The sequence below is a fragment of the Alligator mississippiensis genome, chromosome 15 (genome assembly GCF_030867095.1).
Source record: "Alligator mississippiensis isolate rAllMis1 chromosome 15, rAllMis1, whole genome shotgun sequence".
NCBI classification, from domain to species: domain Eukaryota; kingdom Metazoa; phylum Chordata; order Crocodylia; family Alligatoridae; genus Alligator; species Alligator mississippiensis.
In genome coordinates, this window is record NC_081838.1 from 19714459 (window position 1) to 19765665 (window position 51207).

The 51207-nt window shown below is 56.2% G+C and overlaps 2 protein-coding genes across 2 annotated transcripts; one reads left to right on the top strand and one right to left on the bottom strand.

The window, feature by feature from the left end:
- Positions 1-551: 551 nt before the first annotated feature.
- Positions 552-36791, bottom strand: CGN (cingulin). The gene is made up of 21 exons (XM_014597781.3): positions 36709-36791; positions 20015-21199; positions 19296-19396; positions 18405-18474; positions 17855-17950; positions 17209-17360; positions 16768-16909; positions 16329-16541; positions 15723-15871; positions 15194-15335; positions 14760-14972; positions 14270-14476; positions 13757-14014; positions 12989-13159; positions 12115-12276; positions 10012-10101; positions 7048-7131; positions 4803-4921; positions 4392-4500; positions 3844-4007; positions 552-3499 (listed from the first exon to the last, which is right to left on the bottom strand). The coding sequence occupies exons 2-21, from the start codon at positions 21170-21172 to the stop codon at positions 3358-3360; spliced, it is 3942 nt and encodes a 1313-aa protein (XP_014453267.1). The 5' UTR covers positions 21173-21199; positions 36709-36791; the 3' UTR covers positions 552-3357.
- A 9745-nt stretch (positions 36792-46536) lies between these two features.
- PSMB4 (proteasome 20S subunit beta 4) lies at positions 46537-50518 on the top strand. The gene is made up of 7 exons (XM_006274622.4): positions 46537-46892; positions 47145-47351; positions 47897-48043; positions 49009-49090; positions 49219-49335; positions 49746-49834; positions 50372-50518. The coding sequence occupies exons 1-7, from the start codon at positions 46552-46554 to the stop codon at positions 50382-50384; spliced, it is 996 nt and encodes a 331-aa protein (XP_006274684.3). The 5' UTR covers positions 46537-46551; the 3' UTR covers positions 50385-50518.
- Positions 50519-51207: the final 689 nt, after the last annotated feature.

Here is a 51207-nt window from a genome sequence, read left to right on the forward strand (position 1 = left end):
CCCCAGCCCCCGCAGTGGGTGGCCCTGTGCTGGGCAGGGATCCCATCCCACATGCAGAACCTGAGGCTGGGCAGGAGCCGCCAACGCCCATTGCACAACCACCCTCCGGGCACCCTAGATCCAAGTCACCCCCATATCCTGGGGACAGGCTGAGACAGCTGCAGGAGCCAGGACCTCTCTGCGCAGATGTCCAGCCCAGCCTGGAGGGGACGCCTACTGCCCTGGTGCTGCAGGCACATCCCAGCCCAAGAGCCCAGAGGCTGCTACACAACACCGCCCCCTTAGCCGAGCTTTAAAGCCGTGCTGAGTTTACAGACTCCTGGTTTAGACCCACATCAGCCAGCAGGACCTGAAGAGCCCCAGGATCATGGCCACAGCTGCTCTAAAATGTGAAGTGCCAAAGCCAACTGGCATCTGGCTGTGGCACGCAGGCCAGGGGCACAAGCAGGTTCTAGCTGCACAGCCACGCCGGGCACTGGGCATCACATGGGACCTGGGCCCTGACTAGCACCCCTTGCACTCCCAATTGCAGACACTAGGTGCAGCCAGACTCAGCTTTGAATGTATAAAGTTTATTTAAAATACAAGTTTGTGGGAAAAGGCAGGAGAACCTGATCCATAGTCATGAGCTGGAACAGGCGAGAGTCACTTAAATGTCTCCTGTCCAAGACACCAGCATCCGCCTTGCGTGCCAACCACTCTGTGGGGGACTGTGGGTCAAGCATCCCCTCAGCCCCAGGAGAGAGCGGCCAGGCCCTCCCCACCCCCAAGCAGGTAACCCCTTCTCCCCACCTTACGCACCGGGGTGAGAGCCTGGGGAGAGTAGTGTTGATGGCCCCAGCTCTGCTGTGGGTGGGTGCTAGCACCAGCTCAGCCCTGTGCAGTGCAGCCTGGAGTCACTCAGCCCAGCCAGCTCCATGCCCGTGGCCTGAGCAGCCTGTGAAGGATGCTCAGGGCTCTTCTTGCCTAAACCCACAGCCCAAGCCCAGGCTCCTCCATGCTGCGAGTCAAATCTGGAAGGCTGGTGGCAACCCCCAAAACCTTCCTCCTGAAGCCACAGATGAGCCTGTGCTCCTCCAGCCACGAACCTGCGGCCCTTGGCACAACCATCAAACTGCCCTGGAAGACAGGACTCGCAGGGACTGGTGACAAGCAGTGCCCTGCAGGCAGCCTGGAGCCTGTCACTGCTCCGATACCTTCCAACTTGACCAGAGCTGCAGGCAGTTTCCCTTGGAGCTGCTGTTCCCATGGCCCATAGAGCCTCTTGCCCCATCCTTGGCATATGGCTGCAGGGACCACTCAAAGCACTCAAGGCCTTGCCGGCATCGAGCAGGTGCTGCCGTGGGTCAGGTCAGGGGCCGGGATAGAAGAATTAGATAAGGTGGGGTCAGAAGGGCATGAGATTGGAGCAGGTTCAGGTGAGACCAGGCACAGGGGGTGGGGATATGAAGCCAGAGATAGTCCCTGAACTGAAACCAGTTTAAAAGTCTGTTCTAACCTCACCCCAAATTCCCACTGGGAATTTCTCTGGCTAAATCCCACCAAGAATTAAGGCACTGGGGTCAAGGCCTGCCCTGCAGTGGGGGGAAACTCAGGGCTGGAGCAGCGAAGTAACTGCAGCAGACCGGCCTTTGTCAATGGGAACAGGTGGCTGCACTGTCCAGCGAGGCCAAGGCTGGCACCCATGATAGCAGGAGCTGGGAGACCCTGGAGCTGCCTTCCAGCTTCATGTTCCTAAAAGATAGCAGTGCCTGAGTCTATGTAGACCGGGTCACTCGAACCCAGCCAGTGCCAGCAGCAGCACAGCCCTGGGGCAGGGACCCAGCAGTGCAGGCCAGCAGCCCCAGGGCTTACGCGGGGCTCTAGCCAGCCTTTGTAGACCGCACTGGACCCTAGGCTCATGTCACCAATGCCTGGGTTCCAGTCAATGGCTGCAGGGCACAGACGCAGCCCATGTATGTTGCCTCCTTGACAGTCTTTGTTCTCCCACTCATACTAGGGAACACTGGACAGCCAAGGCTCCACTAGGCTCCTCCTCTGGCTTCTCCAATCCCAGCCCCTTGCACAGGTGGCCACTGGCCAGGCCCTGCTCTCCCCAGACTGGTGGGCTGCCCAGCTTCAGACCTGAGCAAGAGGCCGGGGGCAAGGAGATTCTGCACTGGAAACAGCCCTGGAGCCTCCCAGGAGGCACATGAGGGACCAAGCCAGCGACACAGAAGCCACTTGCCCTAGCTAGGGTCTGCTCCGGCATCTCACCCCACTCACCCAGTCCATTGTGAGAAGAGGACTAGGGCAGGACGGAGGGGAATGGGGAAAGAAGAACATCAGTGCTAAGGCTGGACCCCAAGCACCCCCAGGGATTACCACAGGCCAAAAACCCTTGGCTTTTCCACTCCAGGTGGGTCTAGATAGACTCGGGACTCATTACAAAGGCACACAGGTGCCCAGCTAAGCACTGACTTCCAGCTGTGAGCACCTGAGGGGTATCACTAGGTGCCTACACACCGGGCTCAGCCTGGCTCCCGGTCTGCTACAACAGCCTGGGGGGCGACAGTGTCCAGCAGATCCCTGCCAGTGGCAGCGCATAGCAGGTGCACGTACACCCCAAGAGTGCTGGTGCACCCCAACAGCCAGCATTCCCTGCTTAGGCGACAAGTGGGGGGGGGGGCAAGAGCACTGGTCCCCGTGTCGTCGTCCCCCCACACACAAGAGCACCAGCCGGGGAGTGGGGGTGCCAGGAGAAGTGGGGGGAGGGTGTTCCCCCACGGGTAATCGTACCAACTCAGAACCCCCCCATGGTCAGTGCAATCCCCCCCAACCCAGTTGCTGACTGGCTGCTGTGGGGGCAAGTGCCCCCCCCCCCCTCCTCCCCCCGAGTCAGGAGGCACCAATCACCCATGGTCTCTTCCACACATCTCCATTAAGGTCAGAGCCAGAAACATAGCCCCCTCTGAGCCCCAGGGGCCACCACCCTCTCCTATTGCACACCCATGCCCACACATATTCCACCCCCCCACCCCCATGTACAAAAATATTTGGTTAAGATGTGAGCCGTCCATCCTTAAAGCGATGCCCTGAGAACAAAGAACTGTTAAATAGGATTTGCTGGGGTACCTTCACCCATTTCCATCTGTCCCCACCCTCACAAGAATTAACCCAAACACCAGCCTGCCTTCCTTCATGGGATTATTGCTAGAGTTCGCAACCAGGCCTGGTGCCACCGTTGGCCGACAGCTCCTTCATTGTGGCTCGTGTCCTGGTCAACTCCATGTTGAGGCGGCATTTGCCCCTCAAGAGAAGCTGGGTCTGGCCCTTGTCCATGGGAGGAGCCTGGCTCAGCCCCCCGCATGGCAGCCGCTAGCATGAGCTGGTCTGCAGGTTTGCCTCAGTCAGCAGCGAGGCAATGGAGGATGGGCCATAAGCACTGTCAAACTCCTCGTCCGAGCTCAGCTGGTCATCCTTCAGTGAGGCCTCTGCGGCTGAGCGTGCTGCTTTGCGCCTGGTGGGAGGGGGGCAGAAAAAAGGGAGTCGTTGCTGGCACAGAACAGCCCTGAGCCCAAATGTGACTAGGAGTAACAGGAGCTGGGCACCTAAACCCTCTAGGACCAGGACACCTCCATCCCTCGTGACCCCTAGAAAGATCTGGGCCTGTTGCTGAGGTCCTTCCTTTAGGGACTGGTTCTGAGCTGGGAAGAGCAGGGAGGAGAGGCAGGGGCTGGCTGGCTGTGGTTACCCCAAGGGAGCCGTGTTCTGGGCTAGGGCAGCAGGGCATGGACCATGGCGAGGGCCCCAGGAATGATGGAGAGTTGGACAGCATGAGGGATCCCCAGAAATGCTCCTCACCAGGCCTCCTTCTCCAGGGTCTTGACACGGTTCTGTAGCTGCTCGTTGAGCTCGTGCTGCTCCTCCAGCTCCCACTGTGCTTTCTTCCTGGCGCCCTCCAAGCGCTCGATCTCCTCCTCCGCCTCGTCCACCTGCCGCTTGAGGGCTTTGACGCGCAGACTCAGCTGCAGGACATGGGCAGGCGTGGGGCAAGCTGGGCTGGGCTGAGGGGTGCCCCACTAGCCCCAGGCTGCCCCACCCCCTCCCCATGCAAGGTTCAGAACACGCACACGGGCATCTCATGCAACAGGCACAAGTACGGGCCTGGGTTTGTGCTGCAGGCCCGAGGCCCCCCCACCCCACAAGCGGCCTGGGGGTCAGTTATGTAAACGGTGACGCATACTCCACAGCTCTGGCTGGGCATGCAGATGCTGTGGCCCAGGCTTTGCCTGGTCCCCACCCACCAAGCACCCAGGAAGTGGCTGCCATGAATAACAGCAGAAAGATGTGCAAGCAGGGGAAGGCTGGGAACATGGGGGGCAGTGTGCGTGCACACATGCATGTCACACCTGGTCCTTCTGGTCATTCACATGCTGCCTCTCATCATCAATCTGGATTGTCAGCTCCTTCACCTTCCGCTCCAGCTTGCGGTTGGAAGACACCAGCACGTTCTTCTCCCTGGGAGCACATTGGATGTACAGCTTTGCTCAGGCATGCGGCACTTACCTGTGTGTCAGTCACAGGCTGAAGTCCCTTGTGATACTGGGGCCACATGCATGGGGAAAGGGGGTGGCTACTACACCCCTTATGGGCTCTGCCTCAGTTTCTCCTCATTGTCACGGGGGCCTATGACCTCTCTGGGCAGAGGAGTAGTAAGACTTGGGCCTTCGTTTGGCTTCTCCATGTGGAATACAGCTATACCAGTCCCACCAGTATGAGGTGCTTTCCTGGGCTCTAGGGTCCCCAAATCTCTGCTTTACCTCTCCTCAGCTTGCAGCTTGTCCTGCAGCTCTTGGACCCGTGACTCCAGCTGTGTCAGGCTGGCGCTGGGTTTCTGCAGCCCCTCCGAGCTGGCCAGGCGGTTCTTCAGGTCCTTGTTCTGGCGAGAGACATTGAAGATAGTGAGCAAGCCCCGTGCCTGCGGTGAGGGTGTGACCCTGGGCTCCTCTCCTCTTACATAAGCCCCGGTAGTGAGTCAGGCCTGGAGCTCCCTTTCCCAAAGGGATTTAACAAGTAGGGTTATATAATGGCAATTAGGAGCGGGGCCAGCTGGGTGCGGGCACAGCCGTGAGCGGGAGGGACCCGGGAGCCAAGAACAGGCGGTGCCCTCACTCCTGCCGCATGCTGGAATGTGCCAGGGGCACAGGGGTGTGACAGCCCCATCGCCAGGGGATGGCAATGTCTCTGCTGGGACCAGGCTCCCCAGAGTTGGGGCCTCTACTGTGTCCGCCCTAATTATGGCCCAAAAAGAAGGGTGTGAATGCACCACATGCCTTCTCCCATGGGTATACACTGCATGCATGTTGCTGTGGGCACAGACCTGCATGCACACACCTGCACCCAGGGACATGGACATGCACACATACACAGGCTCCTGTGGGCATGCAGTTTGGGTGCAAAAGCCTTCAGCTTGGGGCCTCCTGACAAGGGGGCTCTGCAGAACAGAGCTCAGTTCCACTGCGCAGGTCATTCATCTTCCTGCACCGCCCAGAGCACAGGTCACCCGCTGCAGACAGACTCTGCCTCCCCCCAGTGGCGCTAGGAAGAGTTAGGGAGGTCCCCAGCCCATCCCACTTGATGCAGCTGGCAGAACTGTCCCTCCTAGGCTGGACCACAGGCCTCACAGGAGGAGAGATAAGAGGGCTCCAGAAAGTCGGATCAGTGCCCTGCTCCTGTGCCCCAACCCTGGCTGTCCTGGCTAAACCACAGACACAGAACAAGAACAGCTTGAGGAGCTCCTCTTAGATCAGCCTGACTTGCCCGCGGCTGGCGTGCAGTTGCATGGCCCCCACAGTACAAGCGCAGGCAGGCGGCCAGAGCACGTGGGGCAGAGCGGCTTCGTACGTGCTGGGGAGCTAGGAACCTGCCTGCTAGATGGAGCCAGTAGTGCCAGAGCTGCCGCAGGCAGGGAACAGCTGCCTCATGGACCCCAGTACCATCCAAAGCACTCAGTGCCAGGTGTGGGCTCAGGGGGCAGCTCCATGTCAGCACCTCCCCCATTCTCAGGCCTCCTGGACTCAAGAGGTGCATGCCAGAGAGCTGAGAGCCTCTGCAGTTTGGGATGCGGCTGCTTTCACTGCCTGCCAGGAGCCTCAGTAGCTGCACTACATGAAGCTCACAGTGGCCAGGCCACTGCAAGCAAGTACCATGGTACGGACAGAGGCACTGATGCTGCTGCCAGCAGCTTCCTGGGGAGGGAGCCTTGCCCTGGGATGGCCAGGACTGCTGCAGGCGCTTGGTCCTGTGCACACTGTGTTGTAGGCCAGGCCTCAACTCTTAGCCCTAGGCCCAACCCAGGCCTGGAGATCACTGCACTGGGGACCCTGCTGGGCTGGCATCACCTGGGAGAAGCCAGGTCACCCCCCTGGATGGCTGCTTTACCACACTATAGGGTTCCCCTGGGCCTGGAGGATGGAGCAAAGCCAGGCCACCTTTCTTGCTCAGGGCAGTGCTGTGCCTGGCTTTGATCCATCCTCCAGGCCCAGAGGCCAAGGTAACCTTGGGCTTTAACTCAGTGCACATGGGTACCCTTCTCCCTGGCTCCTCCTACTTTAAGCCCTTGGAGGGGGGCAGATGGCTGGATTCCCTCTTGCCAAGAGGCCTGGAGCATCTCTGCCCCAAGAGCTCATGATCATGGCTGCAAGACAAGGTACAGCTGACCCAGGAGGGGATGGAAGAGCGGGGAGATGGGTGCAGGAAGCAGAGCTGGCAGCTGATGCCCAACACAGGATGGGGGGAGAGGGAGAAAAGAATGGGGCTGCTGCCCCCCACATGCTACTTCCCCAATGCAGGCAGGGTCATTCCCTGCAGGACTCGACATTTTGCACCATTCAGATTCACAACTCCAGCCCTCCCACCTAGGGTCGACCCCTTGGCTGGGGGGTGGGGGGAAAAAAAAAAAACCAAAAAACTTGTGGGCAGTGCCTCTGCACAGGCTGGAGGAAGTGACCTGCCCCCCAGGCCCAGCACCAGCAGACCAGGAGCAGCAGTGTGGCACAGCCATACCTGCCTCTCCAGGGAGATCTTGTCACACTCGAGGTCCTGGCGGCTGGAGCGTTCCTGCAGCAGCTCTGCCCGCAGCTGGTCGATCTGCAAGGGTGGGGGAAGGTCGGGGAGATTAGTCCCAGGTCTCATCTCTGGTCACAACCTGGTGCCTCAGCCTTTGCTGGGGGCAGCCCTGCAAGATGACACTGCCCATGCAGCCAATAGGCTCCAGCTGTCAGAGTGAGATGCTACAGAGGGCCGGGGACTCTTTAGTTGCATGGAGCCCTATTTTCACCCTGGCTACAAAGCAGGGATTACACTTGCCCATCACAGAGACCTGCGATGCTACGGCCTGTGTGCCAAAGAGAGAGTCACACAGGCCAAACCGTGGCCAAGCACGGGAGCCGCTCTCCAAATGGGCCCATAAACACACAGCCTCCCGTGACCAGGTGCATGTCCCCTCCAGCTCCCACGGGCATGACAGGAACCGAAGGCTCAGAAGGGCAGCGAGTCCAGCTCCACCACAGCCTGGGGCCACAAGAGCAGGCCCTGAGGCATGGGCACAAGGGGATGTGCCCAGCTTCCCCCAGCCACCACCAAGCAAGTGAGGAGGTGAACAGACCACATTGCAGCCGCTCCACAGCAACTGCCCACACGTGCTTGCCCCATTATCAATGACAGCAGGCAGCCTTGCGTTCACGAGGAAGGGTGTGCACATGGGTGGAAGCATAGAGCAGGAAACACATCAAGTCTGCACCCTGGCAGTACCCTGTGTATGTGCACACCTAGACTGCTTTGCATGAACCTAAACCACTGAACACCATACAGAGGTTTCATTCAGTTTAACCAGCCCAGCCCCCGCTTCCCACAACCAATTTAGTTTTATGTCCTGGGGAGCCTTCTGGGTATAGAGATAGGCAGCTGTGTTAGCCTGAAGTCATTCAGAAGGCAGGGCAGACTTGCATCTTCTGGGCAAAGATAGACATTGCCACAGGTATTGTTATGATGCACAGATGCATGTGTATTTTTCTGGCAGTGCAAAAGCCAAGCAACCATGTTTGTGCCCCTTGTCATGCCTAAAATCTTTGGCTGTGATGCAGGCCATATGAATCCATGCTGCCACGTGATGGCCAACGTCTGCTGCAAGGTGGGAGATGGCAGGCAGCCCCAGGGCTGCCCATGCTCTCCAGCCACCCTGGGCAGGCATTCCTGCAGCTTCAGAGGCCCAATCCTGTGTGCCCCAAGAACTCCCATTCCTGGGGTGCACAGGATCCGGTCCTAGGGGCCTGGGAGACTAGACAAGACTGATGAGGAAGAGCTGGGGTTATTGAGCCTGGAAAAGAGAAGACTGAGGGGGGGGATTTAATAATAGTTCCTCATCTCCAGCCTCAGTTTCCCCTGCTGCAGCTTGAGGCTGTTGCTCTTAGCCCTGATCCCAGCAGCCACAGAGAAAAGCCCAACTCCATCCTTTCTGGCATCACCCTTCAGGGATTTGAGGACTTTCTGGCAATGAGGGTGGTTGAGCATGAGAACAGGTACCTAGAGGTGGTGGAATCTCCATCCTTGGAAGCTTTTGAGAGCAGACCGGACAGACATGGGGCTGGGATGGTTTGGACAGGACTGATCCTGCCTCAAGCAGGGAGGTGGACTAGATATGACCTTGGGAGGTCCCTTCCAGCCCTGCAATCCTATTACATCCACTTCACCCAATGAAGCAGACATCTCAGCTGATTTGCTTCACAGCTTCGCTCAGCCGACTGCTCACCAGCTGCCCCCATAGGGAAGGGGAAACTGAGGCAAGAAGGGAGGGACTTGGATGAGGCCACACAGAGGATTGTATTCCAAAACCAGGAATCACAAGGCCCTGGCTCCGAGGCCCTGGGGTCTGGACAGGGCTGGGCTGTAGGCATAACAGCACGCTGGGCCTGGACATGAGGTTTATCCCATGTCCAACTGTCCTGGGACAATTCTTTCTACATGCAACTTGAATGGCAATTAACTCAAGTTAGTTCCAATTGACCCAGAGGGAAAAAGAAGGTGCTATCACAGTACTTTACAGGGGCTTCTGAGCAGTCTCCAGTTCCAGCTGTCTTATCTAGTCAGTCTACGAAGGCACGGATGTACCCTGCCTTCAGGCCCCTTGTCCTACCCTGAAAACCAGGGAAGTACCCCTCACCCCAGCCAATTGGTGCTAATCAGAGTCAACTGCCATCCCAGCCCTGTGTAAATGACGGCTCTTTGGATGGGAGCAAAAAACCCCAGGACAAGTCATAAGAAAATAATAAAAGACATAAGAACGGCCATTGAGGGAGTCAGACCCTAGGTCGGACTTGCCTAGTCTCTGATATCACACAGGGCCAGAGTGCGGAAGCTAGAAGGAGGAGTGACCTGGGTCTGAGCAGGGTTTTTCCTTTTTCTCTCCCTTGCAGCCTCCAGCATCAAAGGATCCAGGCAGTTCTGATGCAGAGGCTGTGCCCCTCACTTTGTGCTCAATAGCTACTGATGGCCCTTTCCTTCAAGAACGGGTCCAATCCCTTTGTGAACCTGGCTAAACTCTCAGCTTCCCCCACGTCTGGTGGCAATGAGTCTCGCACTTTAATTCCACTTTAAATCAGCCCTGATTAAAACAGGTCTGGGGGGTGGAGGGCCTGGAAAGAGTTATTTGCACATGCAGCTGGAATGGCAATTAACTCAAAGTAGCCATGATTTTCCCAAGGCAATCAGATACTTCAGAGGTACTGAACAAGGGACAGCAGGGCTGGCCAGGTGCAGGAGCCCAGGATTAAAGGCTTTGTCCCAGGAGAAATCCAAGGCCTGTTTTTAGCTTTCCAATGTGGAATGGGGCTGAAGCCAGAGGGGATGGAGCCAGCAGTGATGCCGACAAGGTGCAGGACCCATGCCGTGCCAGAGCACCGAGAACCCCAGTCCTGGGCCCGGCCCCCGCTTCCTCCATGCGAGGTCCATGATGCCATGTCCCTGCTTTACCTGGTCGCGGCTGCGGTTCACCCTCTCCGTCAGCAGCTCCACTGAGCTCCGCTCCTCGTCCAGCTCCATCTCCAGGCGCTTCGACTTCTCCTGCGAGACAGCAGAGATCCCCGTCAGCCGGAGCTGGCAGGGGCCTGTTCCTGGAAGGTCTTTATGAGGCGCTGATGGGGAAGTGAGGGACACCTTCCCCCCCAAAGCCAGAGCAGCAGTGAAGCTCAGCAATTAACCCTGCAGGCACCAGAGGAAGATGTTGGACCTCGGTTCTCACTGGGATTTTGGCACAAGCTGGGGTAGGGCCCAGAACCCAAACCTGGGCCCACCCAGGCCAATCCCTAAACTGAAGCAGAGCAGCTAGATGGACTAGGACCCAGAACCCAGTGCCTTTCTCAAAAGCAGTGTCTGATTCATGGGCACAGGTCCCTTGCTGACCCCTCCAGTGGTGAAGCAGGCCAACCCCCGCTTCCCCGAGGGGCTGTTCAAGGCATGCCACAGATGTTGCCAAGGTGGGTTTGATGTGGCAAAGCAGTTACCTGCCAGCACCTCTCCCCCACTCATTAAATCTTCTCATCCTCTCTAAAGGGAGGGCCTCTGGCCTGCCAGGTGCCAGCAAGGGGCCAAAGGGAGCAGGATAAGGCAGGTGATGGATATGGAATGCCATTTCTTCCCCGGGATACAGCCGGCTGAAACACCGGGCTCCCAGGCTGCCCACTGACAAAAACATCTTCACCCGGCACACACAGCTGATGCTGTCAGGGGAGATGTCTACAAAGCCCACCCTAGACAATCCTCCTCACCTCTGCTCTGTGCTGGACACTGTTCTCCAATATTTTACCAGGTAGCTGAGCTACACAGCACTCACCACACACTGCATCAGGGACCCACTGAGGCAGCCCTCGGCACCGTGTGCCAGGCAAATCTGCACCACCCTTGAGCATGGGTTAAAATACAGGGCAGCTGAGCAGACTTCAAGCTCCAGGTCTGCCTGGTCAGCATAGACCAGTGGTCCTCACTCTTGTTAGACTCCAGCCCCCCCTTGGACATCCCCAGCTCTTAGCTTCCACTCATTCCCCAACTACAGAAAGACAACAAAGCAATTCCTCTGGGGCAAAAAGCTCAGCAAACCCACAGGCAGGGCAGAAACAGACACTCTGGATTCATACTGGGAATCTCTGGGTTTCTTTTGTGAATTGTGCGTAGCTGCTTGCACCTTAAAAAGGATCGCACAACACCCCAAGAGCCTTGAGAATCAGCGATGCAGACAGAAGCTCCAGCATATCTGGAGCCTCCAGGCTGCTGGGCTCAGATGCGGTTTGGGGAGCCACGACACCAAGAGGCCACACACGAGACTGTGTGAACGGCCTGCATTGTTCCAAGAAAGAGCCTTTGTATTTTCATAATGGTCTGACTGGGGACTGCCGGGCAACTCGGCGTTTTGGACTGTCGATGAATGAAGGCAGTTAGACCCATGCAGCAGAGCCAGAGAGAGGTGATGTCCCATGTGAAAGCAGCTGCTGGCTGCTACAGACCAGCAAAACAGATCACTCGGAGAGGGAATCTGTGACCCACCAAAAAGAGACTGGTGCAAATGGTGAAGCCCCCACAATGGGGCCGCCTCCGAAATAGCTGGAAGGAGTCAGTTAAACTTAGCAATTGACGGGGGAAGAGAAGAAAACCACACAGGATTCTGGTGAGAGAAGGGAAGTTTTCCAGGACAACCCCGCCCCCTGCCGTCATGAGCAGGTCGAGGAATGAGTGTGGTTTCATGCTCTCCTGAAGGATTGGCTTCTCTGCTCGCCATCAGCAGGCTCGGGAGAAACACCATGGAAAGCTCCCAGCCCTGCCAGGTCCAACAGGCTGGCTCCCCACCTCCTAGCCCCCTGCCCCTGGGTTGGGGAAAGCTACTGGAGATCTGGGAGCTGCTACGTGTTGGTGAAATGCTCGAGAACAGCTGCCGAGCTGTTGTTTGGTGGTGTAGGTTACAACAGGTGGGTTTTTGGGTAGCCTCAAGTGCCCTGTACCTCTTATCAGCCCCCAAAGCTGCTCCCCCCATGTTTCCAGCAGCCATGTGGCAGCAAGGAGCTGCTCTTGGCATGGGTCACACACCTCTAGTGCCTTGACCTGGCGGGAACGGTCATCCTGAGAGCGCTTCTTGACCTCCACCTGCTGCTCCAGGTGCTGCAGACGCTGGGCCAGCACTTCTCGGTCTAGCACGGCACTCTCCCGCTCTGCCTGGCTGTCCTGCAGGGCCTGCTTGAGCCGCGTGACCTGTGGGAAGGAAGAGATGGGGCGGCGGGTCTGGGCTGGGGCAGGAATGGTGCAGGCTGGGTCCCCAGGGACATGGCCAGCAGAGGCACCACAGCCAGCCCAACCCAGCTGCAGGGAGTGGGCAGAGCTGCTGCACTGGGTGGTCAGAGACTCAGGTCCCAGGGCACTTACGGGGCCCCAGGCACTGGACCCACCTGGTGGGGAGGGCTGATTTAAATGGCCCAGAGAGCAAAGCCATGCACCCTCCAGACAACAGAAGCGCTCTGCAGAGCAGCCAGCTCAGAGAGGGACACAGAAGCATAGAACCTTCCCTCACCCCGGATCTGCTCTACCCAGTGCCCCAGGCTGGGAGAAGCTGGGCTTGGGAACAAGCTCAGACCCTGGGGTCACAGACCCCTACTCCCAAAACAGGGAGCTTGGTCCAGCCAGGAAGGAGGGAGGGCAGGGATGGAGCCTCTTGCTACCCTGCTGAATGAGACGGAAGGGAGAGAAGACAAGTGAGGCCGAGACCATGCCAGGAACGAACTGGGCAGCTAGGAGCAGGGATGATGCATGGGAGTCACACGAGCTGTTACATGCGAGTTGGTGCCAGGGGCTGGGCTGGAATCTCTCCAAGGCAGGCTGGACACCCGCCACTATGTGGGGTAGGGCATAAGGGGCATCATCTCCCCCAGGAACTGCACTGGATCCCTCTCTGAAGTAGGGACCACACCTCATCCTGCAGCCGGGCCAGGCTGAACTGCGCCTTCTCCAGTTCTGCACCCCGGTCCTTGGCCTGCTTCTGGGAGTCCCCCAGCTCCTTGCGTGACTTCTCCTTGTAGTCCTCCAGCTGCGACTGCAGCAGGGCCAGTGAGTGGTGGGATTCCTCAGCCATCTGCTCCAGCTGCAGCAGGGAGAAGAAAGCACTTGAAGACCTATGGACAACTGCTACCAACCTCCCTGGAGCCAGGGGTGCCACATGGAAGCCACCAGATGTGGCAGGACAGGGAAACACTGTGTGGAGGACAGAAGAGATCATCCCAGTAAGGTGGGTTGGGACAGGGTCACCATGGAAGCCTTTGGGTTTGGGCACAGAGAACTGCTGTAGGCACCACTGGTGGTCTCCAGAGGCTGAAGGCCATGGCGAGGGCTCTGCTTCCCCAGTGGAGCAAGCCCATGGTTCAGTGTCCACGTGTGACCCCCAGAGGTCTTGGGATTCAGGTGCATAAAATCCAAGTCAAGGGAGTGGCTCCAGCTCCCAAAGCTCCATCCCCTTGAGGAGCTGCTCCCCCCAGCTTGGACCCCCAGGCCTTCCCCATGGTCACCCCACCAGTGATGAGGGCTAGCACCAGCTGTCCAAGACAGCACTAGCTCTGGGGCCTGAGCAGCTGGTGGCCCAGGTGGCCATGTGGCCTTGACCCCCAGGTGCACCCCACACCATGGCTACATGTCATGCAGCCCCTTCTGGGCAGCTTGAGTTGGATCCCAGGGCCTCACCCACCTCCTTGGTCAGCTTCTCGATGGTCCTGTCCAGCAGCCGCTTCTGCTCTTCCATCTCCATCTTCAGCCTCTTCAGCTGCTCCTTCTGCCGCAGCTCCTCCTGGTAGGAAGAGCTCAGCTCCTGATGCTCCAGTGACAGCCGGCTCAGGCTGCGCTGGGCCTCATCCAGCCGGTTCTCCAGGGCCCTCTTAACCAGCAGCAGCTCCTGCTCCTGGTCACTGGCTTCCCCTAGAGTTTCCTCCATCTGCCGGCGCTCCGCCTGCAAGGAAGGGCTTTTAGTGATACTCAGGGCCTGGAGCAGGGAGGTTGGATGGGGCATCCCTCATCAGTGCAAACCAAGCCTGCACTGGGACCCAGGACACCGGCTTCTAGTAGTCTGTCCTCCACCTGCATGCCACTGGCCTGGAGCTTACAGGGCAGAGCTTGTGCCATGCTCTGTTTGGAGGCTGCACCAACACATGGGGGCCCTGGTGCCCAGTCCCATGGAGGACAGCAGGCTGCCATGGTCCCCTACCTCCAGCTTGGCGATTTTGTCCTTGAGACGGGCCTCGACACCCTCCCAGTCCTCAGTCACATGCTGGTAGTCCTTGAGCTGCGCCTCCAGACCCAGGACCTTCCTGCGCAGGTCGTCATTATGCTCCTGCGTCTCCCGCAGCGTGGCTTCCACTGCCCTCCGTGTCTGCTCTGCTACCTCCCGCTCACTCTCCAGCACCACCTTCCCCTGTGGAGATGGGTGGGTGAGTCCCAAGCCCAGGTGAGGGGTGGGACTCCAATACACAACCCAAAGGAGACAGGCCCCAAGGCTGCGGCCTCTATCACAGGCTCTCTGCAAGGATGGAACCCTCCCTGAGGATGTTAGGGGGCAGGTCTGCAAGTTGGGAAGAAGATGCCTGGGGTCTGTGGGGCATGTAGAAGCCTCTGTTAGCCTGTCACATGCACACCCCTTCCCGACCTGCATCCATCGTCACCCAGGCAGACAGAAGGAGCCTACAGGGAGAACTTGCCTTGACAGCCTCGTCCGAGTCCTTCTGCAGCTGCTGCAGGCTCCTCTGGAACTGCTCACGCAGCTGCTCCAGCTCCCGGCTGTGGCTGCCCGCTGTCTCCTGCAGCGTCACCTTCAGCGCCAGCAGCTCCCTCTCCCGCTGCCGCAACAGCTCATCCTGCGCCTGCTTCTCAGCTGTCAGCTCCCTCCGCTCCTCCTGGGTCTGGCGCAGCTCCTATGGTTTGGGGGGGGGGGGGGGGGGTGTCACCCATGAGCTCTGAGAGCAGGGAGGGGCCCAAGGCAGCCACAGGGCAGCACGCTGTGGCTATGTCCCTGCAGGCCCTGTGTGCTTGGTCATCCCAGCACTGGCCTGGCCTTAAGGGCTCCCTGTGGGGTGGGGAGAAGTCTCTGGAGCTTGTTTCTGCCTGCCCCTCACACCCCAGCAGCAGGCAGCACCTTCTTGAGGGCTTCGAGTTCGCCAGTGCCCACGGTGTTGCTCCGAGCCTGATCAGCCTGCAGCCGCACGGCTGAGAATCGCTCCCGCAGTTCCCGCAGCTCTTCTTCAAACTCCTCCCGCTCCAGCTTCACCTGCATCAGCCTGCAGTGGGAGGGGGTGGGTAGGACAGGGTGAGCTTCCCCAGGGGACTGTGACAGGGCCCATTATCATGGCTGGCTGGGGGCTAAGATGATGAAGGCTGCACAGGGTCATCCCAGCCTGTCCCAGGGAGCGAGGTGCATGCCCCCTGCCAGCCCTCCCCCCCCTCCCTCCACCAAAGAGGACCCCTCTGCTATGATCCCCTGGCATCAACGAGCTGTGAACCTGCCCAGTGGCCAAGCACAGCCCAGGTGAGACTGAAGCAACCCTCTCCCTTCTGCAACTCCCACCCTCCCAGCCTTCATCATGTAATCTTTAGCCAGCCTTGCAGTGGCGGCTGGACTGGACCCGATAGCTTCCCAATCACCACAGGGGCAGCTCGGCACCTACTCCTGCTTGGTGCTGCGCAGCTCCTCCTTGTTCTTCTGGAACATGTCCCTCCAGTGCCCGGTCTCCTCAGTGCTCTCTGCCAGCTCCCTCTGCAGGTTCCTCACTATCGAGTTGATCTTCTGCCGCTCTGTCTCCAGGTCAGCTTGGTCCTAGGGGCAGGGGAGGGGCAGGCTGGCATCGGGTGGGGGGGGCAAAATGATGCCTGGAAGATTCCCCCCCTGCCCCCTTTAGCACAAGATTCTGGGAGCTGGGGTCACTGCACCCACCCCAACCCTGCCCAGTTATACCTGGGCAACCTGGATGCAAGTAGAAGCCCCTGTAGCACCAGTGCTGAAGCACAACATGGTTCAAGCCTGGGAAGTGTGCACAAGGCTACCCACACCAGAGGCTGGTGTGATAAAAGATCCCAGTCCACCTGGGGCAGCCCCAACCAGGGTAGCTCCCACCTCAGAAGCATGGCAGCGCCAGGCATACTGAGGACAGGAAGTCGAGAACAAAGCCCAGTGCCAGAGGGAAGCTGGGGAGACTCCAGCCAGCCTGTGGTTCCTGCTGGCCCCAGGCCCCAGCCCCATCTCTCCTTCCCCCCTGTGCTGCAGAAAGCCCTGCCTGGGACACGTCCTCCATGCTGCGCCGCAGCTGGTCCACATCGTGCTGGTATTGCTGCCGCAGCTGGTCCAGCTCCTTGTCGTGACTGGCCACCTCTTCCTTCAGTGCGCCCTTGAGCGCTGTCAGCTCCCGCTCACGCAGCCGCAGGTGCTCCTCCTGCCGCTGCTTGGCACTTAGCACCTCCTCCAGCTCTTCCCGGGTCTCCAGCAGGTCCTGCAGGGCCATAGGGATGCTGATGCAGGGAGCTCGGTCTGGGCCCAGCTCTGCCACCAACTGCCTGAGCGGCCAAATCTATGTCACTTTGCCGTGCCTCAGTTTCCCCCATCACCTTCCCTGGCCAGTTCCACCCCTGCAGCTGTGCTCGGGGCCTGCCTGCTGCCAGAGCTGGACCCTTTCCACCTGCTGAATCCAGCCTAGTGCTGCCAACGCACCCACATACCTTCAGCAGTGCATCCCCCTCAGGCACGTCTCCTAGGCCCTGCCGGAGGCGGTCGAGCTCCTCCTGCATCCCCATCAACTGCTCCTCGCAGTCACCCAGCCTGGCTTCGGCCTGCTCTCTGGCCCTTTTCACTTCACTCAGCCTAGGGGTGGGGGGAAGCAAGCACAAGCTCCATTGAGCCGGACTGGAGGGGCTGAGTCTCAGCCCAGCAGAGGAGGAGGTCTGACCCCTCGGCAGAGTAGCCTGAGCGGGGGTAATGTGCTGAGCTGAGAAGGAGACTGCCTGTTTTGAGTGCCCAGGGGAATGCAAGGGATCTTCTCTCCTGGCTGAAGTGAAGGGAGGGTCAGGGGGGAGTAGGCAAGCCGAGGGGATACAGCACTCTGCTCTTGCTCATGACCCCCAGGCCCAGAGCCAGCTCTGGGTGCAGGGAGCAGCTCTTACTCTCTCAAGCTGCTCTGCAGCTCCTGGCTCTTCTTTTCCAGGGCTCCCTGGAGGTGCTGACACTCCTCCTCCACCCTGGCCAGCTGCAGCTCCAGGTTCTGCACAGCGCTGCTCCTGGGAGACTCCCTGGTGAGCTCCAGCTTCTGGCGGAGCTGTTGCGGGTGGAAGAGGATGGAGTTATTTATTCCCCAAGAAACACAGGCTCAGGGGGATACCACATCAGCTGGTACCTCGGTCTGGCATGCAGCCCTATCTGCTCGGCTGGATCCCTCAGGCCCCCAGAGTCAGGCTGGCTGTGGAGTCGGCTTGGCTGGGCCGGCTCGGAGCCAAGTCCCAGCTGGTTGGAGGGGATGAGGGTTATCACTCCTCCACGGGTTTTGTACAGGGCCATGGTAGCAGAGACAAACCCACCCACTGCGGCCGAGATGCTACCACGGAGGCACTGCCATGGAGGCTGCCCCCTCCCCTCAGCGTTATACCAGTCTAGTCACCAGAGGCTGCGACAGATCTGATGGCCCTTTCCCACGCTGCGCTGAGGGTTGCAAGGAGTCCCCAGCCCCTCTCCCAGCTCCCCACTCCCCAGAAAGGCTGGGAGCCCCTCCAGACTGCCCTGCCCTCTCTGCTCCCAAGCACCCGGCCCCCTCACCTTCATCTCCTCATCCAGCTTGTGCTGCAGCTCCTCCACCCTCCGCGCCAGCTCAGCCTGCTGGGGGCTGGGGGCTCCCGCGTCCTCAGGAGGCACCTGCAGAAGATGCTGTATTTGGTTGCAAATCCTGGGCTCTGGAACTGGACCGAAGCAGCTGGCGCTGGGCTGGGCCTGGCCTCCAAATCTGCTCCGCCAGAGGAGGGGTCCCAGAGCCCCTTCACCCCCTTCTCAGTCTCCTCCATTGAGGGCAGCTCTTCACTTCGAGGCTTTGTTGTTGCCATCCAGCCGGGCCCCCCTGCTGTTTCTGGGCCCCCTCAAACTACCTCGTTATCAGATCCATGCAAGCAGCCTCCCCACCACCATCTCCCCTTCCATTTGCCACAAGAGCTACCTAGGGGCTAGTGGACTTGTCCCAGGTCACTACAACTACCTGTGGCAGAGGCAGGGCAAACCCAGCTCTCTCCCTTGGCACCAGCTGTTTTCAGCTTTCCCAAAGCTACAGGCAAAGCGCTTGCTCCTTCCTCCATGGGACGAAAGGGGTTTGACTCACCGCAAGTTCTTGGACCTTCTCCAGCAGCAGGTTTGCCTTCCTCTTTAGCATGACTTCGCTGTCTTTGCTCCTAGAAAGGCGGGAGGCAGGGATCATGGACACAGGAAAGTGGCCGCATTGGGACCACAAGGTAGAGGTGTGAGAGGCTGGAGCCAGGGAGATATTGGGTCATGCCCAACTCCACCACTGGTGTCTCGGGTGAACTGGGGGGAGTCACTTAGCCGAAGGGGACTGTGGAAGAAGGACACTGGAGACTGGGAGGTGACCAGATGCAGTTGGCACAAGGCGGCATCTGATCCTGCCCGAGCTGCTGATGCAGGAAAACCCCTGGGATAAACCCAGCTGGGGGAGGAGGGCTGTTCCCTCCTCATTTTTGCCAAACTCATGACCTTCACATTTGCCCCTTTCAAGAGGTCTGAATCTGAAAGGCCTGCATGGGACACCAGATGTAACTGCCCCAAAAGGAGGCTTCTGCAGTCCGGCTGCAGCATGATCAGCCATTGCCTTTTCCCTGTGCACATCCCAGCTCCAGGGCTAGTGCAACAGGAACCCACTGCACTGGAAGCAAGTCCCCTTCACTGGTTCAGCTAGTCACCACCTGCACCCCCGAGACACCCAGGAGACCTTGGAGCTGGCATGCGAGGGAGGCTAATACAACAGCCCTGTGGAGTCCAGGTTTTCAGCGCACAACAGGACTAGGCCTTAAAGAACTGATTTCAAAGAAGCCAGTTCTCCTGCATGAGGGGGATCAGATTTTTTAGACAGCCCAGCCTGGCCGAACCTGCTGCGGGCACTGGAGGACACTGGACCACCTCCACCACCCCAAGACTCTCAGCTGGAGCTAACAGGAGCGCCACCAGCCAAGACACCCTCCCCAGGGCACCTGCTCACCCGTCCTTCAGTATAGCATAGATCAGTTCCTTCATGTGCTCGCTGCTCCCAGCTGGAGATGTTTCCTGCTGGTCCTTCAGTAGGTCCGGAGTGGACTTGAGCTGCCCAAGAGATGCACTCAGAAGTTTGTTGCCCTGCAGCAAAACTCCCCATTCTGCTCGCCAGGGCAGCCAGCACTGGATGCTACGAAGCAAGTCAATGCTACTGCTTCTGGGCACAGGACGCCCTGCCTACAGGGCGCAGACTGCTCCTCACCGGGAGAGATCCCAGCCACCTATGACCACCTGCACTCCCAACAGAGGAAAGTGTGTTGCTTGTCCCGCTGACACATGGGTGGGACTGGACTTCCATGGGCACAGGGGACTGATGGAGATAGCCTGGATGTACCAGGCCAAGTGGAGCCAGGAGAGCCAAGCCTGGGGGAACATCCAGTGCAGAAAGTGCCTGGAGAGTGTCCCTGCAGTGCCATGACTTGCTGCCACCTATTGTGCCTAGCACAGCCCATGGCCAGGAAGCATCTCCAAGGCAGACATGTAGCTGAGAGTACCGCTCGTGGCTCACCCCAGAGCGGTCCACGAGTGGCAGAGCTGAGCACACAAATGCCATGTGTCCCCCTCTGCCCACTCTGCCAGGAAGGGGAGGATGACTCAAAAGGCCTCAAGAGCACGTGGCTGCACCAGGGTCCCCAGAGACGCAGCACCGCCAAGGGGATACGTTACCTGCAACTCCGACTGCACTTGACTTTGCTGCTGCTCCACCAGAGGCTCCTCAGGGCCATTATTTGCCCAGTCCCGTGTGGGCTGGGACCTGCTGGCCATGCTGGTCTTCAGGTCTTCCCTCCTCGTCCTGGGCAGGCTGCTGGCATGCATGGCGACAGCGGGCGGCTTCAGCCCCTTCTGGAAGCCGGGCCCATGCTTGGTGGTGGTCAGCTCCCGGGAGTCCGCTGTATCATGGTAGGACACGCGCCCATCCAAGCTCTGCGACCGCTTCCTCTCATCCGGGAGGATACGGCTGCGGCGGGCAGTGCGGCCTCGCTGCTGGACCTTCCCATCAAACTTGCTGATGAGGGAATCCACCGAGGACAGGGGCTTCGTGTCGATGTCGCCCGTGGCGGCCGGCGGGCCAGGCCTGGAGGATTCTGGGTCAGAAGGCGGCTGCTTGTCAACGGGCCGCCGGCCAAAGGCGGAAGAGGCCTTCTCGCTCGCCTCGGGCCCCTTCGGGACAGCGATGTTCACCATGCTGCCGCTCTTGGCCTTACCCAGCTGCCGTGGCTGAGCGGTGCTGTTGGTCTGCGTGCTGGGACGGCTCGGGCCAAAGGGCTCCCCTGACTCAGGGCCCAGCAGAGAGCTGTGAGACTGCGTCCGCCTCAGCTCATCACTGAATGGCTTCTTGGGAAGCAGTGGCCGGCGGCCACCCTGAGGGGACGGGGACCGGGCAGGGCTGGCCGGAGGTCCCTTTCCACGGGGCCGGGAGCTCTGCTCCTCGTCGGACGTGCTGTAGCGGGCGCGCCGTGCTGCGTAGGGGTTCTCTGGCAGGTCGGAGTCGGAGCTGAGCGAACCCGAAGCCTCCTTGGGGTAGCGACTGGGGGAGCTGGCAGGCGACGGCTGAGCAGCGGGGAGGCTGCTGTACGCACTTTCACTTTTGATCTGCACACCGAAGGAGTCACTGCCACGCTCCCCGCTGTTGAGGACCACGAAGGGCTGCCCGTCGATGCCCTGCACCCGCACTGCCACCCCGTAGGAGCTCGGCTTGGCCGCCTTGGACCGCATCTTGTGGGGCTTCTTGGGCTCCGTCAGGTCATCGATGAAGCGGATCTGGACCCCGTAGTCCACAGGGTTTTGCTTCTCGGCCATCGCTCCATTCGCATGCCGATCCATTCGCGGGGTCTGGAGCGCGCCGGACTCCTGCCGGGGAGAAGAGCATGCACACGCTTTACTCAGCTGATCCAAGGGAGGGAGCGCCGGGAAGGGAAGGGCTGAGCTGGAGTGAATACAGTAAACCCAGTGCTCTGTTGATACTGGGTTTGTTGACACTGCCGATAAGGAGCAGCCTTTGGGACAAGAAGTGCGGCACTCCTGGCTCCCACCTCCTTTTATTGCTGAAAACCAGCTGAGGCGGCAGAGAGAGACAGGAGCTAGTAGCATCCCACTGGCACCCAAACGCCCGGCCCTGACCCCAAAAGGCGCCTGCGGCCGAAGCGTCAGGAAGGGAACCCAGGAGTCATCGCCTGGATGTTTCCTTGCAGCCTAACCTTTCTGAAGGGCACAGTTATGGACAGACACCTGGAGGTCTTCTGCTGTCTCAGAGGACAGACTTCCCTTCCCCACCTCAGATCCTGGCCACGTGCCTACATGGGCATTAGGGCACCAGACTTTTGCTGCACTCAAAAGTTTGAGCGGCCCCTTTCCTCCCTGCACCATTAAAAGCCACATGCGGGGTTAATATTAGCAGGGAGGGGGGAGGCAGAGCCAAAGGACATGAGAAGCCAAAGGAAAGCACTTCAGGAGCCCTGCTGAAGGCAGCTGCCTTTGCAGGACAGTGCAGGGCCCCCGTGCAAGGGGGTCCTGTTCTCCAGACAGCCCGGATGTGTCATTGCCCCATGCACCCCCTTCCAGCCGCGCATCATCCAAAGTCTCCGCTTCATCAGGATCAGGAACCCAGGGCTGCAGGCACTGAACATACAAGCTTCCTCCAACCATCACAGCAGGGAAGTGGGAAATCCAAGGGCACCACCTGGACACAGCCCTCCTGAACCCCAAACTAGACCCCAGAGACAATTGCCTCTGCTCTACAGGGTCTGCCCACGGCAAGCTCCAAAGCCAGGATCTTCCCCTCTTCCTGCCTGCCCAAAAAGATGCTGAGTGCTGCACACGCACTGCAGTTACAAACTAATACCGTTACCATGCTATGTCCCGAACTCTGCCAGACCCAGCCACCCGCATTCACGCCAGCTGCACATCCCTGCTACTTCAGCGGCCGCTTGGTGCCAAGAGATGCTAGCAGCAATGCACTGAGACCAGCGCAATGTGATGCTCCTTGCTGGAGCCCCATTCGCCTGCAGCCCCAAGAGGGGACAGGCAGCAAGCACCAAGCATCGTGTGCAAGCTACCGGAGAAGCAATTACGATAAGATGCCTGAAGGGTCTCAGCCCCTGCGCTCAGCAGCCCAGGCTGGGAACAGCCTGCCCGGGACACCTCCAGCAGCAAAATACCCTTGGATGCATCTGGCTCCTGGACAGCCGGAGCCAAGGCATCATGCAGGGAACTTATCACGTGTCCTACCTTTGATCCAGAGCAGAACAGGACTCAGTTCTGCCGGGTGGGAAAGCAGGGTCACTGGCAGCTAGAGGAGGTGAGGCAGCACAACCTGCAATGAGCAGGAAAAGCAGCAAGATAGGAATTCCCCACCACCTGGGACTAAGCAGGGTTTGTGGCCGCCCCTGCCAGTCCCAGCACAGTCAGGGGTTGCCAAAGGGACCCTATAAAAGGAGCAAGATGGGCTCAAACAGGCCCTAAAATCACACCAAGCACCATCCTGTGCTTTGCCACCTCTCTGCCAGTCTCTGCCTGTCTCCTCTCTTCAGCAGGTCCCAGGACTCGGGGAGCTGACGCTCAAAGAACTAAACAGCAGGACTCTCCATAGACTTGGCCAGCCTGCCCCCAACAGGCTACCAGGAGCAGAATAATGCTTCCCATGTACTAGCCACACACCCTCCGCACAGGGCCCAACTATTCCTGTCCTACACCTGCTTCTGTCCCCTGGGGCTGTCAGGACAGGATCAGACCCATTGCTGTAGGACAGAGAAGCAGGGAAATGCAGCCAAGTAAAGCCATTCCCCATCCACTGCTCCTTCCCCACCCAGCTGGCAGAGCCAGGGACAGAGGTAAGGGACTCAGAGGCCAGTTTTGCCTCACCTGCCTGAATTGCTAAAGGGGCCCAAGAGCTTGGAGGTGATGACCTGCAGGAGGTTTCACCCAAGGGGATGCCCCAGGAGCCAGGCCCAGGTCCCTGCCCACTCCCTCTCACATGCTTGTTTGTCCAGGGACTGCTTCACGGAGCCTGGTCCTGCCCTAGACTGCAACAGCGCCAGCAGAAAGGAGGACGTCCAAGGTTCCCAGGAAGTAAATGGGTAGAAGATGCCCATGCTATGGCCCCCACGACTGTGTTGCCCTCAGCCCATGGCAGATGCACCGCAGAGACCTATTTGCTCCTTTAGCCTGGCAGATATGGGGAGCTCTACAATTGGGTGCCTTATCAGGTGGCAAAGACAAGGGAGGCCGGGCTTGGCGCTTGCCACAACTGAGCTCATGATGGCCTTTGCAATTCTCCCTCTGCAGCTGGAGCTTGCATGTGTGTCCATGTCTGTGGACATACAAGTACATGTGGGTCTATACCCAAATTCTAGCCTGAACAATCCCACCTGTGGGATGCACAACTTCATTGGGGGTCGGTTCCCCTCACCTGGCAGCAGCCTGCCTAGACAGGGGCTACTCATAGCCACCGAGCCACCAATGCCTTTGTGGTGCTGCCCCCAGACGCTTGCTGGGGCCTCCCAGCACAGCACCACCCTGCCACGTGCTGCACTCGGACCCAAGCTGCTGCCCTGGACACCCAGCCTGAGAGCAGGGACCAGAGCCAGATCCAGCCTTAACCCATGACCAGCAGTTTCAAGCCTGCAGCAAGAACCACATCCACACCAGGACAGGCTGTGGCTCTGCTCCAACAGCCAAGCACTGGCGTGGATGTGGCCTCAGCAGGGGAGCAAAGCAGGAGCTTTTCACATGGTTAGGCAAGGGGCTTTAAGCAGTCCAAGGAGAAATCAAGGCATTAGCTGACTGGGAGACAGCCTGCTGACAGAGAGACAGAGACAGAGTTTCTTGGCCTTGGTTGTGTGCTGAAGTGTGCGTGCAGGTGTGTGTGGGTACCCGTGAGTGTGCACATGACTACACAACATAGTAAGCACAGCTAGAGAGCTCACCAGTGATTTCAAAGGTTACTGCCTAAAGGTGCACAACAACGAGTCCCAGTTCACAGCCTCCATTCCCCGACCTCCAGGACTTTCACCACAACAAAATCCTGTATTAAGGGGTGGAGAGAACCCCAGAGATGCTATGAACTCCATTAAATACATACATCCTTCAGTGCACCTATGCCCTAGCTTCCCCAAGACCCTCCATCCCAAGCTTATTATCCCAACAACCACAAGAGCAGTTGGGATAACAAGATTGACCTTATCCGGGGAAACTCAGTCACTAAAGCCCAGAAACACAGGCAGGTAATAGGATTTGAGATGGGCCCTTTGCTAACTTTCATACTTCCAGGCAGAACAGGCTGGAGGGACCCAGGGCATCCTCACACTGGGGTATCAATAAAGCACCTTGCCAACCCATCTTGGATTTCCTTTCTTGGAGACCGAAGTCCGCAGACCGGAAGATGCTAACCCCTGAACAGAAGGCGCACCTGATAGGGAAGGTTACAGGCTCATAGTAACCATCCAAAGCACAAATTAATCAGAGTTATTTAACGTATCATTCTATAAATGGTGATGCCTTGGTAGCAGCTCCAATGGTGTACCTTTCCAATGGTGGAAAGGTTGTTAATGTACTGTGGGGTCCTGAGACACTCAGGCAAGGCAGGCGGATCGAGTACCAACAAGTCTGAGCACAATGGGAATCTAACAAAGGGGAGGACAGCAATACCGAGTGACCAGCGTTCATGTGACAGCTCAGTCCCTCGGGGTGGGGGGCCGTCAGGCCTGGGGGTAGGGACCATGGAATGGTAACTTTGCTGCAGCCTAACTCCCCTTCATCCCCCTCCTACACCTTGTTACACTCAAGGCCCCCTCTCAGAAAATGCCAGCTCTTCACTTGATTTTTTTTGAGGGCGGGGCGGGGAATACTAGAGCAGTTCTCCAGTTGCAGAGAAGTCAGGAGGACTGCCCAGGGCAGGCTGGTTTTAACCCTCTGGATTCCTATGGGAAATCTCTGGGTTTAGCTGAGAATCACGTGCGCGGGGCTAACATGGTGTGGCACCCCACGGCGCCCTTGAAAGTATCACAAGGTGCCCTGCGACACTGAGGCTCTCGGATGGAAAATCATGGCTCAGTGCGTGACACATCCAGGAGGACCCCTTCTCTGTATTTAGCCTCTGTGCTTCCCTTATTTAGGGGGTTCCACCTTCCATGGTGGAATTAGCTATCTGCTGTTACTAACGTGCACACCAAGCCACAGCTGCGCTATTGCTTCAACTATTAATTTGCCTCCCTGAAATGCCCAGAGCAGGTACCTGGGCTTCCTGCTAGGTAGCTGATGCCCTCACATTAGCCATTATCTCTACCTTACCACCGGCACTTGCCATCCGACCTACCTGCACCCAGGGCCTCACACCTGGAGTTACGCTAAGCCTGTAACCCAGAGGTCTCAGGTCCTATCGTTTTCCCTGCTTGCATTACGACAAAGCAAACACTATTCCTAACCAAGTTGTATCCACTGGCTGCAGTGCATGCATGTGCATACACACATGTGTACATATGCACGTGTACACTAGGGGGCGGGGGGAAAGACAACAATGAAGGGCATAGAGGAGCCAGTTTTAAGAAACAACAAGATCCAACACCAGCTCCTTCTGCAAGAAGGCCTGAGACAGCCCTGCTGGTCCCAAAAAGAGAGCACATTTAGCAAAGGGTGGGTGAGGCAGGAGCAGACTTATTCAGACGCAAGCGTGCCCAAGGCCAGGCCTAAGTTTGCCCTGTGACATTCTCATGCTCCAGGACTGTGGCCAGCTGGTGGCTTCTCCCCAAGCAGGAACTTGCTGTGAAGAGAGAAGCCCATCGGCTGGACTCAGCCTCTAAAGTGCCTGCCACAACCCTTCGGCTAAAACAGGTGCAGGGAGGATTAATGGAAAGGGACCCCAAGAGGAAGCAGCTTCCTAAAGCCAGAGATCCACACCACGCCAGCGCTTGGCTGTTGGAGCAGAGCCATAGCCTGCCCTGGTGTGGATGCAGTTCTCGCTGCAGGCTTGAAACTGCTGGCCACAGGTAAAGGCTGGATCTGCCTCTGGTCCGGGCTCTGCCTCTGGTCCCTGCTCACAGGCTGGGTGATCCAGGAGGAAAGAGGCAGCATCGCTGCTACAGGCAATAAACCACGCTGTCTCCTATACCCGAGTCTATGCATGTGAACCCAGGTGTGGTTCCATGGTGGTGCATGGAACAAACCAGACACCCACGCACACTTAGCCAGGGACACAGACCATGGACTTCGCTGGCCATGTCTGTGCCGCACCCAGCACCATGGGGTCCAGGGCCTAGACCATGTGTTTTGAGTCACGTCCTATCCCAAGAGGCAGCGACAGGTTGAGCCTCTGTGAATGTTTTATCTCTGAGGAATTCATACGATCCTGGAAAGCCTCCAGATGGGTGACGAAGGTTTGAGAAATGCCACAGATCTGGACTTCGCTCATGCAAAGCAAAACTACTGGAACACCCAGGACTGAGACAGGCTCCTGGACAGAAACGTTTCATAGATTTCATTTCATAGACATTAGGGCTGGAAGGGACCTTGGAAGATCATCGAGTCCAGCCCCCTGCCCAAAGGGCAGGAAGTCAGCTGGGGTCACAGGATCCCAGCAAGATAAGCATCCAGTTTGCTCTCGAAGGTGTTCAATGTAGGCGCTTGAACCACCTCCGGTGGCAGGCTGTTCCAGACCTTGAGGGCTCGGACAGTAAAGAAATTCTTCCTTATCTCCAGCCTAAAACGGTCTTGTAGTAGTTTATGACCGTTCGACCTAGTTGTCATCCCTAGGGGCGCTCTGGTGAACAAATGTTCCCCCAGATACTGGTGGTCACCCCTGATAGACTTATAGGTGGCCATCAGATCACCCCTGAGCCTGCGCTTTTCCAGGCTAAAGAGCCCCAGGGCTCTCAGCCTGTCATCGTAGGGTCTGCTTCCCTGACCTCTGATCATGCGCGTGGCTCTTCTCTGGACTCTCTCAAGCTTCTCCACATCCTTTTTGAATTGTGGAGCCCAAAACTGGAAGCAGTACTCCAGCTACAGCCTCACTAAGGCCAAGTACAAGGGGAGAATGACGTCCCAGGATTTGCTTGAGAAGCATCTATGGATGCAAGCCAGTGTTTTGGTCGCTTTACTAGCCGCAGCATTGCATTGCAGGCTCACGTTCATCTTGTGGTCAATGATGACCCCCAAGTCTCTTTCTTTCATAGTGCTAGCCAGCATAGCACTGCCGAGCCTATAAGGATGCTGCAGGTTTTTCTTCCCAAGGTGGAGAACCTTGCATTTATCGGCGTTGAACACCATCAGATTCTTGTCCGCCTACTTGCTGAGCCTGTCCAGGTCAGCCTGGATCGCCCGCCTGTCTTCTGGTGTGGATGCTTTGCCCCAAAGTTTGGTGTCATCGGTGAACTTGGCCAGTCTGCTTCTGACTCCAGTGTCCACATCATTAATGAAGATGTTGAACAGTATGGGTCCAAGGACAGAGCCTTGGGAGACCCCACTGGTCACAGGGCACCATGATGAGTGACTTCCATCAATTACTACCCGCTGGGTCCGACCACGGAGCCAATTTTCCAGCCAGTGGATTGTGGTGGACCCAAGGCGACAATTGGCCAGTTTCACCAAGAGGCGATCATGGGACACCAGATCGAAGGCTTTTTTGAAGTCAAGATATATGACATCAATCTCTTCTCCCTTGTCCAAGTGATAGGTCACCTGGTAGTAGAAGGAAATGAGATTGGTCAAGCAAGACCTACCCGCGACAAACCCATGCTGGTTATCCCTTAAGATGTTGGCGTCGGCCAGTCCATTAAGGATGGCCTCTTTAATAAACTTTTCTAAGATCTTCCCCAGGATAGAAGTCAGGCTGATGGGCCTATAGTTAGCCGGATCCACTTTCCTCCCTTTCTTGAAGATAGGCACCACATTGGCCTTCTTCCAGTCTTCGGGCACTACACCAGAGCGCCAAGAGTTTTCAAAGATCCCCAGAGAACGTTGCCCCAGAGAAGGGATTTTTCCTGAGTGGATGAATGTCAGCGCGGTTCAAGATGGTTGAAACAGGATCTTACGAATAGTTGGTGTCACCAGGCCCAAGTTGACTCCCCTCCAGTCCAGGACATTCAGCTGCAACCGGGGCTATTCAATAGCTGGAGGCTCCAGAAGAGACCAAATCCACCCCTCATTTCAGTGGGGCTCCTGACAGATGAAGTTAGGGCCTGGAGGTTAAGATAAAGAGGTGGAGGCATCTGGCAAGGAGCTTTTCTTCCCCAGCTCAGCACCTCCAGCCTTGTTCTGTTTGATCGCTGCTTTGGCTGTGGAAAGGGGCCAGGTCTGCTTAGGCAGATAAGCTGCATAATAGGCCCTTTGTTCCAGGTTAAGGAAAGGTGGTTTTGCAACTGGCAGCAGGAGAAGGGAAAGCAGAAAGGTAGGGAACAGCACCGCAGGATTCGTTCTGGACTATAACAGAGGGGAGGAGGAAAGGTGACAAGGTGATGCAATAGTTAAGGCAGTGATTCTCAATCAGGCCACGCCCCCCACCCCCCAGATCCTTTCAAGGGTGCCGCACAATAGTAGCCCTGTTAGGTGTGCAAGTGCACAATGATTCACAAGAGAAACCCTGACATTTGTAAGGAGTCCAGCCTCACAATGACGCCATGGGCTTGCTGAGCTCTTTGCAACAGAACTATTGCTCTGGCATTTCTCAGGAGTCAAAAAGAGCAGCGGTGAAGAGTTGGTTGAGACCCCCTGGTTTAAGGTGCAGCATTAGCATGGTCTCAAGGGCTGGCCAAGCACATGTCCTAGAGGGACCTCTCTGAAATACTGATAGCAGGGTGTAAGCCCAAGCAAAGGGGATGATGCTAATTTCCTCTCTGCTGCCTATTTGCTTAGATCCCACCACGGTTTAAGTCCCATCCAACATGGGTACATAGAGAGTGCAATGAACCTGGTATCTACAGCACATTTAGATGCCGCCCGCACAGATGATCAGATAAGACCAAGCCTTCTTCTGCCCCGTGCCAGCGTTTACACGCTCCCCAGAGGCGTAACATCAGAAAAGCAGGGGGAGAGAGGCTACAGCAGGCAAAGGTGACCTGACAGCCAGGGAGGCAGATCCGTATCGCAGAGGCCACCGCAGTCTGAGCCACGAGAGGATGCAGGCTCTGCCCTGGCCGTGACTGCGTTCTATGCCCTTTCCCATGAGCACGCGCAGAACCCGGGCATCGGGACCCGAAGGCTGCTTTAAAAATAAACCAGTGCCATAAATGATTCAGTACCAAGAAACCTGAAACTCCCCCGCCTGCGCTGACGTCAGGAGACAGGCCCGCAGGTGCAGCGGGATGGAATCTCAGGGACCCGACCGGCTCCGTATCCATTGCACAACTTGGAGCAGCTCCGGGTAAACAGAGTTGAGGCCGGACCCAGCCCTGCAAGAAGGGGAGGGCTTCAGCTCAGGTATTAGCGGCCCAGGCCAGCATGGGTTAGAGGGGCTTTCCGTGACACCGTGCCTGGCATCGGTGGCTGCAGGAGAACGGGGTACGACAATGATGCAACAGAGCAATTTCTTCCTCTGGAATAATTTGCCAAAGAGAAGAAATTATGCCTGCAGACCTGGATGTCAGGCCTCCTGAAATATATTCCCCTCCCCAATCCCAGCCCCCTCCTGTCTGAGAAGCCAAGATAACGCTAAATGTTTAGGACGCAGGTCCATAGTTCAGACTATACACAACATCCAGGATTTTTCTGCATCCACAACACAGGAAAAAAAAAAAATCCATGGTTAATCATCAACTGAGTTCACAGCTGATACTACTCCCTACGCTCTGGTTTTGCCCGCAAAAGACCCAGACTTTGGTGGCACACCAGCTAATCCAGTTTAATAGATGTTTCCTTGCTTTAATGGTCAGGAAGAATATCCCAGAGTTGATGCTAGGATGAGGGAGAAAAGGCCGTACCCCCAATGCTGGGTTGGTTCTGCAGCTACACAAGGCAATCCCTGGAAAGTATCCTGCAATCCAGCAAAAAAAAGCTCTTTTACAATTGGATTGTGCCTTGGATCTCCTTCCTTGGAGAACTACTTCATTTATACAGATGCGTACCTCAGTCATTAAGCAGAACAAACAGGTTAGGATTTCCAACCCTGGCTTCCATTTTTTTTTTTTTTTTATTTTTTTTTTTTTTGAGGGAACTGAAAACACTAAGTCACACAAGCCTGAGGCACATAGAAACTCTACCTGAGGGCAGAAACCCCCCAGAAGGAAGGCATCACACTTATATTCATTATCTTGGGGATTATTCTAGATGGAGCACCCGCCCCAGTATCAATCACAGAGCACAGTTTTCCAAAGCATGCAACTTCCCTTTCAAAGTCAAGTGCATGGGACTTGTGCTCCTAGCCCAGACTCAGCATGCTGTTCTAGGAGTCTATCATTCATTAAACCAGCCTTTGGCTCACTAGTCTTAAGAAAAGCTAATGAGACGCTGGACAACTAAGAGATGTTTTAAAACAACGTGCTAAGGAGCTGACCACAGCTTAGATTGCAAAGGAGTTTTCTAAAAACACTGAAGGGACTTAGGAGCCTGAATCTTACTGGCTCTCAAAGATGCTTTGGCTCCAAAACTATAAATTTTTTTACCTAGGCCTGCTTGAGCAAGTTACAGCTGTGTAGGGCTGGACTTCTTTTTTTCTTACCACCCCTGCCCCCTTTTTTCCCCCCATCCCTACATACAAGAGCAAAGACCAATTGCCCCGATGCATACCCATCATGTCCAGGCACTTGTCCAATGCTTCCCGACTGGGACTGCAGGTCAAAGACAATTCAGAGACTTTCACACACACCAGTTCTCAAGGCTGGACCCCAATTTGCACTCACAGCTCCACAGAAACTTTTAGGTGCTCAGGCCTATGCCTGCAGGCTCTGATCCTGAGCAGGCACAGGAAGACATGCCCACATTTCCTGAAGGGTCCTGCAATCCAATCCAGCAGTTAGACCCCTCCCAAGACCCCAGATTGGTGCAGCTTCCCAGATCCAGATACTTAACATTTAAACATATCTCTGCAGGGGTATAACTTATTCAAACAAGGTACAGAATCACCAGGGAGGAGAGAAATCTTTGCTGCATGATTTTGGAGCCAAAACATCTTTGAAAGCCAGTATGATTCAGGCTCCAATTCAGTGTTTTAGAAAACTCCTTTGCAATTTATATATTATACAGTACACACACACGTTACACAACACAGTACACACACACACACACACACACACACACACATAATGTTGCATGACTTATATATACAATGTTGCACAACTTTGGTCAGGATCCTCAGGCTCATTAGTAGCAGGTTTCCAAACAAATCCTGTCACTGAAAGCAAATTACTCAAACCCAGGTAATCCCAGCACTAAATATTCTGCGGTGGGCACAGGGGCAGGAGTGAGGATCTGCTCACTGGTGCATAATGAGCCTGCACCTAGATGTTTGCTCCATTCGGTGCCAGGGGATTGTAGACACAGGCCAACATGTGATGCTAGTAGCGAGGCCAAATACCATACAGGCACTTAACCCCTTGGTTGTAATCCAAAAGCAAAGCAGAGGCGGGGAAAGGAGCAAGGGCTTGGCCAGGACGCACTGCTCTTTAGTGCAACACCGTTTTTGTTTGGAGTTAAACAAACCGCTGAATAGTTCATAACCCAAACCCAGGCTGGTTTCACTCCAGGTCTGAATAGAAATCCTGCTGCACAGGATCGGGCCCAGAGGAAACAGGCTGGCTGCAAGCCCCTCACTACACTCCCTGATAATCCAAGTATTTGGGAAAGCCAGGAGCCCCTTCCCCTACTGGTGGGATTTTAACTTAGAAGGACCTCAAGATGGAAAATAAAAAGCAAGAGGAGCATTTAACATCTTTGCCCAGTTTTTAAAGGTCACTGACTACCGAGGCCTCACTCACTCAGGTGGGGCTGAACGTCGCAGCCTGTCCCTCCACCTGGACACTACATGCCACATCACCTTGGATGTCCTCCCCATTGAACTCTGGGCCCTGTTGGGCAGCAGCAGCAGGACTCACAGATGCCTCCATGGTCCACACCCCACCCCAGTTAGGGCTCCACCTTTGGAGAAAGAGGTCTAGAAAATGTATTCCTGCACCTTTCAACTTCTTCACACCTCAGCAGACAGCTGAGCGGTGCCACCCCGCTGCCCAAACATCTGCACCGGTGAGCTCGCAAGACACAGCAAAAAGTCTGCGTGGGGAACTTGTGGCCACCAGGTGTGGTGGAAGCTGATGGTTTAATCAGATGCAAAAAGGGACTGGACATGTTCTTGGAGGAAAAGGGGCATCAGCCATTATTGAGCATGGGAGTGAGGGGCACGGCCTCTGCACCAGAGCTTCCTAGACCTCGAATATGGGAGGCTACCAAGGAGAGAGGGACTGTGGGAAAAACTGAGTTCACTCTCCTTTACAGCATCCGCTCTGCCACAGTGTAACACAGGCCTATTTGATATGCCGTCATGGGCTTAGTCCAGCATGAAGAACTATAAGCCTCCCTTAATTATTAAATACACCAACTGATTTCTTGGGACAAATAAAAAGAAACAACAGGAAGGGGAGCACGGTCATAGGTTAACAACAAGGAATCTGGAAGGGGACGCAGAGCAGCGCATACCAGTTAGTGCCCACTGTCCCCTGAATGCGTGGATGGAGCCCGTGGATGCCAACCAGTGAAACTGGGCAAGACGGACCCAAGGTCCGAGTCAGTCAATGGCAGTTCTTATCAACCCTGCTCTCTATTTTCCTATAACATCAACCTTGCCCTTCACACCCAGAAGGTGCTGCTGCAACAGAGGAAGTGCGTGCTTCCAGCTTGTTAGGACAAGAGGAAAGCAAAGGCTTCCCAGCATAAAGTGTGATAGATGCAGAGAGAACTGACAGCTCCCCACCACCCAAAAAGAGAGAAGACCATGAGTCCCTTGCAAGCAACTCTTCACCTCTTAATTCGGATGCAAAGATAAGGAGCTCTTGTCAGCAAGACTCCCCATGCACACACCGCACTTTGATCTGCAGGAGCTCTCAACAGAAACCTGCTTCAAACCAGACCGACTGGTTGGAGCAGTGTGGGCAGACAGGGCTCCCCAGAAGCAGCCTGCTGTTGTGCTCCATGCAGGGGCTGCTGTGCTGGTTAGAGGATGGGATGGAGGGGTATAGCTGGAGCCACTATGAGAGCATGACGTAAAGTTTCCCCCATCTGTAAAATGGGGGTAAAAAGAGGGTGTTTGTGCACAAAAGCTTGCAAAGAACAATTTTGCCAACTATTCAGTTGGTTTAATAAAAGATATCACATCTTCCCAAAGAACCTCGTCTGCCTACATCCTTAGACCAAGACGGCTGAAAGGAGTACACAGTCCCAAGACAGCCGCCCCAGCTAGAAGAACCAAGGACGAGCCTGCTTGTTATTTCTGATCAGCTGGCTGGCAGTGCAGCCCGACAAGGGCAGCTGTAAAAAAGGGCAGGGCTAACTGCAGGGGGGGGGGGATGTACATGTATGGAAACAAGCCAGGACTTTGCTACGGGGCCTACCATCAAATTTCTCAACCTCAGTGGCGGCTTTGGGGAGAGTCAAACACATCTGGCATCTTGCCAGCTGGGGGTCTCTCGTGTAAGCTGGGTGCTTTGTACAAGTGGGGGCTGGTCTGGAGGTCCCCTACAAGGGGTGGGGAAGGGGTGCCCATAACAGATAGTACTGCTCTCTGCGCCCGGCTTTCAGGCTTTTCACCAGTTGCTCTCAAAGTGCTTTGAGAGAGAAGTCTGTGTCCTTACCCCCATTTTGCAGACAGGGAAACCGAGGCAGGACAGGGAAGGAAAGCCACTTGCTCAAGATCATCCAAGTCAGAAACCAGACTGCAAAAACAGAGCCCAGACACCCTTCCCCCCATCGCCCCTGCCTGCTATTCTGCTCACCACATCCCTCTCCCTCCCTAACACCCTACTGAATCCCAAGCTCAGCACTGGTGCCAGCTCATGCGATAGATAGAGATGAGAGGAAAGGGGATGTGGTGGCATATTTTTCTTAAGAGGAAACATGTATTTTAAGCACTAGACTGATTATATTAGACCATTAACCCCCAGGTCCCACAGGGGTCAGAACCCTTGTGTACTAGGAGCTGTGCCCCACTTACAGCCAAACCCAATCTAGCAGGGCAAGGTAAGTAAGACATGCTTATTCTCACCAGGGAGAAGAATGACCCCAAGGTGTTAAGTAACTTGATCAAGGGTAGACAGAGTCAGTGGCAGAGTCAGGATCTGAACCCAGATCTCTTGGCCCCACCACTGCCTCTCCTCTCAGCACTCAGATCCCAGACACAGATCACTCCATCACCCAGGGCTTACAATGGTATGAAACCACCAACAGAACAACTGTATTACATAAATGAGCCTCCCAGTGCCTCTTTCTGAAAAGCTGCAACACTGCATTGAAGGATGGAACGGCACGAGCTAGAGCAAGGGGAAGCAATGAAATTGTTCTCAGGGATGAAATCTTTCTCCTGTCAAGACTCCCGATAGAAACCAGGATTTATGCCTAGGCAATCCGTGCACTACGGCACAGACAAGCCTTCAAAAGCAGATGGGTGTATTCTGTGCAGAGCGCACTCTTATTCATCCATATATTTTATTACAATAAGTCAGAGCATCTCAATTATAGGGATATAGATATGATATTTTTAAAAAGCTATAAGTTATTGGTACAGGGCCTTGAACATGAAGTATTAACTCAGGGGGGGAAGAGAAGTGGTTAGAAAGATGGGGGCTTCAGCTTTGAGAGCTGCAGCCCAGCAGTTAGGTTTTAAACAACTGCAGAGTGTGAACAACTAATCAAAGGCTCAGATCTCCTTCCCCTCCACACAGAGTTTAAATTGGCTGCTAAAAATACCATCCTTCAGAACCAGCAGGAATACGATCCGTCTTAAGAGCTCCACATTAAAGTTTTAGAACAACTTATGTGGCACTTCTTCAGTGGGAAATGGGTTTAAACCCATTTTACAGTCCTGTAAGAGTCCCACATGACCTCAGTAAGAGATCATGTGGATGTGTGGGACTGAACATAGTTTTGCCCGGTCAAGACTTCTCTGATGAGACTAAATTCATCCGTCTGGCACTCAGGATTAATCACATGCAAGACCTGGGGTTTCACATGAGACAACAAACCTCACGTCAAATTCTGATTCTGTCTGTGCTGAACAGTGCCAAAGTTGGGGGGTAAAAGAGATATATTCATTTCCAGGACAGAAAGATGAACCCAAACTGCCTGCAGCCCCCCAGCTGGGCACCGACACTTGACCTTTATGCCAGACTTGGTCAGAGATTAGTGTCAAGCAGCCATGAAAGACTTGGAGAAATATTTTTAATTCACCAGTGCAGCAAAGTCGGGGCAGAAGCATCGCAACAGTCACAGAAACCTAGAGCACGAGGGCGGGAAGGGCCTCAGGAGGTCACATCTAGGGCAGCATTTCTCAACCCATAGGGTCACAGCCCAAAAGGGGGTTGTAAGAATATATGAATGGATCACAAACAATCTTTAAATTCTCCTTTAAAGAAAAAAACAAACAAACATAGGAAACCGCAGCTCTTCCCTTGCGGGTTGGCAGAGCTGCAGCCAGGAGGAGCTGCTTGGGGTCCCGCCGCTCCCCACACACTGCGGGTAGGGGGCAGTGGGTCGGAGGTGAAGGGCACCGGCCCAGCACTGGCCAGCGATGTTGACAAGTGGGTCCTGGTCCAAAAAACGTTGAGAACCAACCACTGCCCAGTCCAGCCCCTGCTCAGGGCAGGACCAGCCCCAACGCCTTCGTCCTCCTCCGGAGGAAGTTTTTCGCAATATCCAACTTCAGCCCCCCCGGTCTGCGACTGGAGCCCATCGCTCCGCCTGCCCCGCCGAGACCAGCCCAGCTGCGTCCTCCCTGAGCCCCCGCACGGACTGGGGCTCGTCCCGGCGAGAGGGCGGCGGGTCCCGACCCCGGAGAGGAGAAGACCGCGCGGGCACGGAGCCGGGCTGGGCCCGGGCGGCCGGTGACAGACGAGGGACGACGGGCCCCAGCTGCAGGCGGGGAAGCACCGGGACGGGCTCCGCAGAGCCGCCGGGTCTCCGTCCCCGGGGGCTGCACAGACCCGCGGCGGGACGACGGGCTGGGGCTGGGGCTGCCGCGAGCAGGGTGCGACCCCGCCGTCCCGTCCCGTCTCGTCCCGCCGCCCGGAGCCGGCAGCCCAAGCCCGCCCGCCCGGGGGGACCCAGAGGCTGCCGAGCAAGGAGCAGCTCCTCCCGCAACCCGCCAGGGGTGCAACACGGTACGGTCCGGTCCGGTCCGGTCCGGTCCACTCAGCCCTCGGCGAGGGCTAGAACATGGCCCCGGGGGCACTCACCGCGCTGCGACCGCTCCCGCGACCGCTCCCCGCTGCAACCTGTTACCTACCGCCCGCCCCCCAGTGCGGCCAGGCCCCGCCCCCAGGAGTGGGCCACGCCCCCTAGGAGTGGGCCACGCCCTTCGCCGCCGGGCCGGGCGGGGCGGGTCACATGACTCCCGCTGGGGGGTGGCTCCCCGGCCCCGCCCTCCCCCAGGTGTGGGCGGGGCGTGTTCCACCACCCCTCCCCCTCCGGGCTGGGCTGGGGGTTGCTCCTGGCAACCCGGGCCGCGTTGACCCCTCCCCTCCCGGCACCGGCGTGGGGGGGGGCCCGCACAGCGCAGCGCCCCTGGGCGGTCACAGCCACTGGGGGACTCACCCCCCGCGTGTGCACCCGGCCCGACAACTCCTGCTCCCCCCTGTGCACTGCTGAACTCACAATCTCCCCCCCGCGTGTGAACTCACCCGCACTTTGCACTGGTGAACTCACAATCCCCACCCACCCGCGTATGAACTCACCCGCACTTTGCACTGGTGAACTCACAATCCCCCCCCCCGCGCGTGTGAACTCACAACCCTCCCCCCCCCAACCCGCGCGGAGTTGAGACGCGAGCACCTGAGACCTGAAGCCACCAGATGAAATTCTGGGCCTGAGCAGGGGAGGGGACGTGGGGGGGGACAGGCCGGCCTCACGGACGCTTGTCCCCCCCGGAAACGTTTGCCCCCCAGAGCCGCGCCGGAGCCGGGTGCCTGGCGCTGGCGCTGCCGAGGGCAAGGGGGTGCCTCCACCCTGCTCGTACTAACGCGTGGGGGTCTGGGCTCGCCAAGCCCCCTGCCGCATCCACAGCATTAATAATGCAACACGGCACTGGAGAAACCACCGATTTGCTTACTCTGGCAATACCTTAAGTGAGGCAAGGATTCCACCCATTTTATAGCAGGAGGAAACTGAGGCACGGAAAATGATCTGACTAATGTCCTGGATCAACCCCGACCCCCCCAACCACTCTGCTGCGCTCCGTTGCCAGGACTTCAAGGGCTGGTAAACGATGCACCGGACCTGCTCGCAGCTCAGCCGTCCCCTGAAACCTGCCAGCGTTTCCACCATAAATGGTCCATCGCGCCATGACACCAGTGCCAGTGCCCAGCCCCCGGGGGTCTCTAGGAGCTCTCATTAGGCCGCACCTATGATCTTTTCCACGTGGGATGCAGACCCGTGTCGCGGTGGGAGACGTTAACAGCCTCATGTCAAGCGCGACGGGCGATGCAGCAGCAGCGACCCGCGTGGCCCAGAGCAGAGCGCTCCCCATGGAAAGAATGACGCAGCGGTTGGTGGGAGGAAAACATTTTGTACCGATTAATAGCTGATGAGGCCGCACTGAAACCGGATCTATTCCCTCTCCGGCAGGGTCTACGCATTGTCGCTGTGTGGGTCGGGGTGGGTGCTTCCTCCCCACAAACCAACACGATGGAGGCCCAAGGTGGAAGGATTGTAATGGGAGGAAAAGGTCCTTTTACTGGGAAAGCTTCTCTCCCTCCTGCAAGCTGTGTAGCCCGATCAGCCCAGCAACTCACCAGCTGGAAGGAGGGTCTGCCAGCATAACTCTCCCAGCAAGACCCCCATGTAGCACAGACCTATATCATTACACAAGAATTAAATGCGTGTTGCTGGTGGGAAAACTGAGGCTCAGAGAGATACAGGCCTCTCTCATTAAGGAACCTGTCTGACTGGCAGTCCTGTGGTCTAACCACAAGACCAAACTCCTTGCCTGTGCTGGAAACAGAAGCCGTGAGTCTTGCGCCCAATCTCTTATGCTTTGCCTAGACCACGTAATAAAACACGAGGCCCCGTGTTCATAAGTCACGTAACACGATGGTCATAGCGGGGACTTGTGTTACCTTTCTCTTGCAAGTGGTATCATTCATCCGCATAGCCTGGATACCGCATCCAATCCTGCCTCTGCCCTGCCCGTCATTGTACTTTCAAATTTCCTACTACATGTTTCCATTTTAAAAAAATAAATAATTTAGTCTCCGCTTACAAAGGACCAGAGATCAGGTTCCAGCTCCACAGTAGGCAATTCACGGCTGCCAAAAGAGAGTTGGGCGGAAAGCACCAGATAACCCTGAACCATACAGAACAGAGGAGCTCTTTCCTCCCTGCTTTATCAGCCCCGGGGTTGTTTCCCTCCTCTGTGAAGTCCACCTGGTCTGGGAAGATGTAAGCAGGCCAGAGGCAGCCTGATCTCTCCCAGGAGAAGGCTCTGAGCTGCAGGGAGATGCCTCCCCCATGTATGCACTGCTTCTCCCAGCGGGGGGTTACATTTTCCATGTAACAGCATCAGCCGAACAAACTCGACCACATGCTGGGAACTTGATGTTACAGATTGTGACACCCAGACCTCAGGACTACCCCTCTCGGCTTCTGCGAGAATCTTGGCCTGGCACCTTACTTTCCCGTCTGGATCTCTCTCCTGCTTGACTGTCCCTGCCGGCTTTCAGCTGATGTCAACACAGAGGTCTCTTGCTCCGATGCCCACGCTGGAGGGTAGGAGCTGCAGACCGACAGAGGCTGCTGCAGAGCAAACGTCCAGGAGTGGGCAGGAGAGGAGCTACTGGAACAGGGAAGGACAAAGAGAACCTGTATTTTTACTTAGCCAACGCAGACTTGCTCCTCATACCTGGTGCATCAGCCCCGGGCACAGGTCAGCACATTCAGTCAAGATGATTCAGTTCAAGACAGTGGTAGGAGGCACTAGCAGTGCTACCAACATACAGAAAGGACAAAGACCTCAGGGCTCTAAGACCACACACGCAACAAAACTCAGCAGGAGTGCACGCACTGGGGCTCTTCTCTCCTGGGTCCAACTAGTGCTGCTGTCTCCAGTCACTTGAAGGGCACAGAAGTGGAGCGGCGACCCTGAATGTGCAATTACATGCTCGAAACACGTGTGACACTGCTGCTGTACAAAGCCATAGGGATGGAAAGCCACTGTCTGCAGCAGCTGTCACTGTGCTAGCTAGGTTGCGTTTGCCTTTGCTGAGCTTCCAGCCCTGCAAACAATCCCATGCAGCCTAAGGCGGTGCTCTTAAAAGCCCTTGCAGGTGTGTTTGCAGCTGAAGTATTAGACAGGGTTGATCAGATTAACATAGCAGCAGGTGACTTGAAAGCTTTGCTTAAATCTAGAGAGAGAGTCAAGCGTCCTAGGCAGCAAGGTGTGTTCAGCTGAATGCTTGGACACAGTATCTCATCATAAATAAGGTACATACAAAAGGCAGACATCCAAATAGCTCCCTTGGGTACAGTAGGTAAAAAGCACCTGTCACTTTGCATAGCTAACACTTCCCCCACAACAAACCAGTGTTAGGTCAAGGAGGCAGACAGTATACTTGTGTTATATCACCCTACAGGGCCAGTGTCCATCTCTCCTCCCTGCTTTGCTTCAGGTTTTCTTCAAAAGATTTTTAATTTACATTATATTATAAAAAGGAGCAAATGTTATGTGGGTTACAAACTAGAAAGAGCAGCTTTCATGGGAAGGAGAGGAGATGGTGCCTACTGGAACTGAATTGGGAAGCTGTTCAGTGAACCAGTTTCAATGAGTTTCACCCACCAGTGTAAAAGTGATGTTGTAGCAGAGATGGTCCAGAAGTCATGGGGGAGGCCAGGATTTCCTAGTGCTACCAAGGACTAAACGGGTTCATGGCACATTGGGTTTTATCCAGCTCCTGAATTCTTTCCACGCAAAATAGGTGAACAGGACCCTCCTCCTTTCTGTTAGGGATCTGTTGATCTCCCAGTAATCAGGTTTTCTTCTGTGCATTGTCTGCTACCCAGGAAAATTTCTCCCAGGGCTTCCCCCTGCTGCATTTCACTATGCGTGGGGTTGGAAAGTTTGTCTAACTTCACCCCAGATGCATATGGTCCAATACAAGGGATCACTCTCAGAAACCCTTACCTTTCAATCACCAGAGGATTTTTGGTCTTTCATCCAAGTCTTCATCATGGCTCAAAGGCTAATAAGAATAAAATGAGTCAATATTTTGCTCTTATCATGGCTTGGGCTATGAGCCCTTTGAAACCCTTCCTTAAAAATATAGTAGTGGCTTTCTGATGCAAGCCAAAGTCAATATTTGCAGGTATTTTGCATTGGTTTAAAAAAACCTGTAACTATTTCCATTTGTTTAAAAATTGCTGTTGGGTACAGAAAACCTGTTTTAAATGTGAAGTGACAAAGATGCCAGAAACACATATTTTTGCCACTTAATCACCTATAAACATTTCTTAGCCTGGCCTTGCTATCAGGAGGAGAAAACTGTTGACATTCATAGAGGCAGCAAGTCCAGACCTCGGCTTCTGATGCTTGTGAGTCCTAGGGTCTGTCTTTACAACTTCCCTAGCAAACCTGAGACCACCACAAACAAATGAGTCCCTGACAAACTCCTTTTGCAACATGTGCCGAAAAAATGTTGTGTGGTCACCATTAGACCGGCCTCAGACACACACAGCGCTGCGCTCAGGTCACCTGAGACAGATCCCGAGACTCTCTCTAAACTGCTGCAGAATAGCGATTGCGTGACATTTTTTCTTGGTGTCAGCATGGGGATCGCGGGGGAGGCTATGTAGATACACCTGCAACGGAGCAGTTATAATTCCATCCTGTAGCAGGGGCTTGTACCTGTGCACATCAGCCAACTCAATGGGACACACAAGCTTCATTTAATGCCTCTGGGATTTTGCACAGCTATTTTATTCTACACTAGCATTGAAGAAATTCTGATTCATGGTGGAAGAGGAGAGGGGGGTTCTGCTCTGAGAAGTAGTATCACCAGGAATAAAGTTATCAGAACTCCCCAAGATGGGCTCTGCCTGAGGAAGTAGAGGACAACTGCCTCTTTTCCAAGGACGCCTGCCTCTGTTACGCTGCACAAGAGGAACAGGGCATGAGGGCATATGGATGGAAGGCAAAAGGCCTCATGGGAAGGTTGTGCGGGCTCTGAGAGAAAAAGACATCACTTTCCATTCTGAAAGTGTTAATAATTGACCAGCTGTGCCCACAGGAGGCACCCAAGGATTATCTGCATGCTACAGCGGGAGGAAACTGAGGCACAGAAGGAGTACGAGGCCCAGCACAGTGCAGCTTTGCATCCTGTGCACCACTCGGTCAGTCCAGCATGAACCAGATGCAAATCAATGGCTTGAAGTTGCAGCAAAGCAGGTTTCGATTGGATCTCAGGGAAAACTTCTGCACTGTCAGAGCAGGGAGGCCGTGGAATAGACACCAGGGGAGGGGTGGACTCTCCATCACTGACGGACCTCAGACAGCCACTGGTCAGGGATGGTCTAGGCCAGTGGTCACCAACCAGTGGATCCTGATCCACCAGTAGATCTCAGAGCCTCTTGTGGTAGATCTCGGAGCTTCTTGGAGTCGATCCAAGGCTGGGGTAGGGGGCTGAGTGACCATGTGTATGCACGTGTGCACCCTGGCCCAGCAGGTCAGTCCATGGGGGAGGGAGGGGATAGGGTCTAGATTGAGGCCCCCACAGTGAGGGACAGTGCTGCAGAGGCAGGAGCAGGGGTAAGTTGAGTGAGGCCCCAGCCGGGTGGGATTTACCTGCTGGGGTAGTGTGCCCCCAAATAATTTTTTCTCCCTCTGTCTCAATCTGCACTCCCTTCCCTCTCCACAGATTTACCTGCTGGGTGTGAGGGAGGCAGGGGGCAGAAGTGGTGCACAGTAGATCTTGAGTTGCTTTTACATGCCGAAGGTGATCTACTTAAAAAGGTTGGAGACCACTGATCTAGGCATAGTGATGCCTGTTCTGTACTGTGTGGATTTCCCAGGCTTCTGGGCTGTGCTGGTTGCCCCCCACCCCCTTTTGCTCCATGCGTCAGGGTGTTTTTAGGCCTCCCGCAGAGGCACTGGGTGTTGGCTGCAGCCCAGGCTGGGGATGGCAGCCGGGCTGTGCCAACGCTTCTGCTGGGACCAAAGCCAGAGGTTCTTGGCTGGAGGGTCTTGCTCTTCTACTCAGGCTCAGATCAATGCTGCATTGGGGTCAGGAAGGAATTTTAACCCCTGGGCAGACTGGTATGAATCATGGGGAGTTTTGCCTTCCTCTGCCGCGGGGGGCATAGCATCTACTTGGGATCTCTTGAGTGTATATTAACAATCTTTTACAGAAGCAGGACGTTGACTGCCATGGTCCCGCACCTGTGGCAGGTGGTGTTGTGTCAGGGTTGATGGTAGTTTTACTAAGAAGTTAGACTATGGATGTGCCTGGGATGGTTTGGGCAGGGCTGGTCCTGCCTCAGGCAGGGGTTGGACTAGATGACCTCTTCCAGCCCTACTTCTCTGATTCACTGCCTTCAGTTCCTTTGACCTTTGTCACTCCAAGTACTGGCTCCTGGGGAAGTTCCTGGCAGCAGGCCTGGCCCAAAACAATTTGTCTCAAATGCCAGGGAAGATCTGTGGCAGAACCAGAATGCCCCTCTGTTCACAAGGCTTTGTGCCTGGGCTGGCTCTGGCTGCCCGTCCATGCCTCCCCTGCCCTTCGAACACACACATCCCAGCACGCAGCCCCTTTCTCCCATCCCATGTGCAGCTGTGGTGGTTGTGGGAACCCACCAAGAACCAAAACAGTTTGTAACTCAGCTTGGTCCTTCAAAGGAGCTTGGCTCTTCCTATCAGCCCTGGACTTTGTCTCTTCCCTGAGTGATTCACTCAGACATGCCATTCATGAAACACCCTGTCTCCAGAACTGTTTCCTTCCCCAGTAATCAGCAGCTCATTAGCTTTAATCAGATCACTTTTCTGTCACTTCCTTTTCTGTGTGTGTAGAAGGCAGAACAAAGCTTTGCAGTGGGACACATGGGGATGGGGATGTCTTTTTTCATTGTTAGCACTTACCAGATTGAACTCACTGGCCCTTAATTGGATGCTGTGGAATTTAAAGAAGAGAACCCCAAGTGGGAGGCAGGCTGGCCGGCTTGGGGTCAAACTGTCCAAAGTCAGGAGTGGAGACTGTGTGACTTGCTGGGGGCATATGCATGGGGACCAGGACCTTGGACCCAGAAGGGATTTGAGTCCTTGAGGTTATTCAATAGGCAGCTTTGCCAGCACTGATCCATGGCATGCGCCAATGTACCTAAAACCCAGAGGTTCCTGGCTAGAGGGTCTTGTCCCTCTGCTCAGGGTCAGACCCATGCTGCATCAGGGTCAGGAAGGAATTTCAGCTTTGTACTATGTGAGTTTTTGCCTTCCTCTGTAGCAGGGGCATGGCCTCTTCCCTGGATCTCTCGAGAGCGTTTTAACACCCAGCAGCAGGACACTGACAGCCCTCATCCCCCTGCTGTACCTGTGGCAGGTTCAAGTGTGGTGCCTTGCAAGTGTGCAACAGGGCTGACCGTGTAGTCTTAGGATGTGTCTGAGATGGTTTGGACAGGGCTGATCCTTCCTGGAGCAGGGGGCTGGACTAGATGTGACCTCCCGGAGGCCCTGCCAGCCTGACTTTTCTACAATTCTCTGACTAAAACCAACCAAGGGGCCACTGCACCAGAGAGCAGTTAATCCCCCAAGGCAAACTGCACCAAAGCTAAAGCAGAATCCCGGTCTGCCCTACAAAGCTGGGCAGCCGTGCTGGCCAGAAGCATGATACAAATGGCTCCTTTGGTGGGTCAGGTAGGGATGCTGACGGGAAGGTGCTTTTGTCACCTGGGCTGCTGCTGTTGGCAAGGTGTGGAGCTACACTGGCAGCAAACCTCCTGGGGACATATGTTTCTATCCAGGGGAGGGCTCTGCAAGCCAGGCTATGTCCACAGAGGCTCTGTTGTGAGATAAGCCATGAAGAAAGGTCTGTTCTTACTTAGTATTGCCAACCCCACCATATCAAAAATCATGAGACAAACTCTTAAAAATCAGGAGATTTGGAATGTAAATCATGCAATGCTATTTTTGAAGTGTGTGTGCACAGTTCCCAGGGCAAATGCAGCAGAGCTCAGAGCCCACCCTGCAGCAGGCAGACTGCCTCTGCCCTGCATACAAACGTGGGGGGCATGTGCCCCCCATGCCTTCCCCAGCCCCCCATTCACCCCAGCCCTGCCCCACTCCCTCCCTCCCTCCCTCACCATGGGGGCCTCAATTTGCCCCCCCCCCAACTGCTTCCCTTCCACAGATTTATCAGTCTGGTGCTCTTTACATGTGCCAGAAGAAAAAATCCCGAGATTTGATCTCTTGATATCAGGAAATCCTGAGTCAGAGTTCATTTGACTTGGAAATTGGGAGTCTCATGATTTTTTCATGAGAGTTGGTGTTACCGCTTACCTCAGGTGAGCAGCTCCGGATAAAGCTCCTAGAGGCACCTGCAGCTGGACCTGACCTGCCCCGTGGGTGCCTCACCTTTACTGCAGTTTAACCCAAGGCAGGCGACAGATGTCTTTGTGCCATGAAGACATCTGCATTTCTGCCAGCCCCGCTGCAACTCTGACTGGCTCCCAGCACTTGTAACTGGGACGTGCTCCTGCAGTACACAAAAGCCAATTGTCAAGAGAAACGCAGCCAGGCCACAGCTCAAATCTAGCCCTCCTCCCTTCTTCTAGTCTAACCCTGCAAGCCACCAGGGACCTCAGCTGGTGTCTCCTCCATGAAGCCATCACCATGGGTGTGTATTTGGCACGTGTCATGGCCAACTGCTCCTTCTGTGAGCAGAGAGAGACCCTGGCGCATGCCTACCTGGAGTGTGCCGGGCTGCAACCCCTTCACCGGCACCTCCAAGACCTGAGGTCCTGGCTGCATGTCTCCCTGCACCTTTTCATTTACTCCCTCCCCATCCACAGCCCCACCAAGTCCTGGGACCTCCTGGTCAACCTCCTCCTGGCCCCGGCCAAGCTGGCCGAGTATCTTACCAGGAAGGAGGCTCTGGCTGCGAGGGTCCCTGGGGACTGTAGAGCAGCTTTCCTTGTCCCAGCTCATTCCTGTCTCTGGGCAGAGTATCACTGGGCAGTGTCCTCTGGCTCCTGGGACTCATTTGAGGGCCAGTGGGTGCTGTCCAGTGCGCTCTGCTCAGTGCCCCGCCCTTGATGAACTAGTTATTACTCTTTGACCTCCACTCCTGTCCCCGTTTTCATTATTATTTGTCCCAAGTAATTTGTAACACGTCATTAGTGGCTGCCTGTACTAAAGGGGGCTTATAGTTTCCTTGGTGGGCACCTGGGCCGGTGTTTGCACTTGTTCGAGAGCCGGCAGGCCCTGTCCAGCGTGCTCTGCTCGGCGTCCCCCCATGTGCTGTTATTAGCCTCTGCCCTCCACTCCCACCCCTGCTTGGTCCTTTATTTGCCCCAAGCAACCAGCGATGTGCCCTTAGTAGCCCACCTCGCCCGGAGGGGCTTATAGCTCTCCTTGTCGGGCTTTGGCACACGTCCTGGACCGGCACATTGGAGGCTGCTCTGAAGCACAGAGCACGCAGAAGGAGACGGCGTGGCGGTGCAGCCACGTGGTGGGCGGTGCTGGCCTGCAGCCAAAGGAAGGGGCAGGCCCGATGGCGCCCGGCAGTGCTCTGCAGTCCTGGGTGCAGCCCCGATTCCAAGGGGGTGCCAGCGCTGTCGGCCCAGAGGAGGGAGGCACAGGGCCCAGCTGAAGGGCACTTTGCTGGGATCTCAAGCCAGCACGGGCTACAAACCCGGGGCCGGTGCCCAGGTGTCCCTGCTCAACGCGAGTCACTCGGCTAGAGCCAGCCAGCAGGGACTGCCACGCACACCGTCGTCGTTAGGGTCCAGCATGAACATGGCCACGGGGGAACGGAGCTCCCGCCCCCACGAGACGCCGCGGAACAAGTTGCTAGGCAGTGACGTGAAGGCGCGCCACACTCAAGATGACCGCCCGCACCGAGGCGCAGGAAGCGCGCCACACACAAGATGGCTGTTCCCGCCGAGGGGCAGGAAGCCACTTTTCCCGGAAGCGCCACGCTCAAGATGGCGGCGCCCCAGGACGGTGCCCGGCAGGGGCCAGGCGGCGGCGGCGCATGCGCGTGGTGGAGCTGGGCCGCGCCGCAGTGACTAAGATGGAGGCCGCGGGAATGGTGCCGGTGCCGTGGGCTGGGGGCCGCGCTCCGGGACAACTTTGCGCGCTGCGGGCCGGGCCTGGGCTGGGGCTGCAGCTGGACCTGGACCTGGAGCTCCAGGCCGGCGGCGGGGAGCCGCTCACCAGGACGCTGTGAGTCCGCCTGGGGGGTGTTGGAGGGCAGTGGGGGAGGGGTGCTGTAGTGGGTGGGCGGCTCTGTTGAGGGCACCATGGGCCGTCCTGGCTGCCGGGGGCGGGGGCAGGTGCTTGGGGGGCCGCAGCGCCGGTCTCCCGAGGCCCGGGCTCTCGTGCGGTGCTGGGCTCCAGGAGGCGGAGGCGGCGGCGGGCGGGCGGGCGGGCGGGTGGGGCTGAGCCGGCGCGAGCGGAGGTGTCTCCCGCCCGCAGGAGCCCCATGGTGACGGGCACCTCGGTGCTGGGCGTGCGGTTCGACGGCGGCGTGGTGGTGGCGGCCGACACACTGGGCTCCTATGGGTCGCTTGCCCGCTTCCGCAACATCTCGCGCATCATGAAGGTGAACGACAACACGGTGCTGGGGGCGTCCGGAGACTACGCCGACTTCCAGTACCTCAAGCAGGTCATCGACCAGATGGTGTAAGTGCTGCGGGTTGGGGTCCCGCTGTGCCAGGCACTCCTGGCCCTGCGCCCTTCGCTCGCCTGGAGGGGCCCCGTCGGTAACTCTCCCCTGCCTTAAATTGAAATGTGCGGCAATAAAATTAGAGCAGATTCTTGCCCCTCTCACCCAGCGGCTCTTCAGAGGTCTCCATCTGTTGCTGTGACACCTGTTTCCACCCATTGGGTCTCATGCCCATCCTGCTCAGCCAGCTGTGTGCCTCCTGGCTCTGAGCCTGCGCTGGGGCGGAGGGGTTATGCCGTGCTTTCGAGTTGCGGCCTTAAAGCTCTCATCAGCTCAGTGCTGAGTCTGTCTCTGGGAGACATCTGTCCTTGCTGGCCCCTGGGTCTTTGGCTGATGAACTCTGGTACGGGTTGCCCGTGCCGACAGGCTGGTCGGGGTTTAGCGTGTGGCACCTCTTCCTGTTCCTGGCAGTGTGTGAGGTGGGGAGCAGTTGCTGGCAGATGCATGTATTCAGGCCAGGTGGTTTGTAGCTCTTTCTGAGTGGCATCAAACTTCCCCCTAGAATCGACGAGGAGCTGCTGGGCGACGGGCACAACTACAGTCCAAAGGCCATTCATTCCTGGCTGACCCGAGCCATGTACAGCCGGCGATGCAAGATGAACCCACTCTGGAACACTGTTGTTATTGGAGGCTTCTACAATGGCGAGAGGTGAGCCTGGCCCGGGTGCACGGCGTCCCCACTGTGATGGTATTGCGCTGTGGGAGCCAGCTGACCTTGCTGCGTTGGCTCTTCTTTGTTCAAGCCATGAGCTGTGTGAAGTGTTGGGAGAGCTGTTTGGAAAAGTGACACTGTGTCTTGGAGCACCACTCCTGTCTCTCTGACTGGGCCTGAGCCTTCTTGTAGTCAGTGTGACAGCCCCCAGGTCTGCCCTCCCTTCCCCTGCTTGGATTTTTCAGCCCTAGCAGTTGCATTACCTTTCACGTGCAGCTACATCTGAAAAGCCCTCACTTGTGCACAGGCTTGGCCTGCCGGCTGCGGAGAATAAAGTGAGCACTCAGTGCCCTGCCTTCCCTATGTGCCGCTGGCTATGTAGGACAAGGCTTGCCCCAGATGAGACGGCCTGTATTTCAGACTTGCCTTTACTGTTGGCTGTTTCCCAAACCATTTCAGGGAGGAGCTGGCTTTCCTGGTGTCCATGCACTTCTTGCATATGAACAGGCCCGCTCTGATCCAACCTGTCAGACAGGGAGCACCTGAGGTCTGTTCAGAAAGCACCTGGAGGGAGAGGGGGAGCAGCAGGCTTGGAGGCCAGAAAATATTCTCGGCGCAACCCCCTTGAGTGCAGGCAAGAGGCTTGTTGGACACTGACCCTTAAAAGAGCAGATGGATTATAAAATGCGAGCCCCGACATTCCTCCTTTCCCTTTTTCTGAAAGCTCATGAGATGATCCCTGCAGCACGTGGTTGCTGTCCTGCATCCCTCAGTCCAGTGGGGTGATGTGTGCTGCAGTCATCTTGCCATTGAGGGGCTGTGGCCAGGGAGGCAGGGGCAAGGGGGCTGACTCACTGCTTCAGCTGGTATTGGACTTCCTTCCATAAACTGGAGCCAGGAGTGGCACCACATCCCATGGCCCCCGCACAGGCAGTAAACAGTCTCCCATGGTGTGTGTTCAGTTTCCTAGGTTATGTGGACATGCTGGGTGTTGCCTATGAAGCCCCTACGCTGGCGACAGGGTATGGAGCTTATCTAGCTCAGGTGAGTGCTTTGGGGCAGGGAGTGGGAGGCCTAGGCTCAAGGCCACGTCCTAGCTCCGCTGACCAGCCTGGAGTAGCTGCAGCTTCAGGCCAGTGCTGCCTAGTGCTTGAAGGTCTGTTTTTCTTCAGCCACTGATGAGGGAAGCTCTGGAGAAGAAACCCATCCTGACGAAGGAGGAGGCGCAGGACCTGATTGAGCGCTGCATGAAAATCCTCTACTACCGGGATGCCCGGTCGTTCAATCGAGTAGGTGTCCTGCTTTGAGCGGGCTGGGCTGGGCTGGCACCAGCTCTTGGGCCTCATCACAAGTCACATTCAGGCGCAGTACATTGCTCTTAGCAGTTTCTGTCTCCAACTTCATAGCTACTGGGGCTTCACACTGTCCGAGAGAGAAGTGGAGGCTGTGTGGGCTTATGGAGCCCGCCAAACTGAGGGGTGTTCTAGAACAGGGCCATGGGGTACTCAGTGCTTCAGCTAACTGTATAGGATTGTGTTGGGTGCAGACAGCAGAGCACAGGTTGAAAGTCAAGTGAACTGTTCTGCTGAAACAACTTCCCTGGTCCTTTTGTGGTGATGTCTCCTTGGGTCCTAACGCATCGACTTGCCTGTCATTCTGACCACACCTGCAAATTCTTGCTGTTTATTCTCCTCTACAGTTTCAAATCGCTGTCGTAACAGAAAAAGGAGTGGAAGTGGAAGAACCTCGCTCTGTTGAAACCAACTGGGACATAGCACATCTCATCCGGTAATGTTTGCTAAAGCTCACAGGCTGCATTGAGCTAGACTGATCATGTCTCCATCCTGCCTCCTTGGCATCAGCCTTTAGGAGCCACACTCCAGCTGTGTTTGTAATGGTGGTTGGGTCTCTGGCTGCGTTGGCGGAGGGCTGCGTTGCACATTGCAGACAAACCAAAGTAGATAGTTTTAGACAAGTTGCCTGCCTGGCTTGGGATCTGGACAGGACCTGAGGCTGGAGTTCCTAGCTGTGGCCGGCAGGGGGAAGTATCTACTCTAGAAAGGCATCTTCTGCACCAAAGGGAAGCTTCTGAAACCTTTGCGGAGTTGAGTGGCCTTGTTTGCAGGGCCTGAAGACTCTGTTGGCCTGGAGCCCTCTGGAAGTGGGAAGGGTTTTGCCCAACTCCCCTGCCAGCTCATTTTCTGCTTACCTAGGACAAATTGGTTATAAGTTGACCTAAACTACTCTAATTCAGCTTTTGGGCATATTGATGGTGACTGCATTCTGGTTGTTGAACACCCTGACCTTTGTGATTCCTTCCTGCAGGGGCTTTGAATGAGCACTGAAGAATGAGTACTCCCGGCTGCCAGCTCTGGAGTCTCCCTTTGCATCCTATAATCAGTTATTTTTGCTGATGCTGTAATCCACGTTGATGTGGAAGTTTTGTAAATGAAGTAAACTTGTTGAAACATGTTGGCTTCTTTGCACTGTCAAGGCTGAGCTGTGCTTTGTGGGACATGGAGCTGGGTGTATACAAAGCCGAGTCAAGCTACAGCCCAAAGCATTGCAGCTTTTGAGGGCTCAGAGAGAATTGGGCATTTCTGTTCTCCTGCGGAGCCATTAGCTATTTTCCCAGCTGCTTGGGGCTTTGAGCCTTTTCAGAGCAGCCCTGTCAGATGCATCCTTCACAGTTACCTGGGCTCGTATGTGTATGTCTGCTACTACCTTGTATGCCCTGTATGCGCAGCAGCCTCCCGTGTTCTTCTCCCTGCAGAGCTGTCCCTGTCCAGAAGCTCCTCCAAATGTGCAGACATGAGCATGGACTAACCTTGCAGCCTTGGGCTCCTTGTCTTTCCACCTAGCAGCTTCTACTTGGGTCTGTCCTGCCTATATTGAGTGCACAGCCTCCACTGCTCGTCCTACCAGAGGGCTTTACTAATCTGACTACATAGCCAAACTGCCTCTGTAACACAGTGCACCTATAGCTGAGTTCATTTCCACCTCTCCAGGAAGACAGGTTTTGGGGTGTGACTGAGTTCTGTTCTAGCAAGAATAGAGAATTTCCTCTTTTCTACCATACCTGGAATTTGCAGGTGTCCTCTGCTAAGCCTGGGCAAAAGACTGGTATCAAAAGTCTCAAGATCTTTCAATGCTGGCTTGTA

Coding starts and splice junctions, on each gene's coding strand:
- CGN (XM_014597781.3), bottom strand. CDS start 21,172: ATGGATCGGCATGCGAATGGAGCGATGGCCGAGAAGCAAAACCCTGTG. Junction 14,477..14,759: donor ACTCGGACGAGGCTGTCAAG/GCAAGTTCTCCC, acceptor CCATCTCCACAG/GGGAAGGTGGTGCTGGAGAG. Junction 3,500..3,843: donor ACCCTGGAGAAGGAGGCCTG/GTGAGGAGCATT, acceptor CCCTCCCACCAG/GCGCAAAGCAGCACGCTCAG.
- PSMB4 (XM_006274622.4), top strand. CDS start 46,552: ATGACCGCCCGCACCGAGGCGCAGGAAGCGCGCCACACACAAGATGGC. Junction 48,044..49,008: donor GGCTTCTACAATGGCGAGAG/GTGAGCCTGGCC, acceptor GTGTGTGTTCAG/TTTCCTAGGTTATGTGGACA. Junction 49,336..49,745: donor ATGCCCGGTCGTTCAATCGA/GTAGGTGTCCTG, acceptor TCTCCTCTACAG/TTTCAAATCGCTGTCGTAAC.